We start from the raw sequence: 72,089 nt of genomic DNA on the forward strand, positions 1-72,089 counted from the left end.
CCAATTTCTGTAGTCAGGTTCAGTCCAGGATCTTTTGCCATGTTCTCTCGCTAGGTTCTGTCTCTAGGTTCTGAGGCCAGTTTCTGTCCAGGAACTTTTGCCATGTTCTCTCCAGCGAAGTTCTTCTGTCTCTAGAGAACGTTCTGTGTAGGTTCTGTGCCTAGGTTCTGTCTCTCTTGGTTCTGTGTTCTAAGTTCTGTCTCTTGCTGTCTTACTACATCTGTATTTATACCAGTTGATTCAATCCTACCAATCTCTATTACAAAGGTTAGGGCGTTTCTTATCTCCATTCCAGGAGGTAAAGATTATGTAGCTTAAGCATGATTGTTCGTAGTTAAAGTGATTAATTACCCACCTGGCACTAGTTAAGAGGTTTTATTCCCTCCCTAACTTCAGGGGAAAATCCCTACCTGGGGAAATAACCTTTCTCAGAGACCTTGGTTAAAACACATAGTGCCAAGAAGGTGAGCAAACATATTAAGAACAGTATGCCATATATGCCAGGTCCCTTGAAACAGCAAGCATGGACCGGCTCCCGGCAACATAGGTGACAGGAAGTAGGTCCGTGGAGCTGGCTGTTAACAGAAGCACCAAGATAGCATGTGAGAACCCTCTTAAAGGCTGATGAGAATAAAGTGGTAGAAAGGGAGACATTAATGACAGGAGAAAGGCAGGGGAAGTGCTCTTGAGGAGGCCAGAATGTGATTGGTGGATTTTATTTTGGTATCACCTCATTGTCCATTCTCCAATGACTTTAGCATTGGATGTCAGTGATTGCAAAGTACATTTTTACATTCCAATTCTATTATTCACCCTATCTTTCTATCTGGACTTGTATAAAGTGGAGCTTTCCCTCTCGACAAACAGTGATTCAGTTATCAGGAAACATATCAGAAGGGCAGGAAAAATGTTTAATTCATTTATTTTAATTAGTTCTAAACTTAGTTTTCAGGACTCAGTGTTTGCTGAAGTCTAACACATCTCTAATGAACTATGTCTCCTTTAAAATCCTCATTGGGTCTGTTTTGTGATAAGTCTCTGGGAAAAATAATTGTGCTTTATCACTTTATATGTTTCATGTTGTTATTGAAATTCCCCTTACTATCTGTATTCCCTAGTCACTTAGTCACTTTTCTTACAAAATTCCACACTGCCCAATGTAAGCATGTACTCAGCTCATTTAATGCTACCTTTCTGCCATGGTATTCCCATGGTATGTCTTAAACATTTTAATTATATCATTACTGGCTTGATTCCCACAAGTTTATAATATTTTAATCCTCATATTGAGCTCCAGTTAGCTCTATCACCCCTAGCAACCTCCCTGTACATCTGGACTGGCCAACTCATGGTCTTCTCTTTGGCCTCAAACATAATTTAGACAACCAATATTCATTAAAGAATGAACACCAGGGATACTAGTATAGCATACCTGCCAAGAAGTCATTCCCATAAAACCTCAAGATGGACTCATAAAATTGCCCTGAAATTGACAATTTCTATGTTTGTTATTATGTGCTTTTAGAATTTTTCTTGGTATGTTATTGAAAACCTGAGTAATATTGTGTGTACTCTCTAAAACACTATAACACTTAAAATAGATAGCAGTATGACAGGCAGGATCCATGTGTAAGAAAATTATTACAGATACTCTAGTAGTTGGTGAATCTCTACTATCAGTATCATGGGTAACAAGGATGGAGCTTCACAGAGGACTGGGATTCCCAAGGAGCCCATCAGAGTCCCACTCTACTGTGCACAGGTCATGGTGCCATTAAACCACCCCTAGAAAATGTGGGTTAGATATCTGACTAAGTCTCTGATTGTTAGGAGACTCAGAGACCTGTAAATAAGGTGAAAGACCCAATATGTTAGTCCTGCATTAAAATGCCATAACTCTGACCTGGCCTGTGTGGCTAAGTGGTTAAGTGTCGATCTATGAACCAGGAGGTTGTGATCCAATGCCTGGGTTGTGGGCTCCATCCCCAGTGTGGGGCATGCAGGAGAAAGCTGATCAGTGATTCTCTTTCATCACTGATGTTTTTATCTCTCTCTCCCTCTTCCTTCCTCTCTGAAATAAATAAATATATATTATTAATTTCTTTTTATTTTTTTAACTAGAGGCCTGGTGCACAAAATTCATGCACTGGGGCGGGGGGGGGGGCGGGGTTGGGGTTCCGTCAGCCCAGCCTGCCCCTCAGTCCGGGAGCCCTCAGTGAATGGCCTACTGACAGCCACAGTCTGGCAGCAGAGGCTCGGAGCAGGCGTCGCGTGTGTGTGTGTGTGTGTGTGTGTGTGTGTGTGTGTGTGTCCCCGCTGGGGGCCTGCCCTCAGCCACACCGTGGAGGCTTGGAGCAGGCACCCCTCACTGTTGATCTCTCAGGCTCCTGGCCTCCACTGCATGTTGTACTCTCCCTTGAGCTGTGGCCAGGGTGGGGTGCTGCCTGCAGGCCGTGCTTTCCTGATCGCTGCTGCGACCCAGGAGCAGGCACACACGGGGGCTGCCTGCAGGCTGCACTTTCCTGCTCACTGATCGCCATGGGGTCCCGTCTGGGGGCGGGGCTTAGGCAGCACACGGGGGTCCCAGATGGGGGCAGGGCTGCACACAGGGCCCGGATGGTGGCTCACGCTGTCCCACCCTGCCTGCATTATGCAAATTAGCTGACATCTTTGTTGGCAGCTAATTTACATATCTCACTGATTAGCCAATGGGAGGCGTAGCAAAGGTATGGTCAATTATCATCTTTGTCTATTATTAGATAGGATAAATATATATTGTTTTCAAATTTTTGAAGTCCACAGCTCTGTGAATCTTAGCTGTAGCAGTACTGCCCACATAGGTGTTTTAATGCAGAATGTGGCCTTTATACTCAGTCCACCTTGAAGGTCTTATATTCTTGAAATGGTCCAGTAAAGTTTGTGTGTGGTGAGTAGGTGGCTATACCCATGGCGTACTTCCTTCTACATTTAAGAATGATGTTCATAGCTTTGTTGAGTGACACCTAAATGTAATGTTTTGCACTTGTCTAATTTTTCTCACTGAAAGTGGCCTTATCAAAGTAGGGAGTGGGGTACAATTATCTTTCATGGATCCTAACATGCTGACTGCCAGCTAACCAAATTGTTCTCACAGGCATTATCTTCAACATAATCCTTAGAGCAATTTTCCATTTATTCCCATTATATATGCTCATATCAAATTCCTATGATCCATTAACCAATTAGATGTATCTCTATGAAGCATTTTTTAATGATTCTGATATTAAAAAAACAAACATCTTACCTTCTGCATATCCTGGCTTGATTTTCTCATCAAGGAGGACATTTGGACAACTCTACCTCAACTGTATATCCCCAACCTGTCACTTTCTAGCATTTTACATTTGAGCATCATGTATGCCATGTGACTATATTGATGTGTATTGTCTATCTTTCCTCCTTACCAGAACATATGCCCTCATGAGTGAAAACTTTGTCTTCTACTCCCTATTTGTTTTCCAGTGCCTAAAAAAAACCTGGTATGGTACGCAGTTCAGCATGCAGTGATATTTGTTAGATGAATAAAAATGATCGAATACGTAAACATGAGTATGTATTTTTATGTTTTTTTATCAAAATAGAATGGAATATTAACATATATGTTTATGAATTTCCTTGCTGCCAACATAAGACAGTTTCCATTTTATTATTCATGTACAAAATACCATTTCTAAAACTGTACTAGAGTTGCTGACTTTTCTTTAGCATTTCTCTTAAACCATATGCCATTTTTAGTTTTTATTTGTTAATAATCTTGGTCATCCCATTCCTATTACAAAATCTACCCCTTATTTGTTTGATGTCTTGAAGCAGGACCAGCACTCCAAATAGAACAAATGCATGTATGAAATTTGGCTGCCAAATTAATATCAAAGGCAAATGATATTTTGCTCCCTGATTGAAAAACCACAAATGATTACATTGATTCATGGCATGAGACTTGTTTTGTAAAGGAACTAATTGGTAGGGTGTCTTTGACATTTCTTCATAACATGCAGTCTTTGTCCTTTCTCCAACATATGATTTTGTCCACAGACAACATATAACAAAACTAGCTGTTTCGGTGCTTATACAAACAATCGTGTTATTAGATGCTGTGGATTTGTGATGGAGCTTAAAGGAATTAGGAGATTGATGTCACTGAGGTGGATCTGAGTCACCATAGCACATGGGAGATGTTTATAGATGCAACTTTAATGGAGGGGAAAAGGGCCATCTGTAATACTTTCAACAATAAAGATAAATTTTTTAAAAAAAAAAAGCAGCTATAATAAAAGCAAGTACCCAGCTTGAGTACCCACAACCAACACAGAAATAAAGCCCACACAGTATTTTTTTTCTTTTTTTCTTAGACTCATTCATCAAAAATGAAGGAAAATTTCCCAATAGACACAACATTTGTCAAGTAAGTGCTATTAATATCACAACCATTCTCAAAGTCAGCATCTAATTCTGGAAAGACAATTTCCATTTTGTTCATCTCATTCATCCTGTCTTAACATACATTTTTCCTTGTCTTGTTAATTCTTCACTGTATTATTGCTGCTTCTGCCTCCACCACTACTTCAATATCCTTGGCAAACTTTGTGTGTGTGTGTGTGTGTGTGTGTGTGTGTGTGTGTGTGTGTGTGTGTGTGAGAGAGAGAGAGAGAGAGAGAGAGAGAGAGAGAGAGAGAGAGAGAGAGAAAGAGAGGGCCTTTGGTTGTCTGGTTCTAATGGGCAGTATTTAACATACCCTAAATAATCCTCCTACTTTCCTGAGCCAGTTCATTTTATTGTTAGAAGGTTAATTTTTTTTAAATGCCTCACCTTTTGCTGGGAAAAATTCCACTGGGGCACATTTCGGCTGGAGACAAAAATCACTTTCCTTGGAAACTTCATAGGTCTTTTGTCTATTAATGAAATTTTCATTCAATAGATGTCTGGTTACTGTTCTTTTGACCACTGTTATGGTCAAATTATTTGTGGCGACATATAGTACCCTCTGGATGGCCTCTCATCTAAATCCCTAAGATAGAGTTGAAGCATATTGCCTATTCCCTGCTAATTTCAGGGCCCAGGTTTTTTCTTAAATCTTTTTTAATAGGCCATTTTACCTTTCCAACATCAGGGCTACTTTGTATGAGATGTGAAATCCCATTAACTACCCCTGTCACTTGCCTACTCCAGCATAATTTTTGTCCTACAATGAGTTCCCATATCTTAATTTCAAGGTCAAAGAGGTTCCATATCTTCACACAATTTTTCCAGCTCTTTTGGTTGTATTTTGATCAATCACAGTTGGGATGCAAATGCAACTTCCCTCCATCATTAAGAGTCAGTGACATGAGAAAACACAGGGTTTTTTGTTTTTGTTTTGTTTTGTTTTTTGCTTTTAACAAAGATCTTACACTTGATCTTAGCCAAAAGGCCGAGAAGCGATTAACAAAGATCTTATATAATCTACTCATTACTGTTTCCCATGTATCAGGCCCTGAGGAACCCAGCTTTCAGATTCATCCAAAAATCTGACTCAATAGTCCCCCTGGACTCTTCATTACTGCAACTGAAAAATTTCAACTTCACAGGTGGGATTTTTTTCTTGACCTCCACTCACTTGAAAGAACAAAACCTGAAAAAACAAATATGTCTTTGTCCTGATGTGTCTGTGAATGGAGATATGATGTCATTATCTCCAATGGCTCCAGTCTATTTTAAATACTTTTATGCCTCTGCAAGTGCAGCCTCTTTCGGAAGAAGTCACTCTTCATCTTTTTTTGATAGATCACATGTTCAAATTGCTATTGATGAATTACTGATTGCCTTCTGTAGTTCTTTCTCCCAAACTGCTTTCCTATTACTTAATGTTTTCCAATTGCTTGACCATATAGACCATTAGGTGTCATGGAAAAACATGAACTTCTGTGAAATTGAATATTTCTGCTTGATACTGACATTCTGAATGGCTAGAATTCAGGATACCACACTTATTGGCCTGGTTTTTTCCTTACCTGGGACTTTCCTGTATTAGGGTAAAGCCAGGGCCCCCCCATAATTAACTTTCTTACTGTTGCAAGAACACTGGCTCCTGGAAGTCAGAGTTTTTGTGTTCTCTTATAAATTATCTGAAGGATGGTCAAATTACCAAGAAGCTTTCTTCTAAAGCTTCAGTTTTCTGGTGTAAAAATATACTGCTTAAATAGCAGCAGGCTCAGCATTTTACTGGCTGTCCCTTAATGTAATGTCACCAATTGGCCAGTTTGGCCTCTTCTTGGAGTTACAATTCTATTTCAGTTGATCAAAGAAAACTTGGCGTGACCTCTTAGTTCAGAGTTTTAAAAACCCTGCAATACAATTTGGAATTCTGTCCATGTACGTTTTCTATTAGGCCTTGGTTTAAGTGAACTACAATTATTTTGGAAATAGTTATTTGGATAGGAGTGTTTAAATGGTTTGTTTTACCTGGAATTTTTTGTATTCAATATAATGGCTACATAAGTGTCTTGAAAGATCACCATGAGCCTTACATTTTATTAACATAATTGGACTGTTCATGAAACTCAGAGTATCCAGACAAAACTGTATTGTGTTTCTTGACAAGTAAAAGAAAATATTCTTAAATTCCTTATCAGTGACTTGGTGAAAACATAATAATATTGAAATTCTTCTTCTGGGTATAGCAGATTATCTAAATTTGACCAATCTATCCACTGAGAACAATTAGAAAACCTGGAAATAAAATATGCATCTTATAAAATTTAAATATATATATATATATATATATATATATATATACACATAGATAGATAGATAGATAGATAGATAGATAGATAGATAGATAGAGATAGATATATAGTTACGTATATATACATATATATCAAGCTTCATTTTTTTATATAATGTGATTTTCAGGCAATCAAAAATAGCGAGACATACAAAGAAATCAAACAATGTAACCAAAAACCAAAGGAAACAACAGAAAATGTAAAGAGAAGCACAGCTGAAAGAGATACAGATGTTCCAATTGTGCACTTTATATTCACATCTATTTTTTATACTGAATATTAAGTTCTTAATTTGCATCATGCTACATCAATATTTCCAAAGTAACAATACTATCATTATTATAATATTTAGATTATCCAAGATATTTTAAGCTTTCTTTTCAGCTCTCCTTTCCTTAGAATATATCCCACTAGGTATATATAATCCTTCTACAATGTTATTCATAAAGTTCTCTCTCTGCCATACCTACTGTGAGAACAAAGACAACTCTTTAAAAATATCTAAATGAACATATTCTAAGTGGACATACAGGTATTGTGAAAGTCCCTAAAAACCTGCTGAGAGAATTCTATCACTCAGTGAAAAACTATGTCTCTTTGCAAATAAAAAGATAAAGCTCTGGATTGATAAATGCTAAGGAAAATGAAAAGAACTGGCTACAGTTCATATGATTAGTTGTCATGTATAAAACATAACCAAGGATATTATGCCAGGCTTTTGCTTGAGATGAGATAGTTGTGTGACCAGGTTCCCATTAATGTCATTATTTTGGAGAAAAAAAAAACACTTTAAAAGCCAAAGTAACTTTCATGGAAAATATATCAACACAGTTCAACCAAAGCTAGGTGTTGCTTCTTCAGTTATCTCAACCCCAGAAAATCAGTTAATTCCTGAAGGACAGAACAATAGATATGTATCAAATTTACCCTCTTTGGTTTAGCAGTCACAAGAGTTAAAGAAAAAAAAAAAAAAACAAAGCTTGTAACTCTTTCAAAAATATCCAAGAATTTTCCAGCTGCTAAAATGGCAAGATCTAGATGATACTCAATACCAATGTGTGATGTTCTGTACACAATTAAATTGCTTTTTTGTTTTGCATTCAATATTTAGTGGAAGATGTTTTTTTCCATGTGAGTTTTATTTATTTTTCATTTACATAAAACCCATTGTACTGGTCCTTCTAGTCATTTTCTTAATTAGGGCTTTTCAGGCTTATAGTTAAAAATATGATTCTCCCATTTTAACCTCCTTGCTGTTTATAAGGTCACTGCCTTCTGTAAACCAAAACTTTTCTGTTTTCTTTGCAAATACATTCACACACACACATTCACACACACACACTCACACACACACACACACACACACACACACACACTCCCTCATGAATAAGTACATACACACACATATATATACAATCTACATATTCCTCCACACTGTTTGGCAACTTGAGTTTTTTAGTTAAGCTTGTGTCCTGAAGATCTTCACATAGATAGAGATTGTCCTCATTTTCTTTTTTCTTTTCAAATCAAATGTATTTGTGTACAGTTGACACCCAGTAAAATGCACCCATCTGAAGTGCACAGCTTGGTGAACTTTGACAATTAAGCACTACCACAATGAAAACATAGGATATTTTTATCAACTGCAAAAGTGCCTTGTTTCCCTTTTTGTAGTTAATGCATACACTACCACTCATCCGATTGTTGTCAATATAGATTAGTTTTGTCTATTCTAGGACTTCATACGAATGGCATCAAGCAGTAGATCTATTCTATCTCTGCATTATTTTAATGCAACATAATTTTTCTCAAATTCATACCATGTTATTGCCGGCATCAGTAGTACATTCAAATTTATTGACAATCAACGTTCCATTGTATGGATAAAGCCAATTTATCTATTCATGTGTTGATGGACACTTAGCTAATTTCTATATGTTGGGTAGTTTATATGCTATAAAATTCATGCTCATGTACTTTGCATAAAAATAAGTTTCCATTGATCTTAATTAAATACTTGGGAATAGAATTGCTGAGTTAGGTGCTAGGTATATGTTTAACTTTGTAAGGATCCTCCAAACATTTCCAAAGAGTCTGTATTATTTTACATTCCCACCAACAGCAATGTTCCAATTGCTCCACATCCCTGCCAACACTGATTTTGGCTATGCTTATTTGTATTTAATTTGCATTTCTTGTATGATTAACATCATCAAATATATATTTCCTTTCTTGGTTAGCAATTTTTTATATCTCCTTTTATAAAGTATTCCTCAAATATTTGGACCATTTTAAAAATTGTTACCTTAGGTACATTTTGAAATCAGGTAAAATAAGTCCTTCAATTTTGTAGGTCTTTCAAGAAATTCATTTTGCTAATGTAGTTTTCCACATAAAATTATGAATCAGTTTGTTAATTTCTACTAAAAGGAAAGTCTGTTGGGATTCTGATTGATTTATAGATCAGTTTGAGTAACATTGACTATATTTTTTTCTCCAAGGGGTATCTCCTGACTAATTTCTATATTCAACATGGCAGCATTTTTTTGAATGGTTGACATTGCTAAAACTCCTGGGCAATAGATCTGCTGGTCGTGGATTAAAAAAATATCATCCGTATAGCGGTTTATTACCCAGTTTGTTAGAAGAGCTATTTTCTCATCTTATTTTTTTTTCCTCTTTCTAAATTTGAAATCAGGGTAGTACTCTGTTCCCATCCTTTTAATCCCACATTTTAAACAAAAACATATCTTCAGAGGTCAAGATGATCAGCAACTCCTAAATGTCAGGCCAGCTGGTTGCTTCTCACTTTTATGTTAATTTGTGGATGGTGATGTGCAATGATTCTGGTTTTGAATAACTCAGAATTCTCCTTTACACAACATACACACACACACTTAGGCAGAGATGTGGTGACAAGCCCAGCGTCCTGACCTCAGTACCCAGTCCTCTTCCCCAAATACTCAGATTGGGTCTAGCCATTACTATGTTTTAAAAGTCCCAGAGGTGATTCTAACTCGATGGCTGAATGAAAGTCTTTGATAACTGCAGAGCTCAATGGATGATAAGTCTTGTGTTGGCCCATATCTTTGCTATGAGCCCAGCAATATTTCTAGCCAACCACAAGCACACACATTTCTTATTTCTCATAAATCCTATGCTGATATATAAAATAGACCTGCTGGTGTAGATTTTGATAACAATAACTATAAAGTTTAATCAACCTTTATAGCATGGATTTTTGTTTAGGATTCTCCAAGCACTAATGACGGTAAGGCATAGTCAGTGATGGCAAACCTTTAGAACTCGGCGTGTCAGCATTTTGAAAAACCCTAGCTTAACTCTGGTGCTGTGTCACATATAGAAATTTTTTGATATTTACAACCATAGTAAAACAAAGACATATTTTTGATATTTATTTTATATATTTAAATGCCATTTAACAAAGAAAAATCCACCAAAAAAATGAGTTTGCGTGTCACCTCTGACACGCGTGTCATAGGTTCGCCATCACTGGCATAGATTAAGGTATATACACACATATATTCATGATACTGTTTATCCTCATTTATATTTGAAGTAGGCAAATAACATGACAAGAGTAAGATGAGAATAACCACCACATCTGCCACCCCCATATTGGAGAAAGTGAAAAAGGTGTTTATGATAGTTCTATGATTGTTTATCCTTCACAGGTAAATATTAAGAAAAGGGTATTTTTATGTCTAGTCCTTGACAAAATGTGTTGCTTCTGTAACTTTCATATACTGCACACTGCATAGTGGATCCAACATAATTTTTGTCAAGATTGTTCTTTTCGGGTGTCTTTATCTTCACTTTCATACCATTGCAGTGTTTTAAACATCTATACCAGTGTCTTTGCCTAAAATATATTTCTATAATTGAATTTCAGATACACATCAGAGATTTTCAGTCTGCAAAAGCTTTTAGTCAGAGGTCACTTCAGGTGATAAAAGTTTTAAGAAAGAAACCACAGGTACCAGAAATAATGTATAATTTCAAACAAAATGTCATTTAGAATGGTGACCTCTGTCCTTTATCTAAGGCAATGCATTTAAAAAGATAAGCTTTAACTTCCAGAATCAGTTTTTAAAATAGTTTAACATTTTATACTTCTGATCTAAGGGGATAGGGACATTTAAATTATATCTAATAACAGAAAACCAGGACAATTCTTTGTAATTCTTTAAAAGAATAAAAATGCCCTCAAATGTGCTATAATCACACATAAATCACGAAGGTTTTAAAAAATATATAACTCTCCATGCCCCTTAGAAACCACTGACTTAGATCCCTTACTGATTATAAGATGCTTAAAAAAAAAAAGAAAATCCAGAGTAATTGAAACCTTCAGGTCTAGTATCAGTTGAGCTAGAGCCAGGGGTGGGCAAACTTTTTGACTAGAGGGCCACAATGGGTTCTTAAACTGGACCGGAGGGCCGGAACAAAAGCATGGATGGAGTGTTTGTGTGAACTAATATAAATTTAAAGTAAGCATCATTACATAAAAGGGTACAGTCTTTTTTTTTTTTAGTTTTATTCATTTCAAACGGGCCGGATTCGGCCCGCGGGCTGTAGTTTGCCCACGGCTGAATTGTCTAGACCCATTCCACCCATCAGCCCGAGTCCTCCAGGAATCCACCTGTGCCACACAGCAGGCTTCATTATTTGTTGCAATAAAGGAGACTATGTTGCCAGGGAAACCACGGGGGTACACCATTAAAAGTAGAATTTTGGCTGGGGGCAGGCAGTTAGGAGTGGGAATGGGGAAGTTTAAAGAAGTGCTTTGCCCTAGGTTCTGATCCCTATTATCTGTGAATATCAGCTTATAGTAATAAAAAGGGTCTTTTCAGTGTCATCAAACTAAGGGTTTTAATAGAAGATTATTCTGGATTACCCATGTAAGGCTTTAATACAACCATAAATGTCTTAGGAAGAAAGAGGCAGGGGGGGGATATTTGACTAAGACCTAAGAGGAGAAGGCAGAATAAATATGAAGGTAGAGGTTGGAGTGATGTTTCTGTAAGACAAAGAATGCCAGCAACCACCAGACTCTGAAAGAAACCAGGAAGGAGGTTTCTTTAGCGCCTTCAGAAAGAACTTGGCCTGTCAACATCTTGATTTCAGACCCTGGCCTTGAGAACTGCGAAAGGATACATTTCTACTGTTTTAACATGCCCGGTTTGTGGGGATTTGTTACCATAGCAATAGGAAATGCATACAGATATATTGATAATTTAGTCTAGGAGGCAGGAAGAATGGAGCATAACTAAAGCTTCAGTTGTAAGAAGCAGCAGCTACAACTATTAGTTGGGAGAGGAAATGTTTGGGTTTTTCTGTACTTTGCGTAGTGTTCATGTTTTGTCTGTCCTTAGACAAGATTATGGAGGGCTCTTGTTTTTGTCCCATCCTGGTCTCAGAGTGACCTTGTCTGATGAGTGACCTTGTATTCTGAGAAAATTTTTAATATTCAACAGAGAATGCCAAAGCCTAGCTGTTCATGCAGGCCAGTTTCCAACTGACAGCTGTCAAGACCATGTTTTCCTTTCTCATTGCTAATTTGATGAGTGATGTTGGCCATGCTATCCAGCCCCTCTGGACAACTGTAATTCACTTCAATCTTTTAGTCACTAAATATTTACACACAAAAAACCCATTCTAACCTTCATTGAGGTTGCCAAGAGGGAAACAAGTAAAATATATTACATGTCAATCGATGATGAGAGTTGGAGAGAAAAGTGAAATGGGAAATATTGTAGAGGAAATAATAGAATTTCACCATTATGACCCCTAGTAAAATAATTCATTTATGGATGCAAACCATCTAGGGCCTAGGTGAAGGCGGATGGGGAGCTGGATATATGTGCAGTGTCAAAATGTCGTTACTTCCTGATCATGAGGGACAAACTCAGTTTTACAATGCATGGATCTGGCTGCCACCACCTTAACCCAGGGATCACAAGCAGCACAGCTAACAGTGGGGAAGCCAGACATGATGTGCCTCTTGATACGACAAAATATGATGCATAAATCATCACCTCTGAGATGTTCTTGCCCAAAATGTTTAGCCTAAAACCAAGTAAGCCAAGCGACCAAGCTCCTATTGTTCCGGAAATTCAGGGAAACAATGGAAATGCCACCACACACTCAAAAAACAATTAGACAAATTCAAAAGGTGGATCATTATATAAGACAACTAGTCTGATCATTTCAATAACTCAATGGCATAAAAAACGATATGGGCTGCATTCGATGACAAAGGACTTGAGACATTAAAAACACAAAGGGTCCCTTTGGCAGTAAGGGTATGGTATAGATTACTAGTGTTCCTATTTTAATGTATATTAGAATCACTAAGGAGATTTATTAAAAATGTGAAGTTTCAGGCTCTAGAAGTAGATATTCTGGCTTAGTAACAACAATGGAGTTGATGCTGAAAGAATGTGCCTCTGATCTCCACTATGGGAAACACTGGAGAAGTAATTAAATTTATCACAGAAATGGTCAGTTCCATGTAAGGGACTTGGTGGGATTCTGGTGCTCATAGCAGAGAATAGGCTACCAATAGCAGAAGACCCGCTATCCCCTGAGCTCTGCATCCAGACCTGTCTCCCATGTTGATTCCTGTCAGAACAACCTGCAGGACTTTCAAAGCATATTAAAGGCTTTCCCTCTCCAGAACAGTTACATTTGGAAGGCCAACTAGGCATTGGTATTAAAAAGAATGTACTTGAGTGAACCTTATATGTGGTTGGGGTTGAGAGCTAGCTAAAATGTGTTTAAATACAGGGTGATGTTGTATGTATGCAAATGATAAAAAATTTTAATGAGAATTCATAGTTATACCAGTTATATGGTCTTACTTTTTTCAATGAACATCCCACTTGATTTTTAAAGGAAAACCAAGGAAGATTTTTTACATTAGCTGTTATTAGGCAAATGAGTAAAGAAAAGGATTAAAAGATATTATTTCACAATTCTGCTGATACAGAACTAACTAGTACCAACAGTATCTCTCATTGTTACAAAAGAAGATGGCATAAGCTGCCCTAGCCCCTGCAGATCACTGTCCAGTGTGCTTACTAGTGGGGACACTATAAAGCCAGAAAAACTCTACAGTCCTTTCCCAGGATTCCTTGTTTTAGAGGAATAGCATATCTGGAAAGGAAAACTCAGTAACAAGTGATTTACACTAACAACTGTAGCATGGTGAGTCATGAAGTTATTCAAAATGAAGAAAGTGATGAGGAAAATCTAGGCAAAAGGTGACAATCAAGGCCTGTTGTAGGATGGAAGACAGAGTCATCAGGTAAGTAGGGTTTAAGGAAGGAAAGAAAGACTAGAATCTACTGACAAGGATGGTGAAAACCAATGGCTTCATCTTGAAATGACTGCACTGCTCTACACACCAGAACAACATATAGTCCTGTTTTCAACAAAAGTCTAATGGGAAGGACACCACATGCATTTCATGATAAACTGCAGCCGATGTGATCTCTATAAAATTGCTGGCCACATTGCTTTGATTATAACTCATACTCCTTCGTCTTTGGACAGATAAGGTAGCACAGAGGGCAGAGCCCTGGATATAGAGTCAGACTCCCTGCATTCAGGCTTTGGCTTTACCACTGGACTCTCCAGTGGCCCTGAACTTCATTTTCACCGCTTGAAAAAATTTCCAGGTGAAATTAATAAAGTCTATGTAACGATTTTCTATGGGAATTAAATAAAAGGCTGATTAAAGGAGTTTTAGTAAGCTATAAAATTTTAGTTGTGGTTATTATGGCTACCCACTGTAATATTTCACCGGCTCCTGAAATTCCAGCTTTCATCTGGCACGGAGCATTTTCTCTCTCCCGGAGTCATTTCGCTCTAAGGCAAATGGAGAGATAATGGCACAGTGTCTGTGTTCAATAAATATTTACTGAATGCACAAGGTATGAAGGATTGAATACATGGGACAAAGAGGAAAGAAAGAAGGGAGGGGCGAAGGAAGGGAGGAGAAAAGAAAAGGAGGGAGTTAGAGAGGGGTAGAGGGAAGAAAGGAGGAATGGTATTTCAAAACATTTTAAATCTTTTATTTGAGCAAAGAATCATCCATCAATAGTTATTGAACTCTCCTTTGCTGTACACACACTTGGTACTATAATTTAAAAGAAGGCATGAAACAAGGTAATACAAAAGAACCACAGACAGCATCCAGTGAGATCCCAGTTTTACAGCAGAAGAAACTTAGTGATTTAGTCAGGGTCATTTTAATATCTTCAACAAACGTAGTAGAATTAAAGTATACAATGGTGGGACAGAGATCTCAGGGCCTTGTCTCCTCAGCATTTCCGAAATAAATCATTAGAAAGGCAGACGTCCACTCTCCCTGCCCATTAGGATTATATGCAGTCATTCATATCAAAAGCCACAACATAAGTAATCAGAGATTACACACTGTGAGTTTTCAAATCCTGGTAAAAATATCCTTAAAAACTCAGGACAAACAAAATTAAATCCATAAAGTACCCAATTCTGCCAGAAGAGAAGCACATAGATTATTGCTTTTATAAAGAAAATATTCAAGCACGTCTCAAGGGTAAAATGCACAATTAAACAATTCAGCAAATCTGGCAGCACAACCCACTGAGGTACAATCCTACATACCCTCTGCTTTCATCTGGCATGGAGTTTTTTTCTCTCTCCTGGAGTCCTTTCTCTATAAGGCTAACTCTTCCATGACCTATCCTGTTAGATAGCTTCCAGGCATACTACTTCTAACAAGCTCCTGTTTGATCTTCAATAACTAGACCGTTTGGGTGAAGTGCAAAGATGAGCCACATTATATTAAACTCAATTCTATAGGCGATAATAGGAGAGTGCAATGGGGTTATGGAATAGTTAAAATGATTGAGAGATTTAAAAACCTTGCTTTGGTCTCACAGGCGGGGCATTAATGTTAGAAAGAACACAGGATATGGCATCAGAAACCCTAAATTTAGGTGGTCATGACTTCTGCTGATTTTACTTTTAGCCTCTTAAACAATAAGCATTTATTATCTCAAGCAGTATATATGGGTTCTGAATCTAGGAACAAATTAGCTGGGTAGTTCCAGCTCAGAGACTCTCCTGAGGTTACGGTCAAATATCAGCCAAAGCTACAATCATCCAAAAACTTGAGTGGGGCTGGAGGATGTGTTTCCCAGGTCACTCGTTCACATCTGATGTAGTTACTACTGGTTGTCTGCGAGACCTCAGTTCTTCCTCAAGTGGAGAGAATGTTGTGTGACTGTTCTCATAACATGGCAGCTGGCTTCCCCCAGAGCAAGTGCGTCATGAGACAATACTGTGAAAGACACAATGAGTTTTCTGACCACAGGCTCAGAAGTCATGCATCACCATTTTGCAATATCCTGTGAGTGACACAGGTCAGCCCTATGTACTCTGTGTGTAAGGGGACAACAAGAGTAAGAATACCAAAAGCGGATGGTCATACGGCAGTCTTCTGCTGATTAATTATATAATTGGCCATTATAATCGTTACCTCTTCTGAGAAACTGCCAATAGAATATAGCATTATTATCCCCTACTCATATATTATCCCCTACTCATATTATGGAGTTCCTGTGATACTAAATAAGAAAAAGTCTAAGTAATGGATCTTAAATTAATATGAGGAAAGTTAATCCCTATTACTTTATTTATTATGGGTTTTACATGTGATTCTTTTTACCAATTTTTACTTATCCTCTCAGTTTCTTGAAAACAGTCAGAGAATTGTCCCTGGTGCATTGGGAATCTTGATGAGTCTGCCCTGATTCGGGTGTTATCCCTCCTACCCATCACTGTGTTTAAAGCCATCTAGGTGAATTATATCATGCATATCTATAGATTGCATTTCAGTTAATGACATACTCCTATTTAACTTAACTTTCCTTATCTGTGCCATATGTCTTAAAGTTTCTTATTCAACTGTTATGCTATTTCCTAGTTTTTCTATTTGCTATATTTTATTCATCTGTTCATATTTGAATGCTAGTGGCCCGGTGCATGAAATTTGTGCACGGGGGGGAGGGATGTCCCTCAGCCTGGCCTGAACCCTCTCCAATCTGGGACCCCTTGGGGGATGTCCTACTGCTGGTTTAGGCCCAATCCCTGTGGGATCGCACCTAAACCGGCAGTCGGACATCCCTCTCGCAATCTGGGACCCCTGGCTCCTAACCGCTCACCTGCCTGCCTGCCTGATCACCTCTAACAACTCTGCCTGCTGTCCTGCTCACCCCCAACTGCCCCCCCACCAGCCTTCTTGCCCCCAACTGCCTCCCCTTGCCAGCCTGATCACCCCCAACTGTCCCCCCCACCCCGCCAGCCTGCTTGCCCCCAAATGCCCCCCCCCCCTGCCGGCCTGATCACCTCCAACTGCCCCATCTGCCAGCCTGATCACCCCCAACTTTCCTCCCCTCCTGGATTGATTGCCCCTAACTGCCTCTGCCTTGGCCCTGCCACCATGGCTTTGATCGAAAGGACATCCGGAAGGTCTCCCAGTCTAATTAGCATATTACCCTTTTATTAGTATAGATCCCTTTCACTCTTTGTTTTAGTTGTCATATCTGAATGGGGTATTTTACATAGAAGACTCAAAATACAAAAGGAAAGACATGCTCACCCATTCACTAACATGGTTCAAAAGTTGTCAGGCACTTGATGGAATTTAGTGGGATTACTTGTAGCTTCCATAGAGACTTGGGTACTTTATTTTTCTCTCAGTTATTTCTTTAAAAATGGTAGAGAAAAGATATTAGACTTATGTTGATGAAATAGTAAAGCTTATTTCTAAAAGAGAAGAAAATATTTCAGGAACCTATAGACTATTTATTCCATGAAGAATACTTTGATCAATAAGTAGTAATGCAGATCCTAAATCAACCTTGCAAATACTTTGAGAAAAAGCCATTATTAAGTCTTTACAATATTTGTTTAGCTAAAAATATTGGCATTCCTATTATAACAATTTTGGTGATAAGTACGCAAACACATTTTCACAGAATGCCAATAATATTCACCCACTCCTTGGCTTCAAACATTACTAGTGAAATCAATAGATTGGTAAAATCTTTTAGAAGCTATTTGGCAGTATATATCAAAATTACAACTATATTTGGCTCATTACCTAGCAATTGTACTTTACAGTTGCCCAAATATCCTATCTAATAAAAGAGTAATATGCAAATTTACCAGCACTCCAACACAAAGATGGCAGCACCCCTAGCCACAAAATGGCGGTGCCCAGTCTTATCAGCCCTGCTGGAGTCCTCCAGTCCTGGGAGCGGCTGCTGAGAGCAGGGCCCGCTTGGCTGTCACCAGCAGTGACCCGGGAGCAGCCAAGCAGGCAACACAGACAGCAGAGAACCACAGGGAGCAGGCATCTCCTGAGGGCTCCCGGGTTGGAGATGGTGCAGATCAGACTGAGGGCCCCCACCCCACCCCCATGCACAAATTTCATGCACCGGACCTCTAGTGTCTATATGAAAGTGTTCTTTGTGTTATTTGTTGAAGTAGCAAAAGGTTGGGGGAAATGCATAATCATTAATAAATAAGTTATAGCCCAAATACTTCATGGCATAACCCAGAGACCCAAATATACTTATATTAAAAGGTTTCCAAGACACAACATTCAATTATCAAAGCAAGTTCTTTAAGAATATGTATAATATGGTCATATTTGTGTTGTAAATATCTATGTAAACATACTGGAAAATTAAAAGTCATTGACAGTGATAAGGGCAGGATAAATGGGGACAGATAATTCGGTGTTTTTATGTTTTGTTTTAATCACTTCTCTATATTTTGAATCATGCACAGTAAGAGAGTATACCTATACTTATGTACTAAAACATATAAGTGTTTTACCATTCTTGAATATGACTGGGAAAGAAAAATAAATAGTAAGAGTATTTTAAATCTCCTTATCAAATTTTTACTAGGTATATGCATTTTTGGTTTATTTTATTTCCTGAATATGCAACACAAACTGCATACCTCTGGTTGTATGTAGAATCTTATTGCAAATGTCTCAGGCATGGTCAATAAATATTTTTAAATGGTCATCCAAATAAATGAAGGAACGAGTGGATGAAACTCAAATATCAGTAATTCCAAGTGTCTACCAGCTTACTAAGTCCACATCTTTGCAATGTTCATCCACAATCTCAAATTGCAAAATTTCTTGGATTCACTAAGAGATTGAATATTTGACAATCTGAATGATCCCAGGCTCCTTTGCCTTGCATATCTTTGACAAACTCTCATTGAGTTTCATGAGTTTGTCCCAGTTCTCCTATTTGTGGCTCTCTGGTAGATCGCAAATGAGCAAGAGGGCATTGCCCATGTTAATTCACAGTGACTGGTTATGCCTGTCCAGGCTCTGCTGACCACCCACAACCTGGTTGTTCCTCCACAGTTGCCAGGGCACCTCCTAGACTGACCTTTTGATGCAGACTGACCATCCTCTGCCACCTTCCTCTGGATTTCCAGTATCTACTGACTTGGAGATTTAGCCTGACCTTCTGAAGTTCATGAAGATGTAAGGCATCTGTTTCACTCAGCTGCCACTGCATGAAGTTTTTCTCTGCCTACCTCTGGATCATAGAACTTTCCAGACACTCAGGAAATTCATTTCCTTCTTCTTTGTATAAAATAAACCTGAGCTACCTCTGAGTTTTCCAACTAGAGGCTTACTTAACTTGGCATCATATCTCTGAGGTCCTTCCAAACTCCAGAAATCCATGATGCTGTTGTGACTATAGTTGAACCAATTCTTGAGGGACCGAGCAAAACCAAGATGAATTTTACAGATTTCAATGAATCTCAGGTTTATATGAGTATTGCCTCTCCAAGCACACACTTTCTTATTTTCTGTTCTTAAATGGTTTGCAGCATTGTCAGAGGATGATGATGGTGGTGGCGAGAGTTCCTAATATCTACTGAGCCTATCACAGGCCCATTCCTGTGCTACCACTTTATAAACACTATATAATTAACCAGAACAAGCTATCAGGCAGGTATTGTCAATGATCCCATTTTACTGTTGGGATACTTGATGAAATTAAAGAACTTGGTAAAGTGGTTTGACACCAGAACCTGCACTCTCAACCACTTCTCTGTACATCTTAAGAAGGCTTGCAGCTGAAATGGAAGAACATAAGTGAGAATTGATTTTTCACTTTGAAGTTCAAAAGGACAAGGCCATCAAATAATAAAAGATGGCATATAATGGCTTATTTGTGCCATGCCAGCATTGGTGAACCAATCCTTCTTTGAATAGAATGAGGCTATGATATTTGTTTTTCCAGAAAAATAAACATGTAAGGTAGAAAGTGGAACAAACAAACAAACAAACAAAAAACGTATGCTAAAAAGCATCCCTGAGGCTGGAACAAGTAGGCAGTGACTCTCTATGCCTATGTGAAAATAATAAGAAGGGAAATGAATGTGCCCCTAGCTGTTGAAAGAGTTGCAACCTTGGAAAGTTGCCAGATACGAGCAGTATGCCGTCTTCCACCAAGCCATGGTGAGGGTTTAATTATGTGTCTGTGAAACATCATTAATGCTGACCATGGGAACTTGCTAACTGAGCGAGGCCTGGGCAGTTCACTTCCTCCACAGATTTCATATGTGTGGGTTTTTTTCCTCATTTTTTCTTTATCAGGTTGGGACTATAATGAAACCTTCCCAGGCACTCAGCTCTTAGTAACTCTTTGAACTTACAACACCAGAGAGAAACGGCACCGACTGAACTTTCACAATGGCTAACACTAGCACCGATTAATCAGTTCTCTTGAAAAGAAAATTGGAACGGGTAGAGCTTACAGGCGCAGAAGTTGGAATCGTTTTTCTGAAATAATCTCCTTCTGCAGTTATAAACCAGTAAAGATTTTTTTTTTCTCTACCAAAGAATGCTAAAATAATAATACTTATTTATCTCGGTAATGGGGATGTTGAAAGGTTTATTTAGTTGTTTTTTGTAAAGTGTTTGGGAAATGAAAACAGCTATATTAGTGCTAAATATGTTTATTAGCCAACCTAGCACTTTTATGTGAATATTCTGTTCTGGTTTCTTCCTTTGAGTCTATTTCAGGGCAGATTAACACCTCCACACAGAGCTTTCAGGGAGGCTTCTATGGCCAGTCTGTTGAGAAGCCAAATTCCCTGATAAAAATTAAACCACAGATATAATTCACATACATTTGGAAGCATCCTCAAAATGTTTCATAATTCAGAGCAAGGGTCTCATTCATCAGAAAAGCATCAGTATAAAGTCATTGGAAAAGTCAAAGAGAAAAATGACAATGGCATGAACTTAGTAAAAAGTGTCATATGTTCTTCCACTAGCCATGCCACCACCCAAAAGAGTCAGGTCCCTCCTAGAAAAATATCATTAAAAAAAAAACCTAGCCCTAACTGGTTTAGCTCAGTGGATAGAGCATCGGTCTGTGGACTGAAGGGTCCCAGGTTCGATTCCAGTCAAGGGCATGTACCTTGGTTGAGGGCACATCCCCTTTGAGGGGTGTGCAGGAGGCAGCTGATCGATGTTTCTAACTCTCTATCCCTCTCCCTTCCTCTCTGTAAAAAAATCAATTAACTATATTAAAAAAAAAAAAACCTAAAGTTATTGAGCATGAAATTTTCTGCCCAGAAGTCCTCACTCTACAATTTCTGAGAAACTTCAGAATGGTACCACTTTTTCTGATTCATAGTTATTTTAAACTTTGAGTGAGTCCAAAAATGACTGGAATACATTTTTAAGGTGTGGGAAAGTATAATTGGAGACTTTCCTTTGTTTGGAAATCTTTTGTATCAGCTATGCAACCTGTCCCACAAACATTGCCCTTTCACCTTTTAAATGTTTTCACGGGAGTAATGTGAGACTGTGCAAGAGAGCCCCCATTGGCTTCCTCAACTCTCATTTTGTGAGTTAGTTAGAAAGGCTGAGGAAAAACCACCAGTGTTTCCAATTGTAATCAACATAAGCTACCACACAATCAAGCTCAGACAATGTGAAGACGTTTCAGGGACCCTACGGGGGCATTTTCGACATTTCTGTCTAACATGTCAAGTCAGGTCAGGAGATTAAAAAGCAACATAGAGAAAACTCCTAGTAGTCGGCTACCATTACGTTCAATTAACAAAGGGCAAATGTTGACTACAAACCCTGAGAGGGAGGAGTTATACACAAATAAGAAAAAATAAAAATAGCCATGGTAATTTTGAAACAATTTTGAGTTGGTGCATGTGGGTAGATGTGTGTGTGTGCTGGTGCATGAGTGGGTGTATGAGTGAGCGTGAGATTTAGCAAGGTTCCTCACAAGATCGTTAATGTTGTTTTTGAAGAAAATATCCCATTATCATCTGTAGTAAAAGTATCTGTGTTTATGGCAGTAGCTTTATTTTCTGCAACTAAATTCACTTGGGCCAGTTTTATCACATAGAAGTAATGAGCATTTAAGTTGGCATAAAATTTCCAGAGGGGCTTAATTAGAAACAGCTACAATGGCAAAAGGAAGATTGAAGCCAATGTTATTTACCCTGGCCACCTTCCAATCACACTCTGGATTCCTTGCTATAAAAAGATAAAATATTGTTGACGATGAAATTATTCCCACTCTGGAGTCTTTATTAAGTTTTATATGGTATAGAACAAAAATGTCCACTTTCTTGATGAACTACCAAGAACAAATAAAACATCAAACTGTGGCAACCCCAAATTCCAGTTCTCAACACTCAAAAGATATTAGTCTTCCCTAGAAAAAAATTAGGCTGTAACTGACTTCCTGCTAGTTATTCAGTGTTAAGAAAAAGTACATCAACCCTGGAAATGGGCAAAAGAATGGCTGCATGCCTCGTAATACCATACTGAAATAAACTTTAATAGCACACCCAGGATTATTTAGGTCTCTTAAGGATTTGCTTGTCTGATTTGTTATTTACTATTGATTAGGGTCTAGAGCAGTGTTTCTCAACCTGTGGGTCACGACCCCTTTGGGGGTCAAACTACCCTTTCACAGGGGTCGCCTAAGATCATCGGAAAACACATATATAATTACATATTGTTTTTGTGATTAATCACTATGCTTCAATTATGTTCAGTTTGTAACAATGATAATACATCCTGCATATCAGATATTTACATTACGATTCATAACAGTAGCAAAATTACAGTTATGAAGTAGCAACGAAAATAATTTTGTGGTTGGGGGTCACCACAGCATGAGGAACTGTATTAAAGGGTCGTGGCATCAGGAAGGTTGAGAGCCACAGGTCTAGAGTCTGAAATTCCATGCTAACATAGATTTTTGTCTGTAGAGATACAAAAATTTGTTCAGGTGGAGAAGATAATCCCAAATGTAATACAGATGCTCCTGGACTTATGATGGGGTGATAATGTCCCCCCAAAAAACATTGCAAGTTGAAAATATTGTAGGTCAAAAATGCATTTAAAACACTCAACCTGCCAACCCTCAGAGCTTAGCCTAGCCTACCTTTAAGGTGTTCAGCACACTTACATCAGCCTGCACCTGGGCAAGTTATCCCACCGCGCTGCCCGGCATCACAAGAGTATTACACTGCATGTCAGTAGCCCTGGGAACATCAAAATTCAAAATTCAAATTACATCTTTTACTGAATGCGTATCACTTTTAAATTTTAAAAATATATATATTTTATTGATTTTTTTTACAGAGAGGAAGGGAGAGGGATAAAGAGTTAGAAACATCGATCAGCTGCCTCCTGCACACCCACTCCTGGAGATGTGCCCGCAACCAAGGTATATGCCGTTGACTGGAATCAAACCTGGGACACTTCAGTCTGCAGGCCAATGCTCTATCCACTGAGCCAAACTGGTCAGGGCAATCACTTTTGCAGCATGGTGAAGTTGAACAATCCTAAGTCAGACCATCATGAGGCAGGGACCGGCTGCAGCTTTATTACCCTGTGGGACATAAACCAGCTTTGCCTTTGTTTTTTTTTCTGATAGGCTTATATAGACACACTGATTCTCAAAGATGTTTTGAATCAAATTTCTTATTCTGCTTGTTCCCTCATTAATAAGTTTAAACACATTCTGGCATCTATTTACTTATTTTTGATATGAGACTCATGTTCTTAATTTTTTGAAAGATTACGCATTGACAGTTTTGACGGGCATCCCACTGACATGTCCAAGTGGACTCACAGGCCGGGGCCCAAGAAAGTACATTTTCTGAGAAGTGCTCCCCGTGGGCTGCTCACACCCATGGTTGCAGGAGTGAATCCCAAGTGGCACCATGGCTCTCATTTGGCTGATTCTCTGTTTTTTCTTCTTGTTGTTGCTCTCTCCTCCACCATCAGATTTTGTGTTGGTTTGATTTTGGGGGCCATGGTCAGGTCCGCCAGTCTGTCCATAGCTAATTAGTTTGGAAGTCATTTTCATTTGTTTATATTTTTCTGTCTGTGAACTGAAAGGAAATAAATTTTAAAATATCTTTTGCGCGCTGGCGTGGCTCAGGGGTTGAGAGTTGACCTATGAACCAGGAGGTCATGGTTTGACTCCCAGTCAGGGCTCATGCCCAAGTTGCAGGCTCGATCCCCAATAGGGGGCCGGCAAGAGGCAGACGTTCAATAATTCTCTCTCATCATTGCTATTTCTTCTTGCCTTCTTTCTTCCTCTCTGAAATCAATAAAAATATATTTAAAAATAAATAAATAAATAAATAAATAAATAAATAAATAAATAAATAAATAAAAATAAAGCCCTAGCTGGTTTGGCTCAGTGAATAGAGCATCAGCCTGTGGACTAAAGGGTCCTGGGTTTGATTCCTGTCAAGGGCACATGCCTGGATTGCAAACTTGATCCCCAGTAAGGACATGCAGGAGGCAGGCGATCAATGATTCTCACTCATCGTTGATGTTTCTATCTATCCCTGCCTCTCCCTTCCTCTTGGAAATCAATAAAAATATATTTTTAAAAAATTAAAAATAAAAATATCTCATACCCACTGGAAAGCAGAACCACCATTTGAGAGCCGGACTGGTGGTTTGGTTTCCATGTCTGTCTCTTACCTTTTGCTGACGTGCAGTGGAAGCTGCAAACCCTCCCTGCGCCTGAGTGTCAGCAACTGATAAAACTCCAAATCTCGCCTCCTATAAATGTGAAACTTTCCTAACTTCTGACGAGTATTAATAAGTTAATGATAGGTTCTCTCAAAATCAAGGAGGTCTGTTCTGATTAAGTGCTTGCATGAATTGAATACTCCCAGAATCCCAAGAAAATAAGAAAACTGAAATTATAGTACTTTTAATGTGCCAGACAATGCAGAAAATATTTCTTCTTACAGAAAATAAAAGTTCACAGCATTTTTCATAAGAATTTAAATTCTCCTAATCAAGATGAATTTGTGGACTGGTTTGTACTTTTTGTTCAAAAACTGGTATATGCGTTAACCCTTATGAGTATGGTCTATAATACAAGCATACATTTTATGTTTTATGAAATTTTTATAAGACTTTAAAAGACAGTTTATTTTCCCATGAAAAGACTATAAATATGAATGTCTCAAAGTTCTCATATTTCTTTGTTATCATATTTCTTAAGTGCTCAGATAAGTTCATTGTATTTATATTACATTTTTAAAATTAAGAAAATATAAAATAATGTGTTTAATTAAATTACAGTCTTGACAAACATTTTTACATTAATAGTACTTATGTTCTACAGCATATATGATTAAATATAATTCCCAGGATCATTAGTTAATTTAAACCCTTAATCCTATGTTAAATTGAATTAAATAATGGATAAACTTTGGGTACCCAAATAATGTGTAAGATAAAAAACTGAAACATTGTCACTGTTACTACTGTGTATATAATGCGTGGGGCATATTTTTGTTTTTGCCTAAAAGTATCAGTTTCATATCATATCCAATATGAAATTATTATAAAGGACAGAATGAGTATTTATAGCAAGTTGCAAAAGGTTTTATTGCAGTGAATCTTATCTGTCTTGGCTTCTAATAATTGCAAATGATTATGAAAAATGGAATGAAAAATGTCAAAATTTTGCCAAGTTGACTCATTTCATTTTGATGGGCTTATTTATTTATTAATCCATTACTGCCAAATAGTATATAAATGCAAACTAGAATTTTCTATGTTAAAATGACAAATGATCTTACAGTATTTAGTAATCTCGAAGAATAGTAAATATTAGCCTTTATTTTCTGTTTAATCCACATAAATAGCAGATTGTCTATCTCTCTAGAATAATATTCTGTGCTATGAGCAAACTCTTACATTTATAATCTTTAAAAAAGTTCTTTACTTCTCAAAAGCTAAGTTTCTATCTAATTGTTTCATATTCTATGCTTATTTAAAATATCACACTGTCACTTTGATGAGTTAGTAATCATAATAATGTTCTCAGGATGCATAATCCTATCTTAGTAAAAAAAAACTAAATCTATCTATCTACATATATATTTTTAAAGAATTTTTTATTGAGTTTTAGACAGAAGAAAGGAGGAGAGAGAGAGAGAGAGAGAGAGAGAGAGAGAGAGAGAGAGAGAGAGAAACATCGATCATTTTCCTCCCATACGTGTCCTGAACAAGGATCAAACCCACAACCTAGGTATTGTACCCTGACCAAAAATTGAACCTGCCACTTTTTGGTGCTCAGGCCAATGCTTCAACCAACTGAGAAACACCAGCCAGGGCAGAAACCAAACACTTTTTGAGAAATCTGTTGATCTTGCCTTGTCAGGATCAAACTGTGTGTATTAAATATATTTTATATGTAAAACTAGGTTTCAGTGGTACACACATATTTCATCCTTCACGCTATATGGTGAAAAATGCTAAAGTAATTTGGTTTGGCTGCTGTGTCCATATTTATTTATTACTCCAACAGCTATCATAAGAGCTGCATAAGTAGAGTTTTCCAAATCAAAGGAGAAGCTTAGCCTGTGTCGGATTCATGTAGGTAAAATGCAATAATTACAAATACTTAGAGATTATAAATTTCATAGCTCTGTTAATCCCCTTGCCATCCTTGACGGGTTTTACCTTCAGGGAAAACAACTGGTCAGATCTCATAACCCAACGGAGAATTTCACTCTCCTCTGTTCTCTTACTGATTGCTCTAATAAATTAACCACGGCCATTTGGGCCTTTCATTAGCAGATGCTTGAAAGTTTTGTTATAAGCTATGGGCTGGAAATTGGGTTTTTAACAAGAAGGATAGTCTCTGTGTCTCAGCAAAAAAAATCTATCAGGTTCTATTAACTATTGATATTTCAAGATATAAACTTATGGGAGCAGGCTTGGAAGCTTGAGCTGGCATCACTTAGAAAACTCTGAGATTGTCCAAGTCAACTCTGACTTCAGTCAGGATTTCCAGGAGCCCTTTCCATTCAAAAGCAGACAGCTTCATGGACACTGCTGACCTCAAATCCAAACCATCCTCACACAGCCCAGAATGAATGGCTGACACTGAACTCACACAGCATAGAATGAATGGGAAGGGACATCTAACAGCCTTTATTTGTTTGGGAATATTTTGGCGTTGGTTTTCTGTTTTATTTTCCTAGGAGAGAAAGGAGAAGCTTTTTCTCTCCTTCTGTATATCTCTAATCTTTAAATTATAAATTGTACCTTGTTCTCCCTGATCCCTAAATTTATAAACAAATACACATACACAGAGCCTCATGACTTTTCTTGAAAATGCAGTTATTTGCCAAAATTTGAACTTTTTTACCAGGATATCATTAGACAAATTGCTTCTACAATCTAGGCAACACCTATAGTAACTGAGTTGAACACAAATTTCGTAATTAGATATGACATTCCCATCATTAAGGCACAGTATTATAAATCATAGAAGGACCGATGCCCACAGTGCCCTCCCAGGAATCTGGGACAATGCCTGCTCTGGGTCTCACAGGGTCTCATGTAGGCAGAACTTAATCAGATTTGGCTAATTTATAGCAACTGCAAGTGCAACTTGTGGAAACGAATGTTTAGGGTTTGGATTTGCTTTCCAAGATGTGGTATAGGAGAACCAGCAAGAGCAATTTTAAAAAAGGAAAAATAAAAAGTCTCAAGAATAAGAGATTGTGTTGAAAATGCAATCTGAGATTGCTTACAAATTTTCCAGTCAGAAGGTAATTCTCTGGCCATAGCATGTGCTCCACCCTGGGAGCCTCTGGATTTGCTCATTGGCAAGAAGGTTTATATGGTTAATTACCACCTCTTGATGCACCTCTGTAAACAAGTCCATCAAAATCAGAATGAGATCAGCATGTTTTGTAATAAAAATAATCTTTCAAAATCATTTATGATCACCAGAAGGACTATTAAAAACATTATCCCAAATTTGAAAATAGGCTGAAGGAATAACTGCATGTTCTTTTAATTTTCTACTGTGAAGGGAAAACCCCTATTCTGTAAAACTACTATATGGAATTCTCTGCCATTCTTTGGACGGCCTCTATCTAATTCTGAAAAAATAACTTTGCTTTCTAGCCTGCTTGAATAATGGGGGAGATAAACTTAGCTGTCTGACCTTGTAGGCCAGAGACTAGATACACCCAATGTCATGCCAGGTGCATTCTTTAATTGGATAGAACGGTGTAGTTTTCAAGGCCGCCGCCAGCAAGCACACAAAGGGCTGGCTCTTCCATAAAAAGGAAAGTTCTGCTTGTGGCTTTGCTTAGAATTTGGATTCATTTCCCTAAGCCCGCCGCGGTGAATAAAGTGTAACTCCAAACTCTGAGAGAACTGTTGGGTTCTTGTCCAGTTTTTCTGTAACACTACTGCATCATGGTTTAATAGGCACTTCTGAGGAACATTGAATTCTCTAGAACAGCGGTTCTCAACCTGTAGGTTGCCAACCTGTGGGTTGCCAACCTGTGAGTCACGACCCCTTTGGGGGTTGAACGACCCTTTCACAGGAGTGGCCTAAGACCATCAGAAAATACATATATAATTACATATTGTTTTTGTGATTAATCACTATGCTTTAATTATGTTCCATTTGTAACAATGAAAATACATCCTGCATATCAGATATTTACATTACGATTCATAACAGTAGCAAAATTACAGTTATAAAGTAGCAAAGAAAATAATTTTATGGTTGGGGGTCACTACAACATGAGGAACTGTATTAAAGGGTCGTGGCATTAGGAAGGTTGAGAACCACTGCTCTAGAAGGTTTCACCTTTATTTAATTTGCAACTTACTACTTATTAGGGACTGGACTCCATGGGGTTACATGTTAACTTTCAGTTTCCATCTTGCAGAGATGCAAGCAATGTCAGTCTGTAGAGATGATAAAGCTCAATACCAGGCCCTCCAAGGCTTAACCTAACTTGGTTTTGTCCCTAAACTGGCCAACTATTTTAGCAAGCTTTTTATGACTGACTATATCAACCCCTGCTCTTCAAATGCTATCCAGATAGGCCATTCTTCTGGTTCTCTCATTAATGAGTCACATTTTTGACATGTGTTCATTCCATGTGAATTCATAAGACTGGTATATGCGCCATTGAGGTTAAAGAGCCACCATTTCAACCTGCCTAGTAATTTTACTTATGTCTCAATTACATTATGTTTGAGACCAATTCTTATTTTCATGTTGTCACTTTCTTTTTTTCCCCCCAAAAAAAGTGTTAAATACAAAATGCAATAAAATGTTCACACAATTTTACAAACCCTACTGTATGAAAAGGTGATAAAATGCCTCAATTAAGCACCTGATGGTGAGCAGTGCCCCTAGGGGAGAGCTTAAAATGTTGATTGGTGTAAGAAAAGTCTGATTTGGCTTTTAGAAAAGGAGTTTGGAGGCACCCGTACATTATGTACACAAGTGCAAATTATTTGAAATTCAAATTAAACGTTAGGGGCCACATCATTTCCTCATGGGAAATAGTTTCAAAAACTCAGAGTCCGTTTTCTAAGCACCTAGCTTCCAGACTTGGATTTCCTGGACTATTTTTAAGAAAATGTGGGAACTGAAATGAATTGCCAACTTTTAATTTTACAAAAAAAAGTATATATTCTACACATGCACTCATGCGCATACCTACAAATACAGCCACCTACTGTCATTTCACCAAAGAAAGGATATTTTCACTACATGGGAATGGTAACCTTCAGGGGGGAAAAAATGAAACCTGTAAACAAGAACACATTTGTAGTGGATTGAATTGTGTCTCTAACAAAATTATTTGAATCCTACCCCCCAAAACCTCAGAATGTGACCTTATTTGGAATAGGGGTCATTTCCAATGTCATTAAGGTAAGGATCTTGAGATAACATTGCCCTGGATTAGGGTAGACCCTAAATCCTATGACAGGGTCCTTAAAAGAGACAGAAAAGGGGAAACCACAGGAAAGACAGCTGTGGGGAGATAAGACAGAGACTGGGGTGATGAAGCCAGGAGCCAGGAATGCCAATGATTGAATGCAACGGCCAGAAGCTAGAAAAGAGGATGAAGAATTCTCTCCTTGAAACCTTTGGAAGGAGCAGTGCCCTGTCCACACAATGATTTCAGATTTCTGGCACCCACAACTCTGAGAGAATAAATTTCTGGGTGTTTTGATTGATTGATTGATTGATTTTTGAAAGAGAAAGGAAGGGAGAGAAAGGAAAACATTGATTTGTTGTTCCACTTACTTATGCATTCATTGGTTTCTTCTTGTATGTGCCCTGACCTGGAACAGAACCCACAACCTTGGAGTATAGAGATGATGTTCTAACCAACTGAACTAACCGGCCAGGGCAAATTTCTGTTATTTTAAGCCGCCATATTTGTGGCAATTCGTTGTGGTAGCTCTAGAAAACTAATAAAATATTTAACTGTGAAAGCACACATCCTCACACCACCCTGGTGTCTTCCTTTTTCTAATGCTGCCACCGCAATCAGTCTTGTCTGGTGTTGAGTATCCTTGTTATAATCCAGATTTGTTGGTGCCTAAATCTAGGACCTTCCATATTCCACACTTCAGCATATAGTCCAGTAAAGGAGAAAAAAAAAATGCTTGCAAGTTACAAAAGCTTTTGTGTGCGGATAAAGGTGCAAAAAAATTCCCAAACCTTCCCTTGTAAATGCTGGGGAGGGCAGGCAGCAGGAGAGAGCATTCACCTTGACATCTGGCTATGCAGGAGTATGGGAGGGAAACCAGCTTTGTTCGTTGTTCCCCGAGATGAACCTTTCTCCATAACCGTTGTGAATAACTTTAGGAGTGTTTTAGAACCTTGTTAAGTTTAAATGTATTTATAAAACTTAGGATCGAGTAAACTTTCGTTATGTAACTCCAAGCCTTTTAACAGAAATCAGCTGCACCAGGAAGCAGCCCTGAATTTGGCCCTGTGCGTGTTATGGGAGCTGATGGGCTATTTGATGTAGAGTTGGGATGACAAAAGACAGGGTCTCGAAGGGCTGTGAGCTGGGGTTGACAGAGGTGGTGGCGCAGATGGGAAAGGCTCTTTAATTGGAAAAAGGCAACCACTGGGAGAGTTTGTGCTAACACGTACACAGATTTGGTTTGAGCACACACTCTCTCTCTCCTCCATCCCTCTCTCTGTGTTTCAGGTTTTTTGTTTGTTTGTGGGGGTTTTCTGCTACTTCTTATAGAAAGGTTGAAGAAGTTGTATTTCTGCTGATGACACAGCAAAAGCAAGTTAACATGGCTTCTGACTAATTTCTAAACAAATGGAAGGGTATGTGGCCCAGGAAAGGGTTTTTAGCAAAATGTTGGCTAGAGATTCTGAGTCTCGTATCAATTCTAAAATAAAGTACTCAAAGTGATTGGGAAAATGCTGGCTAAGAGAGCAGATGCTTGCACTAACTTAGCCTGGATTTGAATTGTGACTCTGCAGTGTTCGGCCATGTGCCTTTTGGCAACTTAATTATCTGAACCTCTGGGATCTGAGCATAAAAATGATAGCCACCTATAAAGCTGACATGAGCATTAATTCAGTTACTACCAGTAACATGCTTAGAATGGTGCCAGGTACATGAGAAGTGCTTAATAAAATGTTTGCTATTTCCAGGATCCAGACAGAGCCTCAGGATTTGATTCAGCAGTAATTATTAGTAGTTTAGATTTGGAGAACAAAGCTCCAACTGAAACAAGAGGTGTATTATATTTTACAAACCAGTTGTAACAGGGTGTATTCTGTAATGGAATTAATAGGATTCATTAACCCTTAGTGTGTGTTTTTAATAATTGTATTTGTATAAATGAAACTTGCATAACAGAGCAAGAAAGCGTATTAGGTATGTAGTGTATCCTTTTCTTCTCATTCTTGCAAACCTTCTCCAATGGAAATCTGATTTTCAGATCATGAAATATTACCAAAACACATCTGTGGACAGGTAATTCAGAGAGAATAAAGTGTATCTTCAGAGCATTAGAAACTCCAAAACATGATGAGAAAAAAATTTAGCCATAGATTATGATGTGCCTGTTCAGATGTGTGGCTAAGAAAAAGGTCGAGACTGACTTGGTAATCCTTCCCAGGCCAAGCACATAGAAATGTCTCACCATCACCAAGAGTGTCTGAGGCTATTGGGATTAAAGCCCTGATTGGAGGGGCCATGCACAGTCATTCTGGGACATCTGGCCCGATGTCAATCAATGTTGAAAGTTCCTTTAGGGCACAGTCATTTTCATCATAGATCAGATAGTTTTTGTCATCGTTTTTTCTAACCAAAATTTCTCCTAGTTTGTGCCTGCAACCACCCCATTTCAGCTTCTACTAGACAGCAGGCTTTTAGTGGAGCTGTAGTCCTTTCCTAGTTGATGCAATTTTATTACAACAAAAATAGCCTCAGTTGGTGGGTGGGTAATTCTCCAGGACTTCCTTATAAATGATCTTAGCTTTTCACTTGATATTAAGTAAGTGTCCTGGATGGCAGCACTGAAACCATGTGCAAGCTGAAATAGATGTTGATGGTGTCCAAGTCTGACTTCAACAAAAGGTGTTGAGTGAACACCACCGACTTGTAGTACATTTCATCTGAATTGGAATTTTATGCAACATTTACAACTTTGCCAAGTTCTGCTTAAATACATTTCTTCTAATTGAACTCTATTACATGTACATTCTGGCACAATGTATCAGAATATAATGTTTTCTACCTAATATATAATTTTCTTATCTCCCAGAGGACATTACACTTATTTATTGGGGATATTTACTTTGGGAATCACTGACTAATGGGTAGAAGGTTGTCCAAGTAGCAAAAGTTTGTGCTAGTTTTCTTGGGAAATGTTGGATGATGATTGCATTTGTTATCAAACCTATTTGCAGTCTATGGCTGTGGTCAATCAGCAAACTAGGGTTCATGGGCCAAATCCAGACTATTGCTTTTTTTGGTAAAGAAAGTTTATGAAATACAGCCATGCCTATTCATTTACAGGTTGCCTATGGATGCTTGCTTATTGCAATGGCAGAGATGAGTAGTTACAACAGAGATCTGTGACCCACAGAGCCTAAAATATTTACTGTCTGACCCTGGTCTACAGCAAAATGCTTTGAAATTCAGAAGGCAACAACTCTTCAAAGTGTACAAGTACTCTGAAAGTTTTCAGATAATTGATTTCCAAATTCTCATGGAATTTCCTAAAGTCCATCTTGAGAAAGCTCTAGAGTTTAAGGTAAAGTTTTTGAGAGAGAGAGAGAGAGAGAAGAGAGAAGGAGGAGGAGGAGGAGGAGGAAAAAGAGGAGGAGGAGGAAGGGGAGAGGAAATAGAATTTATCAGAAAGATATACTTATTCTTATTTTTATACTTAATTTATATATAATAATTTCCAGAAGCTAAACATAAGAGTTTAGCACATGAACATGGAGAGTAATAAAAAATATATTTTTTTCTAGTTATCGCTTTCTAAATAATATTTTAGTTACACATTTCATTACATTATTATCATTTATGTAATGATTAATAGCCTACTAGTTTATCTTATTTTATAAGTTACAAGATGGATACATAAATTTTACTAAATCTTTAGCGTCTTATCTTCATTATTTTAATACTCCACTTTATAAGATTTATTTTATATTTTATTTCTGTACTTTTAAAAAGTAATGCTTCTCAACAAACATTTTAATGTGCTTACTTGAAATATAAAATGAAGCAAGACATTTTCAAACAGAAAGCAAGTGATCTTTTAAAATGTGATTTGGCTAATCATTTGGGTAAAAGGTAATCATTTGTTTATTTAGAGCTGCAGCTTTTAAAAAATATTTAAAGTTTAAAATCTATCTATGACATCTACTATATTATGATATTTAGAGCAAATGCCTATTAATAATAATTGTGATGATATAGAATACATTTTTATCTAACAATTAGAATCTACGGTCAGAGGAATTACCTTATGAAAGGAGGTGCATATTTTCTAAATTATTTTAAGGGGTACCAGGAGATCACCAGTGGACAGCACTAGGACACAGGTGAGGTGATCCTTCACTATTCGCTGTCTACTTTATTAGCCCTTCTCTAGACAAGCTCACTCCAGGATGTCTGACCATGTCCCTCACCTCCCCCCACCCCGCCCTCCCCTTCAGGGGTGGGTCCCCAGTGGCCAGAAAGATAGTGTATACCTCCCACACACCAATACTTTGGACTTTTTTTTTTCCACTCCCATAGCCGCAGCATAGAGGATAGCAGCCTAAATACAAGCATTTGTCAAGTTTCATTTAATTCACAATAAAGAAAGAATCATCTTTTTCATAAATTTAAGACACAAATGAGGTTATATCACTACCCCTACCTGTTTAAGAACTCTTAACAAACTTTTTCACTTTGAATGAAATTTGAAGTAGAAAGAATAATGGCTCCCAATATGTCTATAATCTAATCCCCGGAAACTGTGAATATATTACGTGACAAAGGAATTGTACAGATGTGATTAAGATGATAGATTTTAAAACAGGGAAATCATTCTGGGTTATCAGGACGACCCAATCTAATCATAGGAAGTCCTTAGAAGCAGAGGATGTTCTCCAGCTGGAAACAAAAAGAGACAAGAGCAGGAGGGGAAAGCCTCTCTTCTGTCACTTACTGGAGCTTCCCTAAGTCTCTTCATTAAGCTCCCTCACAAACATGTAATGCCAAAATGTCTTTTTGTCATTTATCATCCTATATAATAAAGAGGAAATATGCTAATTGACCGTCACACCCTCACAAGATGGCAGCACCCACAGCCACAAGATGGCGGCACCCAGTCCCCTCAACCCAGCCTCATCCAGCCTCAGTCCCCCAGCCCTCTCAGCCCCATAGGAGAGGGCAGTTGGGGGCGATCGGGCTGGCAGGGGAGGGCAATTGGAGGTGATTGGACTGGCAGGGGAGGGAAGTTGGGGATGATCATGCTGGCAGGGGAGCAGTTAGGCATCAATCAGGCTGGCAGGGGAGCGGTTAGGGGGCTATCAGGCAGGCAGGCAGGCAGACAAGTGGTTAGGAACCAGCAGTCCTGGATTGTGAGAGGGATGTCCGACTGGCCGGACATCCCCCAATGGGTCCCAGATTGGACAGGGTGAAGGTTGGACACCCCCCCCCCATGCAGAATTTCGTGCACCAGGCCTGTAGTTAAAAAATAATAATTAACACCCAGCTGGTGTGGCCCAGTGGTTGAGCATCGATCTATGACCAGGAGGTCACAGTTTGATTTCCAATCAGGGCACATGCCCAGGTTGCAGGCTCAATCCTCAGTGGGGGGCATGCAGAAGGCAGCCAATCAATGCTTCTCTCACATTATTGATGTTTCTATCTCTCCCTCTCCCTTTTCTCTGAAATCAATAAAAAAAAAAAACAACAGCAATTAACATTTGCATAGTACTTTATAATTTACAAACCATTTCAAGAGACTGTCTTAAACATTGGACAACCTATCACAAAGTAAACAAATATAGAAATACCTTCTGACTTTCTGATGTCTGTGTTGGTGCCAAGTTCACCCCATGGCTTTATTTAGCACCTGCTTCCAGAAAACTCACACACATGTTCATTTCCCATTGAGACCTTCCTCCCAGGCCTAGATCACAGTCCCATATGTTTATTTGATATTGTTGCAGCACAACTTTAATCCTAACCAAACCTATTGCCCCTCCAGTTATCCTTCACTGGAGGATGGCAGAAGCAGGACACATAACTTGTTATCACACCAATCTCATATGAAGGGTTGGGCCAGGCATGTTCTAAGGGTGATACCTCTTTTGAGAGCTGTGTAGGATTGCAATACAAGTAAGCACAGCGGGCTTATGTATTGTCTTTTCAGAGTCTGAAGGTATGCATTCCTCATCCATAACTCTCCATCAGATTCTGCCCAAAATCTATTCTTTCAGGATGCTGGTGTCTAAAGTTAACCACCTCAAATCCATTCCTTTAGCTTAGGATTTGTCACCTGTTAAAGAATAAATAATTCAAGAAAAAGTTGCAATTTAATTTTTGTTAATAATTATTCCTTAGAATCCACTTGTTAATAATTTGTTCTATAAATTTAAATGAGCATGATACCAATCTAGCTCTCCTGTTGGTCAAATCATATACTCATACTAAGCCTCAGTTTTCTAAACTGGAAAATAGAGGTAAAACTAGAGCTCACATTTTAGATTGTTGAGAACTTTATATGAGAGAAAAAAAATTAAACACTAAACAGAAGGCTTGGTACCTAGTATATGTCCAATTAACTTCACGTTGGGCAAAATTTTTGTCTATTTTTTCACTGTTGTTTCTCAGCAATGAACATAGTGTCTAGCACATAGAAGGCACTCAGAATAATATGAGAATAGGTAAATGATTGAATTATAGGGTTATATAATTATCTGATACTGATTTTGCAGAGGAAAAATAAATAAATAATAAACATGTTTACAACTAGAGAGTATGCAAAAGGAGCAAAAGCAGAACCAAAAGGAGGAGGTCACCCGTACCTGCATACTAGTCCATACCACTTATTTCCAGAAGCTTCCAAGGACTGCCTACAGAAATGTGAGCGGGATCTATTCCTGTCATTTTCTTTGGTGCTGGATTCTTTCTTGTGGTTTATTTGTTTTGACATAAACAGGAGCAATCTTGCAAGATAAATATTATGCCAAACAGCCAGAAGGCTGTCAAATAAGAACAGGCTGTTCTACAGAATCCAGAGCCACAGACTCGGCAGCTCTGTGGAACAGGCACATCGATTGACAAGCTCCTCTCATCACTCTGTGTGTCTTTACAATTTAGTCATGTCATTTACCTTGAGGGAAAGGAAAAGGAAGACCATATTGTGTATTACAGGGGGTGACTAATACAGTGAGCAAACAATGACAACCACATAGTGATCTGCTAGCCACATTATCTCAGACAGGTTACAGGCCAAAACTAGGATGCTGGGTCTATACCTTGGGGAATAGAAAGGACAAAAGTGGTTTTTCGTGGCTTGAAGGCATGACACAATGGGGATTTCCATGCAGCATGTGGGAGTCAACAAGGTTCTATGCTCCCACCCATAAGGGAAGGGAGCAGGGGAAGGTACATCTAAAAGTACAAAGCTACCACTAAACGCTTTTAAAGCTCTAAAAAGATCCACATGTAGAAATTGCATCTCAGAGTGTGGTACATGGGCCATTGGCATTAGAATTACTTGTTTGTTCGAATGCATATTCCTGGGTCTCATCCCAGCAATACTTTGTTTGTATCTACTGGGGTTGAACCTGGGAATCTATATTCTAACCATCTCCTCAGGGGATCATTTTGTAGTCTAAAGTTAAGCAATTCACTGATATAGAATACCTCTGACTTAAGAAAATGAAACAAGGAGTAAAATACTGTAGGACAGAAGCTTCTAAATTTTCTTACTATATGGCACTTTTTTACTGACCCAGAATATTTTTCATGACCAAAAGAAACATTCTTTAATTCCACTGTAAGTAGTTAGGTACAAAGAACCTAATGACTATGTATATCCTAACAACTTAGAAACTGTTGATAAATAATAAAAATTGAAAGAAAGAAACCCACTATTTTATATTTATTCACAATCACTAATCTCAATGACTAATTCTAATAAAACATGTGTACCTTTCCAACCTTGGAATCAGAGTGGGCACCATCCCCCTAATTTCCTGCTATACATTGATTTCACCCAGTACTTGCTTTTTTGAATCACAGCATCCACCAAAAACTTAACTTCTCAAAGAAATGTCATTGATATGAAAGGAGTGCAGCCCTAACCAGTTTGGCTCAGTGGATAGAGCGTTGGTCTGCGGACTCAAGGGTTGCAGGTTTCATTCCAGTCAAGGTCATGTACCTTGGTTGCGGGCACATCCCCAGTAGGAAGTGTGCAGGGAGCAGCTGATCAATGTTTCTTTCTCATCAATGTTTCTAACACTCTATCCCTCTCCCTTTCTTTCTGTAAAAAATCAATAAAATATTTTTTTTTAGAAAAAGGAGTGCAGCTAATGTAGAAACTGTAATCAATCTTGAGGTAGTATTTGATATATTGTCTGACAAATGACAAATATCACTATTTCCCTTAAATATCTGAACTATCTCAGAAACACTCCTATGGTTCACTGGCACCCTAAGTTACCTCAATACACAGTTTGCTAACCAATAATAGAAATTGATAATTTGAGTTTCATTCATTAAGAAGTCTTCTATGGACTTTACAAAGCCATTCTTTAAGTCTAACTTTATTAGGCCAGTAATGAATATCAATTGTAGTGGCTCTCCAATTGCTAATGACTCACTGTTTTCTGGAAACAGCTTTAATCCATTGGGCAGTACCCCAATGCTATGTGCTATATGACCTTGCAACTCTAGTCATAGCTGATTGACATAAACTCAAAATAAGACAATCAGATTATTGCTTTTGTAAAATGAAAGTAGAAACTGATGGCTAATGGAACTGGGTCAGCTGTTTTTCTCATTGTCACAATATGTAGGTGAAGGTGAAGAAATTGGGGATGAAAGTAGGAGTGGCACCTCTCCCAGTCATATCTAACAACACACTTTCAAAGTTGCCCTTTCCGTTTTCATAAGCTTACTGTGGGGAAGAACTCTGTGAACTCGTTAGCAATCCAAGGGGAGGACTCCAAACACTTCTGTCCATTGCATCTTGTGATTGGAGTTGCCAAGGGAAATAACACGATCAAAGCACCGTATGGAATAAGACATTACTTACATAGAGAAGAAACAGAGCAACATGAGCTTCAGAAGTCTGCAATGGTCCCTCAGGTCTAGCAGATGCACCCGGCAGTCAAAAAAAGGGCAACTGGTCTATGTATACCCAGGAGAAGGACCCATCTCCTCCCCCTCAGAGATTAAAATACTGAAAGCTGGAGGCATGCCTGAGATCCACTGACTTAAAAGTTTAAGAAGATCAAAAGAACACTCATTGCTCCTAAAACAGGATATTCTGAATATCCCAAGTGATATTCCCACACTAGGTAATAAGCCTAGTTCAGGCTATGCACGCACTTTATCTATTGGAAAGGAAGTGTTCCAGGCCCCAGGCTCATTCTTATATGGCCAACTGAGGGTGAAAAGATGGGGCATGTGATACTGCTTTCCCCAACACTTATCTCTGCTCATTTAGAAGTGTTAGCACAGACAGGGGGAGTGCTTTTACCTATGTTGGGTGGTAAAGATTCCACTCCATTGGAAACATGTCTTCCTGCTGTTTCTCTAGCCACTATAAAATGTGTACTATCGACTCCCTGCAAACATCAACAAGGAAACCCGTAACTATGGTCTGAATGTTTGTGTCTTCCCCAAATCCACATGCTGAAATTCTAAGGCCCACTGTGAATCTGTAAGAATGTGAAGACGTTGGGAGTTGTTTAGGTCATCAGGATAGAGCTCTCATGCATGGGATCAGTGCCCTTATAAAAATGATCCCACAGAGCACCTTAGCCTCTTTTATCACATGAAGATACAACAAGTGTGCAATCCAGGAGAAGGCCCTCACCCAACCATGCCGGCACCCTGATGTTGGCCTTCAGCCTCCAGAACTACATTTCTGTTATTTTTAACAGTTTGTACCCAGTCTGTCATATTTTGTTATAGCAGATCAACAGAATTAAGACGCCTGTGAATCAAGAAAAGGGAATTTTTAAACTCATAAGAACTAGAGAGAATACAATCTCAACAGTCTCTACTGAGACACCCAGTGGGGATTTAGAAAAGGCTAGCCATAATGTTTTTGTTTGAGTTAAAGGGATTTCAGGCAGGCATCCCAAAGAGAAAAAAAAAAAAACGGTTGGGATTATGCAAAATGTATGACTCACAGTTAGAAACTGGTAGATGTGGCAGAGTGGAGATTTTGCATAAGAATTGATAGCAAACTGTTCTCTGATAAAGGAGCTCTTTGGCCAGGTAAGCAAACTCTTTACCCAGATAATTTAGTTTGCAAGAACTTTCTGAAACAATGGAGTTATTTGGTAGTATATAGCCTCATCTTCCTGGCCAAGAATTTCCTAGTAAAACATTTAAAAGGGGTTGACACAAATGTCATCAATCCTCAGAGCCAAGTTCAAGAAAAAGTGTTTCACAGAATTGGCTGAAGCAATAGACCCTGAGTTATGAACTAAATTGTGTCTCCTCAAATTTTACCTTGAAGCCCCAACTCCCCTCCCCCCTTCCCCCACCCCTCATGTGCCTTTATGGAAGTAATTAAGGTTAATTGAAGTCCTAAGGGCGGGGCCCTAATCTAAAATGACTGGTGCCTTTATAAGAAGAGAACGAGATAGCAAAGCCATCTCTGTGACTACAGAGACAATAGGCCATGAGAGGACACAATAAGTAGCCCTCCTCCCTCCCCCCCCCCCCCCCCACACACACACACACTGCTACAAACCAGGAAGAGCTGTCTCATCAGAAACCAACCCTGAGGGCACCTTAATGTGGGGCCTCCTGGGGTATTCTGTTTGGCAGCCCAAGCTGCTAATATACCTGTGCATCAAAGGCAGATGATGCCACAATGAGATAGAGAGGGGAGAGAATGAACATAATCCAGCATGAATTCTGTGGTCATAAACCCTTTGTTAAAGCTTAAGGAAAATTACCGTTACTCCACCAGGACTACCAGGAACTCAGAATACTCGAAAAGTAACAGATGGGTGTTTTTTCCTAAAATTCCAAACAGCTGAATAGGTCATAAAAGAAAAAAAGTAATTCAAAGAGGAAAGAAGCCATTAATAAGCTATAAGAATAAGAATTAGGGGTATAGCCTATGTTATTTCTTTGCTTGTTATACTACCTGATCAGGTAAGTCTTTTTAAAATCTCATCTTATCTTAGTGTGGTCTTACTGCATTAATATTCTTTAACCACAGAATCCACTTCCATCAGATTGAGGGCTAAGATGTGTGGAATAAACCCTTGGGTAATGCTTAGAGTCTTCAGATGGATGAAAACTTTATTGTGTGGATAGTCAAAAATGCCTGGATCTCTCCTGGGGTTTCCTGGAATGTGTGGCACCTGGCATAGGCACCACAGTGATTTTTGCAACTCCCCTTACAATAACCTTCACCAAATGACTGCCGACTTGGCTCCAAAGGGCCCTTTTGCCTCCTCTGAGTACTTTGCCCAGATCAGTCAACCCATCACAACAGCAATAAAAGTAAATTGACTCCTCCCTAGGGTGCATATTCATTGTAGATTCCAGTAATACAATGACAAGAACATTCTTTAAACGCTAATGTCCTGCTTTTTATGCTTTTATAGGTTCTGTTATTGATTTGTTTATATTCCATTTGCTTGTTAATGGTTTAGATCTACATTGTACAATATCTAACACACCATTATCATACTTAACTCCTCTTTTTTTTTTTGGTAGCAATATCTGGAATTTCTTATGAAGAATAATATGGGATACAAGTAGTTTATCTTCAACAGTGACAAAGATGGATATTTGCTAGAGTGCATAAATGGACAGAGGGAAACTAAAACATTGATATAAACTAGGATTTAAGCCATTGTTTTAGACAGGCTGTAAAAATGTTATGAGGGATTTGCTACAGGAACAAAAGAAAACTGCTGTTTCTAATTCTTTCTTGGCTTAATCATCGAAAAGTTTAATAAGCTGTGTACCTAAATGGGAGGCGAATTTTACAAATTTGGAATATCAGTATGTTCATCTATCCCTTTTGTACCTCCTTTGCAACTGAAACTATAGATCTGTCCTTTTATTTGGGCTGCAGATGGACACAAATTCTTACTTTCTTTACAAATTGATTTTGTTAAGAAGCAGGTGAAATAGTCACCATAATTGCATGGATGCATTTTCAATTACTCAGGGATTTATAATATTAAAGGCCTGAAGCATGTCTTATTTAACATTCTTCACCGGTCCAACCATGATACCTTCACCAAAGTTTGGGGAATTTAATTAAATGCTTAGAAATGACTTCCCCTCTATATTCAATTCTAATGTGCATATGTTTTCAGATTTTAATATTTTTAAACTAAATTATTTATACTTCATTATTGTACATTTTCCCTCCAAAGTATGTTAGCAAATCAATTGTTTCTTGACTGATAATTTCTTACAATTGGGGAAGTATGAAATTCAGAAGGATAAAAACTCATTTTTCATTATTTCAGACCTCACTCTGCAATCTCAGGACAGAGTTGAGACATTTTTCTTTTACAATTTAATAAAATTAACATTTATGGAGTCATTTCTACATACCAAACCCTGTGCCAGAGTTGTTTTTAATAGAAAATGGGTCTTTTTCCCTTCAATTTAAACGGAATGCTTAGTTTTTAAAGGTGAAAAAACACTTCTCATAAGCATAGTTCCTAAAAAGAAAAGAACATTTTCTAGAATAAGCAGAAAATGAAACATTCAACACTAGATGTCTTTGGCCCTTGATTTTTGACAGTCAGTCTGGGTTCTTAGATGACCCAGTCCCGATGGCCTTTTTAAACTGTGCAGAGCTCAGCCAGAACGCGCTTAACTCTGAAGCCACAGTGATGTGGCAGGTCCCACTGCACACACAGAGCCAGTCTGAGAGCCTGGCCAACGATGGGAGAGGCTCTGGGCTTGCAAGGACAGAGAGCTGCTTATCTGCACCTCTCAGCTCTGGGCTTTACAGCATCCTATGCTTCCTCAGATGAGAAACAACCAATAGCCATGAAATAGTTAATTAAAATAATCTCAAACATTTGCACAAAAAATATTGTAATATTTACTTTCCCTTGCCCACCACCTTTAGATTATCTATAGTCTCTTAGTTTTAAATATTATAGGAAAAGGAGTAGAAAGTAAAAAATACATATATCTCAAGGGGATGGACCTGACCCCTTGCCAATATGTGGTTCTACCACGAAATTGCACTTGTAAGCTGTTGCTCCACAACCAGGTTGCTGGGCTTGGAACTCCGACCCTGGCAAGTTATTCCATAATCAACCTCTCTATCTCTGTTTTAGTGTTTCAGACATTGAGCAATAATTCCTTTTTAGATAGAGTTGTGAAGATGAGATAAAATGAGGAGAAGATGATGTAAAGTGTTTCACAAGATGGACACATAGCACATGCTCAATAAATGTGATTGCTACTTTTATTTTTGAGTTTTGGATAACTCATATTTTTCTACTAAATTCCCTTGTCAGTAAGTTGCTATCCAAAACTAGCTTGAAGTAAAGACAACTCCACCAATATGAGAGTGATTTTCTTTAGCTGACTGCAAGAGTTATGTAGTCACAAATCAATATCTTTCCCAATCTCTCTCTCTCTCTCTCTCTCTCTCTCTCTCTCTCTCTCTCTCTCTCTCTCTCCCTACACACACACACACACACACACACACACACACACACACACCCTAAATTCTAATTCAAATTTTGTTGTAAAATTTATCCAAAAAACCCGTGACATAATTACTAAATGGTATTTAATGTTTAAAATGTAGCTTATGGTACTACAGTCAGGCATTTTATAAGAAGTTAACCTGCCTTTGATTTTTTTTTTTTTTTAAATAGGAAACAAAAAATATTTTTATTGAATTTCTAGGGGTAACATTGGTTAATAAATTTATACAGTTTCAGGTGTACAAGTCTATATAATACATCATCTGTATAATGTGTGTTCACCACCCAAAAGCAAGTCTCTTTCTATCACCATTTATCCGCCCTTCACCCTCTCCTACCTCCACCCACCCGTCTTTCCCTCTGGTAATCACCTCACTGTTGTCTATGTCTATGAAGTTGTTTTTTGTTTGTTTGCTTGTTTTTGCTTAATCCCTTCACCTGTTTCACCCACCTCCCCAAACACCCCCTGCCCTTTAACATCCATTAGTCTGTTCTCTGTATCTATGAGTCTGTTTCTATTTTGTTTCTTTATTTTGTTCATTAGATTCCACATATAAGTGAGTTCATATGGTACTTGTCTTTCTCTGACTGGCTTATTTCACTTAGCATAATACTCTCCAGGTCCCTCCATGCTGTCACAAAAGGCAAGATTTCCTTCTTTTTTTTTATGGCTAAGTAGTATCCCCCTGTGTAAATGTACCACAGCTTTTTACCCACTCATCTACTACACCATTATTATTTTGAGATAACTCAGACAGTTACGAACATAAAGGAACAGAATACTCAGCTGCTCAGGAAGTAAGACACCAGGATTTACGGTCACACTAAGAATCTGGAGGTGGCACTTCCGGTGCTGCTGTACCATCAATGAGGCTGCCCCAGCCAGATCGCCCCTCCTTCCCCTGCACCAAAGCAGCCCGGTAGCTGTCATCTCAGGTCTGTTGTTCACACACATCAGCTTTCTCCTTCTCCACTGTGTCAAAGCCCACCCTAACCCATCACTAACGAGGGGAGTGAAGTGACTGTGTTTAGCTAAGACTAATAAGACTCAGGCCCAGAGCTTGTATAAAAACGACGATTTATAAACTACAGAAGCCATGCCATGCCAACTCAAAGGTTTGCGACTTGGAAGGTAAAGGGTGTGCGGGAGAAGCGACCTTTCCATTTCCAGGAAGGAGGGAGCAGGACAGCCCGGCAGGCTGTGAGGCCAGGCTCTGCCCCAGCAACACGCGGTTCCATTCTCACCCTTGAGGACACGGTTCTGTTCATGTCCACACAGCACGAACGAGGTCTTAGAGATTTCTTATTGAAGGAAGGCACATGGGGTTTCTTCTCGGCACATGGAGACAGATGAACTCCTCAGATCAGGGATCCTCTCACTGGGCAGAGTCACAGGGACAACCAACAACTAGGGTACAGTGGGGTGACCACCTGATTCCTCCAATTCTTGTATGTGAAAACTTTTTGACATGGATGTGTCTAATTGCAGGATTTTAAATATGGACTTTTGGCCCAGCTGGTATGGCCCAGGAGTTCATGGTTCAATTCCGGGTCAGGGCACATGCCCTGGTTTTGGGCTCAATCCCAAGTAGGGGGCTTACAGGAGGCAGCCGATCAATGATTCTCTCTCATCATTGATGATTCTATATCTTTCCCTTCCTCTCTCTGAAATCAATAAAAACATATTAAAAATAAAAACAATGGACTTGAGGACAGCCAGGCTCTAAATGGGCACTCTGCCTCGGGTCAGTTCTCTGACTGCTTGCTGCTTCAGTCCCAACTGTTCCAATGTTCTCTCTCAGGAATGACATGAAGTCAGACCTTTGCTTCTGCCCTCCATCCCACTGCCTTGCCCTCCTTGTTTTAATCTCTGGTTCTCCATTCTCCGGAGGCGTGGGCCTCTCCTTTCCCAGTACAGACCTGCCCATGCAGGGTGCGGCCTGGGAGGCCATGTCTTTCCGTGGGCGCTCTGCTGGCATCTCTGCTGTCCTTCACACCGGCCTTACTCTGCTGTTTCTCACTGGGCACTGCCCCTGAAGCAGAAGCGCCTGAGGGCACAGGTTTTATTGCACCCTCCTTTGTACTGCCTTGAAGCAGCACCCCACCATCATGTGACTCCCAGGAGGGCCTGTTCCTGGCTACAACCTGGTTGCTGGCAGGCCCAGCAGGCCTCTTTGGTTGGGGAAGCATCGGGCTCAGTAGGGACAGCTGTTCTGAGCTGCAAGCGTGTCCAAGGCTTACAGGTCTATGTGGACAGGTGTCCTGGAGGAGGTCAGGTGGGGTCCAAGTGGCCTGAGCCAGGTGGGGCAGCTGAGTCATCCTAGAAGCAGAGCCCTGACCCCGAGAGCCGTGCCCTCTCCACCTACAGCAGAGGCATGGCTCTCACGTTTCGGGTCATAAATAGTTAACCTGCCTTTGATTTTTGCCTCTGCCTGAAATTCCCTTGCTTTTACATTTATTCCTCCATCCTCATTTCTTCTAATCGTCCATTCATATATTAATTTATTTATTTACTTTTAAATATTGTTAGTCATCTATTCAAATATTGTTAGAATATTTTCCTCTCCAGCAATCTTTTTATTTATTTATTTATTTATTTATTTATTTATTTTTAAATATCTCTAAAAGTTTTCTAGTTTTCTGTTTGTAGTTTAATATTTAGTTTTTATTATTACTAGATTTTGTTTGTGTAATGTTTGCATTGCAATTTTGTTTGCTACAGGGAAATTAAAGTTGCACATGCATTTATATATTCTTGCCTACATTATTACTGCAACTGAGGTTCCTTAACCTCAGTGTGACTAAAGACTTTTTCAGGATTCTCTCTCCTACCAATTCTTGTTGCCTATTAAGTGCTTCTCTTTTCCTCTCTGCATGATGAAACATTTTGAAGACATGCTACTTTCCTCTTTCCTCTCCTTCGATATGCTAGATGCCAGATAATGTGAGTTATCAGAAAACCTACTCATGTGAGCAGATTATCTTTAGATCTGTAATATGAACTCTGTGAGAATATTTCACAGACAAGTTAGAATGTACTAGTAATATAGATTAGCTTGTTATTAGGAAGAATGCCATAAAGAATTCCACCAGAATGGACTTTTGGAGGTAGCAAGATTACTCCTAATGAATAGGTTTAAGTGGAACCTAGAATAATAGTTATCAGGGGTATTGAGGGTAAATTTGGGAGAATGAGTAAAGTAGGCAGCAGATACAGCTGAGGCACTGTCTTTCTCAGATACCTTGCTCTTTCCAACACTCAGGTAAGGAAACCGAGTAGGTAGAGAATCCAATAAGAACAAGATTTAGATCTCAGGTATGTATTAATTTATGATCAGAAAGAAGAAAATATTTTAGGTTGGAGGCAATAAAGGGCTTAACACTTGTTCAAGCTGGGATGCAGGTGGCAGGTAAGGAAGATGACAACCCCAGGCCAAGGTCAGGATGGCTCGTGATGGAGGAAGTTAATGATATGCTTCCTCTTAACTGCACCTCACTGCCCTGCAGGACCAGCAGGCGTGCTAGGGCAGTTTACAAAGAGCTGTCTTAAGGTTTGTCACCTCGCTGAGCACAAACCAGAGTGAAACCAAAGGAGTAAGCATTTTGACCTGAAAAAAACAAATGTGTAATCCTTAATTCATTTGGACAACATTTATTGAACCCAGACATTGTGCCACACACATCTTTAGAGGCTAGAGATAAAATGGATGTGTCCTCTGACTTCTGGAACCAACCTCTCAGACTTGTGAAAGAGTTAGTCACATTAAAAAAAAATAACAATACAGTATAAGTGCTGTAATTGAACTAGAAAGAAAAATGGAACTTCTAAGGAATAAATCCTTTACCAAGAAGTCATTTCCCAAAGGAAAAGAAAGTGTTTAACTTGCCTGATGTACTGAAGAAGGTCTGAGGCCAGAGAAGGTAAAACCATCTTACATTGCTGGAAGAAACCCAAATTGTTTACTGTTAAGAAGCCTTTATATTTTTTAAGATAGAGGTGCCTTCCTTTTAGGGTAATGACTTCATTAGAGTAAACAAATAAGAAATCATACCTACTTGAGGTTAAACTGAGTTTGTTTTCTGTAACACTCATCATTTTAATTATTTTTCCAACTATGTGAAATGACACCAAGTCGTGTGATTCTTAAGCATACTTTATTGGATCTATCCCCCTTAATAACTCTTTAAAATGCTGTTAAATTATTTTCAAGTGGAAGTGCCTCTTCCCACATCCAGAGGTTATGTTCAAATGCCTAACTATGAGGAGAGCGAGAAACAAAAAGGCAGGCTTGACGGTGTCGTCAAAGCAACACAGAGAGACAAATTTTGAAATATAAAGGTGAGAACCACTTACAGATAGTTTTTAGAAACCCGTAGATTCCATCACTTTAAAGAAAAAAAAATCTAACATTTGTTAACATTATTAAAGCAAATTAGAATTTGACACCTCAGATATCCAGCTTCTGGGCACATGATCTGAGACTTAGCTGACAAAATACCGCTTGGGTTTCTCATAAAGAGTATGTGTTTTGTTGTATTTTTGGTACCTTTTGTTAATTTAAAAAATTCAGACTTAATCTGTGACAGTTGTCGCTAGATTAGAGTTCTGACATTAGAAGTTTGAATCTCCACCGACCTTACGGCGAATTTGTAATTTCTTTGAGTCATTAAAACTTCAAGTAAACACCAGAATGATTTATGCAAAGGCAAACAAAGGAAAACGTTTTCTTAATGACACCCCAAAACATTATTCAGTTGAAATTTTGTTTAAGCTTAAATAATGGGTGCTTTATTTAGATTAATTAAAGAAGATTAGAAGATCGCAGTTGCCAATAGGTAACTGAAAGGCGCCATCTGCTCGCTTCTCCAATTGTAGCTGGGAGCTTTGCATGGATGTACCAGGGCACATGGGAGAATTAATTAGGCAGCAAATGAACTCTTCTCACAGATGGCACCCATTTCCTTCTTCCAAATGTGCACCAGCAAATTTGCGTCCTTTTGCTTTAATCTTGTCTGCCTCCTTGACAGTTTCGAAGGACCTCTGGAGTCTGATCATCAGTTGCCTATTTTAAAAATGAAGAAAACTAGTGTGGAGCCTAGCCTCCAAAGAAAATGCCTGATTGGAAATAACATCATATGCTCTTCATGAAGACTAAATACACTTTGATCAGAGTTTAAATGAAGTTGGGTTTTTTGTTTGTTTGTTTGCTTGCTTGCTTTTTAAATTTTATTTTAATTTAATTTTGGATTACATTTATTAGGGTGACATTGGCTAGTAAGGTCATATAGGTTTCAAGTGTACATTTCTAGGACACATGATCTGTATTTTGCATTATGTGTCCACCACCTAAAGTCAAATCATCTTCTATCACCATATATGTGGCCCCCCTTTATCCTTAATTGCCCCCATCCCCTTCCCTCTTGTAACTATCATACTGTTGTCTGTATCTATGAGTTTCAGTTTTATATCCCATATATGAGCTCCAACAAGGGGTTAATACCCAAAATATATAAAGAACTCAGACAACTCAACACCAAACAAAGAATCCAATTAAAAAATGGGCAGAGGACCTGAATAGACATTTCTTCCAAGAAGACATGCAAATGGCCGCAGGTATACGAAAAGATGCTCAACTTCTCTAGCTATTAGGGAAATGCAAATTAAAACTGCAATGAGATACCATCTCACACCTGTTAGAATAAGACAAACAAGTTATTAATAAGACAAACAATAACACGTGTTGGAGAGGTTGTGGAGAAAAGGAACCCTCATTCACTGCTGGTTGGAATGTAAACTGGTACAAACACTATGGAAAATAGTATGCCAATTCTTCAAAGTATTAAGAATAGAGTTACCATATGACCCAGCAATCATTCTTCTGAGTATCTACCCAAAAAACTTGAAAGCATTTATTTGCAAAGATATATATATATAGATATATATATATACCCCTATGTTCATTGTAGCATTATTCATGGTGACAGACATGGAGACAATCAAAGTGTCTTTCATTAGAGGATTATATAAAGAAGATGTTGTACGTATATATAATGGAATACAATTCAGCCATAAGAAAAGATGAATACTGCCATTTGCCACAAAGTGGATGGACCTTGAGAATATTATGGTAAGCAAAATGTCAGTCAGAAAAAGTTAGGAACCATATGATTTCCCTCAAGTTGGTTGTTTTTAATCCCAGAATTATCGTTGTCTTTCTTTTTTATTGTAGCATTTAGTGTACAGTAGAGTTCTTGATCTGATATTTTTGCATGTTAATATAGAGATATAATTTGTTTCATCAAACTTGTCCTCCAAAGGTTGTGCTGATATAATTTACATAATACGTTTTTAAATGAAGTTCTAGATGTCTGTGAATCACTGAAGAAAATTATATAGCAAGACCACTGTACTCAGTTTTGTTTTAGAAACCACTTCATAAGAGGCACAAGCTTGTGGTTTGAAGAAAAATGTATTATTCTTTCAATTATCCTCATTGAAAGAGCACTGTCACCTGACATCTTTCTCTTATTTCCCCAGCAATATTCTGGACATAATACTCTTAAGATCTCTTGCTCAACTTCATGATAACCAAGTCATCCCTTAACCTACCAAAATCAGGCCTAAGGCCAAAACTGATCTTTCACAAGTCAAAAATATGTGGGTTTTTTTTTTTTAATTTTAAAAGGCAGAAATAACATTTGAATTATGAATTCAAAAATAAGAATGAGCCAATTATTCAAAAATAAGAAGGAGGGGACTTATTTCAGGCAGAGGAAGCAAGAAGTCCAAAACCCTTGAAGCAGGGAGAGCTTGACAAGTTGAAGGGAAAGAAATCTGTGTGTTTGGAAAGAAAAAAAGAAGAAGAGGAAAAAGTTATGAGATAACATGAGAATTGAGAGGTGATTAAAAGTAGAACATTCACAGCAATTTAGAAAATTCTTTTCCCAGAGCCACATAGGAAACCATTAAATATTTTTAGCAAGGGAGTAACATGATCTGATCTTTCAGAAGGATGGAGAATGGGCCACAGAAGATGAAGAAGGAACGGGACAAGTTCAAATACAGTAACATTCATTTATTCAACAACTAGAGGCCTGATGCACGAAATCTGTGCAAGAGTAGGCCTTCCTTCCCCTGGCTGCTGGCACCGGCTTCCCTCTGGTACCTGGGACCCAGGCTCCCCTTGCAGCCCCAGCTTCGTCCAGAAGGTCATCGGAAGGATGTCCAGTCTAATTAGCATATTATGCTTTTATTATTATAGATTGTTTATAGAAGTCCTATTATATTCTTGCCACTTTTTTCAAACTGGCTTGTACTAGGGTGATAGTAGTGAAGCCAGAGCGAATTGGAAAGATGTTAGATATGTTTTGAAGCTTATACAATCAGAATTGGAGGATGAGTTGTAATGAGAGGAATAAAGAAAGAAGAAAGAAAGAAAGAAAGAAAGAAAGAAAGAAAGAAAGAAAGAAAGAAAGAAAGAAAGAAAAGAAAGAAAGAAAAGAAAGAAAGAAAGAAAAGAAAAGAAAAGAAAAGAAAAGAAAAGAAAAGAAAAGAAAAGAAAAGAAAAGAAAAGAAAAGAAAGGGAGAAACTTTTGAGTTCCTGGCTTGAGCACCTGGTGAGAGATACTATCTTTCTACTGATTAAAGAAGAAATACATAGAGAGGAGTAACTAGGGTGGAGGCTGGAATCAGGAGTTCAGGACAATGTTTTGGATGTAGCAATTGTAAGATGCATATCCAGTTACTGAGTTCAGATTTTAGCAGTCTACTCCTTGACCACAAAGTCAGGGTTGGGGAAGTAAAAGGAATCACTGACATGAAATGGGTTTTTAAAACCACTGGAGGATATCACCTAAAGACAATGTGCCATTAATTCAACTTCTGAAATGTTGTCAGATCTCCTTCTACATTTCCCCCAACACCTGGTCCTGCCTTCGTTTGGGCCCTCACCAAAGCTTCCCCCTCAAGACTTCTTCCATTACTACCAGACATCGTTTATCATTTTCCTTTCCTAAAAGCCTGAGAGAGATGCTGCTGTCTGTGGCATTGAAGGAAACTCATTAAAATCACATGGGTGCGTATGAGCCCTCTTTTCCCTCTGCCAGGAGAATGTCATGTCCCAGATAGACCCCTCTTTAGCTCAGGTTCCAGAATGAAGGAAATGCGTGGAGTAGTGTAGTGTCTAACCCACAGCCTCTCGTCGATGTTTCTGGCTCTCTATCCATCTCCCTTCCTCTCTGTAAAAAGAAAAAAAAAAATCAATAAAATATATTTTAAAAAATTACATGACCCTTTAAATGGCTCTATCCACTTTTTTTTTTTTTTTAATGTGAGCAATGAAGAGCAGATTAGAGCAGGTCTTCTCAAATGCACACCAGAGAAATTCCACCATCTCTTTTATAGGGTGAAATCTACCTTTTATTTCATTTCAAGTTATTGCTGCATCATTCTATGGAAACCCAGAAAAGTGGCTTTACAAAGAAAATTAATTAATTGCTTAAATATTTTACAATAGAACTTCAACAAAATATAGATGACAACATAATCTGCTGGTTGGAGGAGGTCTTTATAAAGAATAGAGAAAAGCAAAAATTTGAGTTGAAAAAATTGATGTTTGGCAAAATAAAAATTCAGTTATGGAATGCCTGTAATAATCCATGAAGTAAACACTATTATTATCCCCATACTGTAGATAAATAAAAGAATATGGGTAGGTGATTAGAAAGATGAAAGGATTGCCCAAATCACACAGTTACTAAGGGACAGAGGTGGCATTTGATCCCCAGCATTCAGGCTCTAGGATGTCGCCCTCTGCTTAGCTAGGTTGTCTCTAAAGTCCCATGTTCCTCAACCTTCTGAACTGCATCCTCACTAAGACATTCTTGGCAGTGGTCTATAATTTTCCCCATCTACTCCTTGTTTACTATATTCCTCACTTAATAATTAAATGACTTAGTATTTATAATGTGCTTAAAACAATGCTTGGTGCATATAATAAGCAATACATAAATTTATTAATGAATAAAATTACTCACTCAATTACATTTACTGAATGTTTTTATGTTCCAGGCTCTCTGCCAGATGCTGGAAATCCAAAGTTGAACAAAGGACATAAAAACCCCCTATTCCCTTTGATTTAGAGTCAAGTATGAAAAATTAGGCATTTAAAGTAAACTTTCACAAGTAATTATTTCCGAGCTTTTGTGAAAAGTGAGGGCAAATGGCAGGGAGAGATGACTCAGGTTGGAATCTGGCAGCTCACAGAAGATCCTAAGGTGCTGACTATTGATAAGGATGTAAGGGGTGGGGAGAGGGGGAGGCTGGGATAAGAGTGTTCTAAGTAAAGAGAAACTCAGGTGCAAAGGCCCTGAGGTACAAGGGAAACTGCAATCTGGAAGGTCCTGGAAGAGGCTCATTGTTTTCAGTTCTTATTAAACAAAAGCAAAGGGGGCATCCAAGAAAAGTTCAGATGGAACCTTAACTTTCCCCTAGTCTATGATATCATCTGAATGATTTTGACATCTCTGACTCAACATGTCCAAACCTGAACTCCTTAATTCCCTGCCAGGGAAAAGAGGAGGGCATCTATAATACTCTCAACAATAAAGGTAGGTAAGTAAGTAAGTAAATAAATAAATAATAAACAAGGGAAGAAAGAAAGAGAGAAGAAGAAGAAGAAGGAGGAGAAGAGGAGGAGGAGGAGGAGGAGGAGGAGGAGGAGGAGGAGGAGGAGGAGGAGGAGGAGGAGGAGAGGAGGAAGAGGAAGGGAGGGAGGGAGGGAGGAAAGAACTTAATGGAGGCAAATACATAAAACCAAAAGCTGGCTCTTTGAATATACTAAATTAGAAAAACAGGGAAAAATAATGACAAATGATCAATATCAGAAATAAAAGAGGAAACATCAATGCAGATTTTATATACATTAAAACAGTAATAAGGGAAGATTATCCTCAATTGCATGCCAATAAATTTGGAAGCATTGATTAAATTAATAAATTCCTTGTAAGACACAAACTTTCAATACTCATGCAAGGAACTAAAATAGATGAGTAGAATAATCTTTGTCTACTAAATAAATTAAATTAGTATTAAAAACCTTCTCAGAAAGGAAATTCCGACTCCAGTGATCTTTGTTGGTGAATTAAAATGATTCCTAGCATTTAAGGAAGACATAATGCCAATTTTATACAAACTCTTTCAGAAAATGGAAGCAAGCATTACCCTGATATAAAAACTAGACAAAAACATTATAAGAAAACTAAGAATCATATGCTTCATTAACATAAACAGATTAATTCTTAGCAAATATGAACAAAGCTAATTCAGCAATATGTAAAAGGAATTATACACCAAAACCAAGTGTGTTTTATCCCAAGAATGGAAGATTAGTACACCATTTGAAAATCAATCAACGTGGTTCACCATATCAACAGACTAAAAGAAAAACTACTGATCTTAATAGATACCAAAAAAATTACAATGGTCAACATTTACTCATGATAAAATATCATTAAATTGGAATAGGAGGGAAACTTCTTAACCTGATAAAGGATGTCTATGAAAAACTTGGATACCATAATATTTAACAATGAAAGACAGAATGTTTTACTCCAGATTGGAAACAGGCAAGAATACCCACTCTCAGACCTTCTAGTAATATTCAACCGCCTGTCGTAGCCAGTGAATTAAGGGGGGGAAATTAAAAGACTGACAGATGGAAAATGAAGAAGATGGAAATTTAGACAGATGACAACTGTCTCTATGTGCAAATGACAATGATCAAAAATATATAAAATCTCATATCTTAAAAGAAAACTATTTCAACAGAGTCCATTTAGCAATGTGGCAATATACAGAGTCAATATACAAAAATGAGCTATGAATGGCAAAACAAAACACAAAAATTATGAAAATATATTCCATAGCAATAATCATCCCACAGAAAACTGAATACTTTGGCTGAGCAGGCCAGTCCCAGTGTAGCCACAGCTCTTCCCTGCTGGTCCAGCAAGGATGCTTAGCAGTCCAAATATCTTGCAGCCTTTATCTCCCTGATGGAAATCAGGCATCATTCCTTTGTGCACCCCAACTGCAGGTGACTCAAAGTACAGCTTTCTCAAAAGGAAAAATTTATCCCAATACTTTTTATTCTCTTTGAAATCTCTGACCCATTTTGTGGAGTTTAAAACTTGGCCACACTCTCCCTCCAGGGAGCATACCTCTGTGCCATTCTCTTCTTCTTCTCCTCCCCCCTCTATCCCCCCCCCACACACACACCCCAGCACATATCCCCTAACCTCTAGGGGACTACGGGACCCCATGAGACTTGCAACCAGGGGAGCAATGGGCAGGGACAACTTATTCCAGGCTAAACCCCTGAGCCTATCTCCAGGACTCCCTATTCTCTGGCTTCCCAGTGAGCTAAGGCAGCCCCACCTAGGCTCTCCTGATGCTTCTTCTATGCCCTTCCTTGTTTCACTCTCCTAAGTATATTTTTGCTGCTGTCAGATGCTTGCTTGCTTTTCTACACACACACACACACACACACACACACACAAAAAGACTGTCAGGCAATTCTACTTGTTAGTCAATCATGTCTCTTTGGGTTTTTAACATCCATCCTAAATAATAAAAGCTTAATATGCTAAGTGTCCGACCATTCGTTGGACTGTTCAACCAGTCGCTATTGTGTGCACTGACCACCAGGGGGCTGACGCTCCAACCGGTAGTTAGCTTTTTGCTGGGGTCCGGCCAATTGGGACTGGGAGAGACGGGCCGGACATGTCCTGGAGCCCTCCTGGGGTCCCTCAGCCTGGCCTGCACCCTCTTGCAATCCAGGACCCCTTGGGAGATGTTGGAGAGCCAGTTTTGGCTCGATCCCCGCAGGCCAGGTAGAGGGACCCCATCAGTGCATGAATCCATGCACTGGGCCTCTGGTTGTATATAATGTCTCATGTCTTGGTCTAAAATGCCAATATAAAGTCTTTTCCTCCAACACTATAACCAATTACAGAAGTAAGTATGTCTAAAATATAAAAAGTCTTAGAATTTATAAAATAATTGATAAACATTTGATCAATATTGAAAGACACATCTCAATTACAGCAATAAATGTGTCTCGGAATATGAAATATATCTCAGTATTGATAAAACAATTGACAAATATTTCATAAATAATTGATGAATTGATAATTAAATTGATCCTGATTTTTTCTTGGCTGTTCCATCAGTGAGCAAAAATGTGGAACTGATTTCAACTCCATATTATAAATCTAAAACAGCCATTGAATTATACAATTTAATTTAGAGATACCATATTAGGCCAAATTATATTAAAATTATAATTACAAAAGATAATAAATATGTACAGATTATTTCATTATACACATTTTAAAAATTACATTATATTTTTAATTGTATGGCTTACAATAGAAAGGGTCTTAAATTTGGTGAAACTTCATATTGTCCAACATGCCTGGAATGTGCCCTGTGGTCTTTCATCATGCTATCAGACAGAGTTAAATACTGTACCTTTTCTCTGACCCTATGACTCTATCCCATTGGATTTATGCATTAAATATTATATTAATATATACTTATTTATTTAGATATTTTTTTTTTCTAATATGTGGCAGCTATCAATCCTTATCCTTAAATCTTGAACAGCTCACATAGCATACACATATGGAGTAGATGCTTCATCATATGTATTACTTTTTTTTTAATATTTATTTGTCAAATCTGATGCAAAGTGTTGAGGATAAAATGTCAAGTGAGGCTGGCCATGACTAACAAGTGCTTGCAGATGTGTAAGGTAAGCACAGGGTGCTAGGGAGAACATACAAGGAAGTCCAAATCAGATCAAGTTGATGAGATGGAGTGCAGGCCAGGAAAATTATCTAGGTTTAAAGTTTGCATGTGAATTAAGTGGATGAAGAAGTTGTGAATAGAATGAATTCAGAAGTTGTGACTGATTATCCTGAATTAGCAAAAAGTTTAATCAGATAATCCTATATAATAAAAGGCTAATATGCAAATTGACCCTAAGGTGGAACGACTGGGAATGACTGGTTGCTATGACATGCACTGACCATTAGGGGGCAGATACTCAATGCAGGTGCTGACGCCTGGTGGTCAGTGCACTCCCAGACGGGGAGCTCCACTCAGCCAGAAGCCCTGAGCCAAGCTCATGGCTGGAAAGCGCAGCTGCAGTGGCAGGATCCTCTCCCGCCTCCAAGGTAGCACTAAGGATATCCGACTGCCACCTTAGGCCCGCTCCTAAGCTGGCAATTGGACATCCCCTGAGGGCTTCCGAACTGCAAGAGGGTGCAGGCTGGGCTGAGGGACACCCCCTCCCCTGAGTGCACGAATTTTTTGCACTGGGCCTCTATATTGAAAAAGTTACAATGCCTGCTGTGGAAGAAGTTATAGAGAATGACGTCTAGACTTTGGTTTGAATGATTCTTGGAGGTAATTAATTTTCTTTTAAATTGTTAGTTTAGTTTTGGAGCAGAGGGGAAGACACCAGCAAAGGAAAATTAGAAACTTCAGGCAAAGAAAGAACACAAAGTAGTTTAGGAATCAATTTATAACCTCATCTTTTAAAAAATATTTTAATTTTCTATTTGGTTTAAATATTGATTAGTGTGGGGACTTGGTTAGAAAGTCTGTAAAGAGGAATCTCTGAAAGGTCGGGGACCTCTAGGGGGACCTTGGTGAAGGCAGCAGACCCTGCCTTGACTTTTCCAAACAAGTCTGAGTTCTGGGGTTTTTACTGGAATCTTTATATTTAGACTTCAAAACATCCTTGCTTAGAGGACACTACAGACACATGTGTCTTTTCAAGGGTGCTTACCCTGCTGATAGAATCTAATAATTAATTTTAGTTCAAGTTGTTACTACAATAGAAAACTAAGGAGGCAGGTGAACGGGGCTGTTTGGTCCCTATAGCCAAGCAACCCCTTAGCCCTCTCTTTCACAGAAACGTGTCAAAGTAATCCATTCATCCATTGTTCAGGGTCTGCTGGTCAGTCCCAGCAGATTAGAGCTGACGGCTGGGCAGCTGCCAGGTTCTTTAAGTTGGAGAAGCCTGGTGCATGGGCAGAACTTTCATGACAGTGGCACTCTCCATCTCAAGAGAAGGTAGAGCTTTAGCCACTGGGAGTACTGGGTGTCTCGCTCAACTATTTGGGAATCACCTAAGCCAGCTGGTACCTGAAGACATGTTAGGGATTTGAGACCACATATGGCAATGTGGAATGCACATCCCCAAGTGTACAATCTAGTGGGAGACAGATGTGAGGACTGTTGTAATAATATTAAATAATTATTTTAAGGGAGGTGTGTGTATAGTGAAGTGGGGGAATACAGGATCATTTCATTTGGTCTGTAGATGTCTAATGTCAGTTTGAATGTTAAATAAGAGAAAGGATTTAGAAAAGAGAGCAAGTGTACTAACGGACTTCCATTTCTTTTGTTTGCTTCTGTAATTTTGGTTCATAAACATTTTTGTTTCCTATAATATGTGTAGTGGGTACTACACTCAAATGTGGTTTGGGTATTTGAGATGGTTACTGAAACCTTTCCAGAAATCTCACAAAGGGATATATGAGTGAGTGACATTTTTATCAGAGGCGTTCAATTTCTGTAAGTATTAATGGCGTAGGTTCCATTGTAATATTTCATTTGAACAAATAGTTCCATGACCAAAAGTATAGGAACAAAAATGTTGACAGTTTAAATTATTATACATATTGATCCTTAGTAATAACTGCTTTGTTTTCAATATAGAAAATAACAATGACAAATACTATCAGGTTTAGATTTATTTACAGTAGTCTATGGTGACTACCCAACACATATTCAAAACACTAAAGCCCAAGGGATTTCTAGGACCAAAATAACTGATAAGGAGAGGTCTCAGAATGCTAGAAAAAGAATTGAATTACTAACAGGAAGATATATTTTAGGGCCATAGAAACACAAGGCAACATTGAAGTATTTTTCTTCTTTTATTGCTTTTATAACAGAAGAAAATTCAAGACTAGCAACTATTGTCTTCAGAGCATTGATTTACTCATTAATATAACTAGCCAAATATAAACATCAAACAGATAAAGATGAGAGAAAAAACCCACACTTTGTAGAGAGAAAAAAAAAAAGGTATGAGAGTTAAAATGGCTGTGTGTTAAAATTTAATTTAAAGAGTGGATAGAGTTAAGAAAGTGCTTTAAAAATAGTCACCAATAAATTAAGTTGTTAAATTTAACAGTGACCTGTACTACCTCGCTCCTTCCCAGAACTGACATCCACTTTCTCTCTTTTGTGCCTCTGATTAATGCAACATTTATTATACATGGAGATATAGTGGGTGTAGAGCACTGTAATGAGCTGAGGTGCCTAAATCTTGTAAAGATCCTATAACCAGCAGCCAGAGACTAAAATTAGGACAAAATCAATTAAGCGCAAATCATGTAACTTTTCCTAACATCTGTCAAAGATTTGGTTTTTCATCTTATGATTGGAAATGGGTATTGCCACGTGGACAAAATTTTTCTGGTTAACTCAGTCATTGCCAGTGTTAATGTGAATTTTATGGTGATTTAGTAGTAGAATTTCAGTTAGTTCTCTGAAGATTTCACCACACAGACAGAGAAGACAACTGAGAAGCAAGGTTTTCTTGTTTTATTTTGTGTCACTTTCTATCATCTCTGATAAGATCTCTGAACAAGGGAGAAGTATTTCTAGCTTCTATGTGGAATGATCAAGTTCTTTGCCTGAAGAGGCCATAGAATCAGGGGGCGGTTCTCTGAGACCCAGGGGGTGTTCTCAGGAGGAGCCTTAATTATTCTTGAATGCTACACACCATATATTTTTCTCCTCATGCTGCATTTCCTAAAATTCTTCTTGAAGTTCAGTGGGGACCAATAAGATGGAGGCACGTTAAACATTTGTTCCCAAGGTTGTGAGATTAAATACAAGAATATGTAGCTAAATATGAATTTTTAGTATATGTATGTCATGAGCAATATGGGAGACATACAATATATGAGTGTAAGCATATTGTAGAGTTTATTATAGTTGTAGACATATAGAGTGATTATACAGTATATCATATAAATAAAGAGATTTATTATAAGGCATCGGCTCATGTTATTATAGAGACTGAGAAGTCCTACCATGTACGACATGCACGCTAGAGACCCAGGAAAGTGGGTGGTGCAGAGTCTGAGAGCTGATGGTGTAGATAACAGTCCAGGTCTGAAGACCTGAGAACAGAAGCATCAACTGCAGCAGAAGATTCATGTCCCAGCTCATTCACACAGAGAGTGAATTCTCCCTTGCTCCATCTTTTTGTTCTATTCAGACCCTCTACTGATTGGATAATGCTCACCCACATTAGGGAGAATAACCTGCTTTATTCAGTCTACCCATTCAAATGCTAATTTCTTCCAGAAACACCCTGAGGGACACCCACAGAAACTATGTTTTACCTGATAACTGATCATCCCTTGATTCAATCAATTAGTCCCATATATTATCATATAATACTAAAACAATTGTTCTTTTTCTGAAACTTAAATTTAACTGTGTAATACATATATATTACACACACACACACATATATGCAATCCCTAAATCTGGTAATCCTACTAGTCACATAGGAAATAAAGTATGTTTGTGCATTTGCTGACATGATAGTCTGTGATGTTCACTCGTGGCATACCTGATGCATTACTTATGGTAAATATTTTGTTTTCCTCATAAAAACAGAGTGAACTCAAAAACAAACTATAAATATTTTAAATTATTATTTGTTTTTCATATTATTCATATAATTTCTCCCCTATTAATTCAGGAAACAAAGTTCAATTCTGACTTTTTTAGATTATGTAATTTGGTATCATTGGAAATAAAGCATTGGCAAGATTCACTGAAATTGTAACGTTTCTAAAGACCTTCAAAATTCATAGTTGGAAAATATTTCAAAAACTCCCAGTATTTTCATTATAATTTTTCTATTTCCTTATAAATATCATTATACTTTAGCTAGGAGAAAAAGGTGGTGTTCTCAGGCTTGGGGGTTGCAAGCATTTTTTTTCTCACTAGGAAATACAGTTATAAATCATTCATTAAACTTTCATAAATCCCTTTCCACAGGTACACTCTGCTCCACTGGACATCACAATCCTGTAACAGCTAATTATGGAACATGAAGGTTACATATTTTTCAGCTCAATAACTTTAAGATATTGATCAAAAGATTAGTTTTAATAAAACTCAGTAAACCAAGAAGTGCAAATAACATGGGTGAATAAGCCTTGAAATGTCAATATAGTTTCTGTATAAGATTTTACTTCTATTGTAAATAAACAAGGAAGAATTTAAGCAAAACCGCTTTTTACTAACATTCACTGAAAACTTCACTTAGATTTAAATGGTGATGCATACGTTACTACACAGTCTTAAAAAATAGACCCTTTTTAAAATAATGTTGCATAAATTTGTAGGTTCACAAATGATTTTCCTTATTTAAAAGTAAAATATTTCAAATATATAATATTGAATATATAAAATTTTTACTTCCCAAATATTAACTGATAATGAATAAATAGAAAGTAAATTAGGTTTTTAGCAATAGTAATTAAGAGCAAGTAAATTAATTTATTAAAATCTAGTTGAATTTTGCTTTCTTTTTTTTTTAATTAAATCTTTATTGTTCAGATTATTACATTTGTACCTCTTTTTTCCCCCCATAACTCCCCTCCTCCCAGTTCCCGCCCAACCCTCCGCCCTCACTCCCCACCCACTGTCCTCATCCATAGGTGCACGATATTTGTCCAGTCTCTTCCCGCATCTCCCACACCCCTTTCCCCCCCAAGAATAGTCAGTCCATTCCCTTTCTATGTCCCTGATTCTATTATAATCACCAGTTCATTCTGTTCATCAGATTATTTATTCACTTGATTCTTAGATTCACTTGTTGATAGATGCATATTTGTTGTTCATAATTTGTATCTTTACCTTTTTCTTCCTCTTCCTCTTCTTAAAGGATACCTTTCAGCATTTCATATAATCCTGGTTTGGTGGTGATGAACTCCTTTAGCTTTTCCTTATCTGTGAAGCTCTTTATCTGACCTTCAGTTCTGAATGATAGCTTTGCTGGATAAAGTAATCTTGGTTGTAGGTTCTTGGTATTCATCACTTTGAATATTTCTTGCCACTCCCTTCTGGCCTGCAAAGTTTCTGTTGAGAAATCAGCTGACAGTCGTATGGGTATTCCCTTGTAGGTAACTGACTTTCTTTCTCTTGCTGCTTTTCAGATTCTCTCTTTGTCTTTTGCTCTTGGCATTTTAATTATGATGTGTCTTGGTGTGGTCCTCTTTGGATTCCTTTTGTTTGGGGTTCTCCGCGCTTCTTGGACCTGTAAGTCCATTTCTTTCACCAGGTGGGGGAAGTTTTCTGTCATTATTTCTTCAAATAGGTTTTCAATATCTTGCTCTCTCTCATCTTCTGGCACCCCTATAATTCTGATGTTGGTATGCTTGAAGCTGTCCCAGAGGCTCCTTACACTACCCTCGCATTTTTGGATTCTTTTTTCATTTTGCTTTTCCGGTTGGGTGTTTTTTGCTTCCTCGCTTTTCAAATCATTGACTTGATTCTTGCGCTCCTCTGGTCTGCTGTCGGGAGTCTGTATAATATTCGTTATTTCAGTCCATGTATGCTTAATTTCTAGTTGGTGCCCCATCATAACATTGAGGGTCTCATTAGTTTTCTTGTAGATCTCATTAAGTTTATCAGCGGCTTCTAAACAGTTCTTGAGAGACCTAAAAAGTGTGGTTCTGAACTCTATATCTTCCATTGACAATTTTGTCCTGTTTCTTTGTCTCCACATTTTGTTATGCTTTCTTGGTGCACCCCCTAGTGGTCTTTGTGCGCAGTCTTGTAGTTAAGCCTTGATTGTTGTAGCTAACCAGGGAGGGTTTGACCTCCAGGCCAAGTGGCTGTGAGAATCAGCTGTGTCTGCAGTGAGAGAACTTCTGTCCTCTAGGGAGGTGCTAATCTAGCCTTTGCCTGAGGCTATCTGGCAAATGCCTCTGTGCCGGGCTTGGGCAGGGCGGGTCGCACAGGATCAACAGGGTGGGCCGGAAAGAGCAGTTATGGCGGCTCCCAGTCCTGTCCCCAGGGGCTCTGCCTCTCTGAGTCCCAGCAACCGATACAAGCCTCGGAGAGAGAGCTGCACTCGCTCTGACCGAAGCCAGAAAGTCCCACTTCTCCCGTTTGAGTCTGGGTCCCTAAAGACTCGCCCGTATCTGGAGCTCAGAGTCTGCGACTCCCTCCCGATTGAAAACGCCAACCGCGCCCTCTGCCGCCAGGCCACTCCGCGCACTCCGCACCTCAGAATTTGACTTCAGCACTGCGCCTCCTCTGAGTGTCCGTATGCGTTTCTCTTTCCTCCTAGTTGTAGGACTTCCACTCAGCCAGCGTTCCTGTGGTTCTGGGTGATGTCCGTTCCGTCTTTTAGTTTCACTTTTGAAGTAGTTGTTCAAGGCAGCAAACTCCGGCGTTAACCTATGCCGCCATCTTGGTTCAGCGAATTTTGCTTTCTACTTGCAGAACCAGAACTTAAAGATAAACTTTTTAAAAATATATATTTTTGTTGATTTCAGAGAGAGAGAGAGAGGGAAAAAGAGATAGACACATCAATAATGAGAGAATCATCATTCCGCTGCCTCCTGCAGGCCCCACACTGGGATCCGCAAGGCAAATAGAAAATGTTTTGAGTTTCAAATTAAATAGACAAGCCACAAATAACTGCAACTCTATAAGTAGACTAAGCTGCTGAGCACAGCTTTATGCTATACTGATCCTGGCTCCACAGAGAGGGGGAAGCCAGGCTTGTCCAGTGGAAGGCCACACTTCAGAGCTTCTGGATTCTTACTTAGCCTGTTCTTACGGGCTAAGAACAGTCTGGAACCACGCAGAGTGTGAGTTATAGTGAAGAGTTGCCAGTTTCCTAACAGTAACCAATCAATGGAAACTAACACTGGTAGGAAGAATGAACTCCTTCCCATTACAACCTGAATTTATCACTTTGTCTTTGTTGTTCTGTAGATGAAATTGTCACCTTGGAGCCTTCAGCATTTTCTCATTACGTCAACTATTAGAACTTGGAAATGCAAAAATGCCTAAGCAAACTTGAGAAATTAAACTGAGGGTAACCTGCTTAGGAGGAGTGAATGCAGGTCCCCAGGTGTGTGGTTTGAGGCAGGGACTCCGTCTTATGTTGAAAAGGGGTCTCGCTCTTTTAAACTCTCTTCTACCTAAGGTTCCTTGAAGTAAACTGCACCCTCTGTGTTATCCAATACCAAAATGGTGAGATAGCTGAGAAACACTTTAGCCACTGAGATCAGTGTTAAAACCTCATTTTAAATATATCTGGTATTTTTTAATGAATGTAGTATTATGACACCATATTAAAATTATATTTTTAATTTTGCAAAACCACAAAGTGACCAAACAGAGGTCAATATTCTTTTTCTCTTTTAATAATATTATATTGAAGTTTTAATAAAGTTTATGCTTGTTCTTTATTTCTCTTCTTGTAGTTTACATAAAAATTAATAATAAAAACAGAGTAATTTTGTGTTAACACTTCTATCTTTTGCTAATTAAAATGTAAAAGTGTCCATATATATAATTTAAGGCTTTGTGAAATTTATCCCACTTAAAGCTGAAAGAAAAAAAAAGCAAAAGAATTCAATATAAACCTGTAATAAAAATAAGGTCAATTACAGCTAACACTATTGTATTGCATACTTAAATTTTGCTGAGAGAATAGATCTTATGTTGTATTCTTACCACAAAATAATAATTATAATAAACACAAGGAAGAGGGGAGAAGGAAACTTTGGGAGGTGATAGATATGTTTATGGCTTTGACGTGGCGATGGTTTCACTCTTGTATAGTCATCCCTGAACTCATCAAGTTGTACACATTATATATGTACAGCTTTTTACATGCCAATCATACCTCAATATAATGTTTTTTTTAAATAACGTCAATTCCATTTAAATACTTTATTATTGATGTTAACTTACTAAAAATATTCTTTCAAACTAAATAACCATGATTGGATTTTAACCCTTAACACTTATGAAGACGCAATGCATTACAATTACTTAGGTTGTTCATTGTAAATACATGAAGGAAAGACAAGTGGAGCCTCAGAGTAAAATGGCATCAATCTTCCAACAAAACTATGCATTTGGGATGAAATGTCCTGAGAAAATTTTTCCTCATGACTAACTACAGTGTTTAAACAGGGAGTTCAAATAAGAGTGATATACTGAACCCAGGTGCAGCTGCCTGCCACTCAAAAGTCAATACTGTAATCAAGAGACAGGGGCTGGTGGAAGGAAAGTGCATTTATTCAAGAGCCAGCAGCTTAAGAAGACGGTGGACTCATGTCGCAAAAACCATCTTAGCAATGGGACACAGGCAGGGGTTTTTACAAGGAGGGAAGAGGAAAAAAAAGAATAAATAAATTGAAAGGAGGGGGTTGAGAGTTCTCCGTTGAGGGGACTATGTATAAGCCAACAGATAACTGGTTGAGGTCAATAGCTAACTGGTTGAAGGTCAGCAAATATCCTGGAGCCAGAATGTCTAAAGTTCGGAGTCTGCTTCTTTTGAAGATAGTTTCTAGAATCCTTAAGCCAATAGGCTGTTTTATCTGTAGTCACACATTAAGAAACAGGTCATCATTTACAGAAATAATGATAAAAGAATGATGGGTCAGTTATAAGAGGGATTGTGGAGGTACTATAAATTCAGAAGAGATGCGAGTTACAATATAAGCTGACTTAGAATGAGAGGCCTCTTAAAAAATTGCTAGAAGAGTTTGAAAAACACCCAAACCTAATTTTCTTCGCAGCTGTTCCCTTCATTTTAGATCATTCTTAGCCCACATTTAAAATTCTTTCCAGTGTTGATGACCCCCACACAAATTATTTCTTTTCCATGAAGGCATCCACCACATTTCCACATGGAATCAACTATCTTTTCTTAGAATCAACTATCTTTCCTTAGAATACTGTGTTCATACTATATTTTAACTTTTGCTCTTAGTGTTCAAGAGAAAGTTTTTACTTTACTTATCTATCTGTGACCTATGGTCCCACTTCACATATCCTGTGCATAGTATAGGTTAAAATGGTGAATCTTTGACAACCATGAATTTAAAATTTGTTGTTTTATTTATCTACTAGTGGCCCAGTGCACAAAATTTGTGCACAGGAAGGGGGGGGGTGTCACTCAGCCCAGCCTGCACCCTCTTCAATCTGGGACTGCTTGGGGGATGTCTGACTGCTAAACTGGCAATCTGGAACCTCACAATCCGGGACCGCTGACTCCTAACTGCTCACCTGTCTGCCTGCCTTGTCACCCCTAATCACTCTGCCTGCCAGCCTGATTGCCCTCAATTGCCCCCCTTGCTGGCCTGCTTGCCCCCAACTGCCCCCCCACCACCAGCCTGCTCATCCCCAACTGCCCCCCCTGCTGGCCTGCTCACCCCCAACTGCCCTCACCTGCTAGCCTGATTGCCCCCAACTTCCTCCCCACCCCCCTGCAGGCCTGACCTCCCCTAACCGCCTCTGCCTCAGCCCCGCCACCATGGCTTTGTCTGGAAGGATGTCCCTGAAGGTCTCCCAGAAGATCTCCCGGTCTAATTAGTATATTACCCTTTTATTAGTATAAATGAATTATCCCCCAAAGACTATGGCTCAACATAATGTGCTATTCTGTTGGGATGCAAAAGATTATACGTGAGAGGTTCACTTAGCCAATGACCTTAGACAACTAAGTAGTGGCCGCACTCAGCATTGTTGTGTGATATCCACTTTTCATGGTGAAACAGCTAACAGCATTTAGACATATTATCACTCAGTTTTGTAAGAAATTATAAAAATAGACAAATTACTCAAAGGGACCAGGATGTAATCTTTACAAAAGTTCAGAGCGCTCTGTGAAGACACTTAGTGTTTAATTAATTGTTTATTGAATGGCTTACAAACATGATATTGAAAATCTCAACTGATTCCAAGTGAAATTTAAGGTGCAGATTGGAGCTATCATAAGGCATATATTTGACTTTCTTTGCCAATATTTCACCTAAAATTAAAAAGGGAAATGTTATTTGTTGGGTCTAAAATATCTACATTCTCAATGTATCTTTAATTAATCTCTTGAATTGCTTAGATATTATTTATTGATATATCATAGAGCCAGGATTCAAAATCATTTGACTTACAATGTATGATTCAACCATAATAATGATGAAATACCTTTTTAAATGTCCTTAATGCATCCAGGAAAGTTAATACCTTTTCTTTAACATGAAGATCCACTTATATTTAGTAAAATTTTGGAACCTGTTAAATGAAGTATGCTGAAGTACATGTTATGTCAGATTTAAAAAATAAATAATAAGTGAAAGAATTTTTCTTTCAAGGGAAAATAAGATAATCACAAGAAAAGTAACTACATTCTTTAAAAATGAAAAGTATTGTAAGAAGTATAAAAACAAATTAAGTGGATTTTCAAGGCAAGCTTGGCAGGGGAAACGTTTTGAGAAAGAACACTGATCTGATGGATGAGTAAAAATTTAACTGGAATTGAGGCAGAGAGGCAGGGAGAACAAAGCACATTGGAGAAAGAGAGTCTTGTTCATTTGGCTGAGAGTGTGCCCAGCAATGGTGTCATTGTGCCAGGCCCCTCCCTCAGCATGCTTCCCCCAGTGAGGATTGGGACCACACCCCTGATGCCCTGGCATACCCACTAACCATTTCCTTCCTAAGCCCCAGCCAAAACTTGCTCCAGGGATCTGATAGGAGCCAGGTACTCCTTACATACAACTCAGTATCTTCCCTCTCCCATTGGGTATTTTCATTCTGATTCATTGCCAGTTTTGGGGAAAAACGCTTAGCTTCCTATTAAAAAACACTGGCTATTACCAAGCAGGTGAAACTGGAGACAAGTTCCAGGCGGGACTGATTTCCTCTGAGGATAACTGATAACTGAAATTACAAAATTCTATCTTGCAGACAGTCAGACAAGGGATGAAAAGAGGAAGGCTTAACACAGAAAAAGCTGTCAAGTGAAAAAGACAAACGGACTGTGTCGATGAAAAGAAATTATGGCAACAAAGTTTTTCTTCTTCTTCAACTGACTTGACAAGTTAAGTTCCCAAACAGCATATTCCCAAAGAAAAAAATCAGTACCACTTTCTCTTCAGACATCCCAGGTGGGCTGTGCCCAAAGTGAACATTTCAGGGGCACCCACATTTGTAGCTCAGTGGGTCAACATCCAGCAGTCAGTTCTGAGCCAGGATTTTTTCACAGCAAAGGTGTAGGTGTTTACCAGGCAAGTTGTGAAATAAAAGACACTTGTTTTGAACAATAGATATTGAAGAAGTTTCCCAAATCAGAGAACTTAAACATATCATTTAAACTGATTTTAAGATCATTTTAATGTCACTAAAATGTCTCTGTTATCCTATCCATTATCTGGTAATAAAGATGACTTTTCAAAATTCAAGTGTCAAATTGCAATATCAACTTTAAACTGGTTACGAAGAAGCATTGATGTAAATACGGCCTTTAAAGTTAGAAAGACCTGAGTTTTGCTACTCAATATGTGACTTCGATAAACTTGATAACATTACTGAGCCTCAGTTTTGTCATCTGCAGAATAGAGAAAATAAAACCTATGTCATAGGCTTGTGGTATTATTAAATGTTAACATTTTAGTGATCAATTATGGTATTTATTATTAAAGAGACATATTTCAAATACACTCTATATGTTATATTAAGGAGATAAACTTAAAATAATTATTTTACAAAAAAGTGAATGCATTATCATGTTCAGAAAGTACAAATTTTGCTGCTGTTACAGGTAACTTATGCAATATATTATTAAAAACAATCAAACAAATGTCCTAGATGTCCTAGATTTCTATTTGTAATTCATCTCTGGAGAGCCCTGTCTTGATACACTACTGAAGTTAGAAAGAAATTTTTAGATGAAAGAGGTTTTATGCTGGCTCAAAGAATAGATGGCTGGATTTTCAACAACAAACCCAAAACAGATTCTCTGTATGCCAGCCTCAGGGTACAAGGTTTAACTGTTAGGCTGCTCAGCTCCAAGATAATTAAAAGTTATCTCCTTTCCACCAATTTCCAAATTGGAAAACATACATGGCAATACTTAGAAATATAACCTCTGTCAAATGTTCTAAAAGAGCAGAATACAGAAGCTAGCTGGATTTTATCGGTCAGAATAAAGTTTTGATGTCATTAAGCGCACTGAAATTCACCCTTAACTAAGAAAGATGAGAAATTTCTCTTGAGAGAGCATGAAAGAGAAAGAATAACAGATAAAGAGGAAATCAGGATCAGAAAAAAAAATAGTGCAAAAAAGAAACTGAAAATAATTTCCTGTAGCAGTAAAAACTGAGATTCTTTTTTCTTTTAAATAAAAATCAAAGTATGATTATAGTCCAACCCAAACCAGTTCAAATTATAATAGGTAAAGTGATTATAATCACGAATCAAAACAATAACAGCATATGCCAATAGGAAGTATGTAGGACCTAGGTGAAGAAAAATATAAAACTTAATAGAGTATATAAAAAGGCTTGATCAGATGACTTCATGCTGTACACATATCCATTTCTCCTGCATTAATCTGTTGATTCAATGAAATTTCAACAGAAACCATAACTGAATATTTTTATAACTTGACTTGATCTTCAGTTCAAATGAGAGAGTAATTATATGAAATTAATTAGTAAAAAAAAAAAGAAAAGGAAGGAAGGAAAGAAGGAAAGAAAGAAGGAAGAGTTGTAAGGCAAGACTTAGCTCTAGTAGCCATCCTCCAAGACAGACTTTAACTGTACATTACAAATTTTATTAAAATTTATTTTTTCTTTATTTTTTTAAATGAATTTATTGAGATTTATTTTTCAAAGTTCACAGTTATTCAATGTAATTCTCAGGAATACAGTTGAGTAACACCATTCATTCATCAATCCTTTGGTTCATTCTTGCCACCAACAAATGCCCAATGCCTTCTTTGTGATAGGCACTCTGTTAATCCTTAAGGATATGGATGACTAAGAGAAAATTACAGTATTGGATAAGAGCACATGAGACCACATGGCCAACCACCCCAACAAAAGAATGCGCATGGTGTTCATGATTTTATGAAGAAACATGTGATTGAGGGAGCCAGAGGTATTAAGTCAGTTCATAAAAAAAATAAAAATAAAAAGAGGGTTAACATAGAATGCTAATCTCCTTCCATATCATACAGCTATTTGCTTAACAAGAACATTCAATAATGATTACAGCCTTTCCACTGGCCACATTTGCTTCTTATGCCCTCCTGAAAAATGAGGAGATAGATGACCGATTATATCATCAAATCCATGACCGACACACCACCTAATCCATAAAAGATGGGTCTCTAGAGTGCACCTAATCTTGTTCATAAGTCTTAATAGCTCAGAGGATGGAGTTTCCACCACTTCCCTTGCATGATAAGCTGGAGGAATAATAAATTTTACAGTCGAGGAGTAGATCCTAATATAAATCTTCATTAGGCTTTCTTTGCTTTACATGAACTTGTGAACATATAAATAATGCATTCATTTGCCTAGGGATACATAAGTCACGATTCACTCTTTTTCTGAATGGAACAATGCTAATCCACTTCCTCGCCAGGATTAAGGGGAATCAAAGAGCAGACACTATAGAAACTGTTAGTTGCACCTGTGGATATTTCACAGTCACGCCCCATTTCTCCTAGAGACCCTAAATATACAATTCTGCTAACTCCGTAAGAGCCTACCTGGACACATTAGAACAGGACCTGCAAGGCGCAGAGACTGACAACTGTAAACCTTCAAATTGAAGAGGACATGCTCTTTTGAATCATTTCTATTATTATATGATCCCATAATATCTTTTTTATTGGCTATTGAATCCGGTATTTTAAAGTGGCATTATTTATTAATTCATGCATATGTATTGAATGTAAATAGTCTCATTCCTCATGGACCTTAGAGTCTAGAAGAGAGAGACATTAGGCAAAGATTCACAAAAATATATGTAAAATTACAATTACAGTTAGTGTTTCAAAAGGAGGGTTCCCAAGGGAAATAATGTAAGAATAAATAGGAGTTAAAAGGGGGATAAAGATAAGATATAAGAATGCTAATCAAGTAGATAGACCAACACATATAAAGTCCCTGTAGGTAGAAGAAGGCACAATCAGGAAACCTAAAAAAAAAAATGCCAGTGTGTCTTGGTTACAGACAGTATGGTATGAGATTGGAGATATTATACCCCCACACCATGCAGGCATTTTAAAACGGAAGGGAACAAGATCAAATTTGCATTTTAATGAAGCCATCTAGCTATCCTGGAAAAAAAGAATTTGAGTGGTAGGGTGTGACTTTGATACAGAAAAAAAATTAGGAGGTTATTGCAATAATTCAGGCAAGTAATGATAGTACTTGAACTAATTTAGTGTCCATGAAAAAAATAAGCAACAATAATAATTAGAGAAAACATTTATTGAACATTTCCTTTGCAATAGGGACAGAAATTACGTATTTCAAAGTTGTTTAGATCGCCAATGGGTAGATAAGAAGAGGAAAGCCTTCACAATACAGTTAGGCATCTGATTTGTAGGCTTAGAGAATGATGGTGTCATTTATTGAACTAGAAACTAGTATGATGGGTCTTCTGTCCACCTACATAATAATAATCCTTAACATCACACAAGATTATGTTTTTAAAAACGCCAATAAAATGAACTTTGATTTCTCAACTCATCAATATCAAAGCCTTACTCTGTTTGGTGAGTGGCAGTGATATGATGAATTTCTAGGCAGCTGTAATTCAGGACTTTCTAAATTTTCATTCGTATTGATTATTATTTTAAAATTAATCCTTCTCCAAAGGCAATGACACACACCCTCTCTTAGATTTCTCATGTATAGAAAAACTGACTACTACTTCAAGAGAAACTGCACATTTCAGGGTACAAATACCAAGAGCAGAAATCAGAAGTTGGTGACCTGAAGACATATTTTGTTTGTCCTACATAAAGTTTTCAAAAATATTTAGTTGTCAATTTTAATTGAGGGAGTTCACATTAAAAGCCAGCCTTGGGAGTATTTTGTACTTTACCATCACCTGGTACTGAAGTTGAATATTACCCCTTTTATTTTTTGAAATATACTTTATATTGATTTCAGAGAGGAAGGGAGAGGGAAAGAGAGATAGAAACATCAACGATGAAAGAGAATCATTGATCAGCTGCTTCCTGCATGCCCCCCACTGGAGATCAAGCCTGCAGCCCTGGCATGT

The sequence above is a fragment of the Myotis myotis genome, unplaced genomic scaffold (genome assembly GCF_014108235.1).
Source record: "Myotis myotis isolate mMyoMyo1 unplaced genomic scaffold, mMyoMyo1.p scaffold_m19_p_1, whole genome shotgun sequence".
Classification (NCBI taxonomy): domain Eukaryota; kingdom Metazoa; phylum Chordata; class Mammalia; order Chiroptera; family Vespertilionidae; genus Myotis; species Myotis myotis.